Source organism: Nothobranchius furzeri, chromosome 6 (genome assembly GCF_043380555.1).
Source record: "Nothobranchius furzeri strain GRZ-AD chromosome 6, NfurGRZ-RIMD1, whole genome shotgun sequence".
Classification (NCBI taxonomy): Eukaryota; Metazoa; Chordata; class Actinopteri; order Cyprinodontiformes; family Nothobranchiidae; genus Nothobranchius; species Nothobranchius furzeri.
The window spans coordinates 37828744-37889691 of NC_091746.1; the positions used below are offsets into that span (position 1 = coordinate 37828744).

Here is a 60948-nt window from a genome sequence, read left to right on the forward strand (position 1 = left end):
AACTGTTCTTAATGTGTCTCTGCAGCTGATGTGGCCAGATGTTTGAATGAAGCCTCCACCGTGGGCTGTGGGTTCTACTCCTGCCTTGAGAACTCCACCTGTGACACTGATGGGATGCACGACATCTGTGAGCTGTTCCTCCACTCAGCAGCCAGCTTCAACACAGAGGTGAGGATCTGCAGAGCTTTATCTCCTTAAATGTTTCAGATAATTAAACAAATTACAATGTCAGACAGAAAACACTTTAATGGCATAATTTACTAAGCGAAACAGATAATAAAGTTATTCAAACCAACCTGGCCCTTTGCGGAAGAAGTACTGACCCCTAAATAACTAGCTTGACTCTTATCGTTTGTGATAGCTGATAATGAGTTTCATATTACTGCGGAGGAGACCTGTCCCACTTTTCTTTACAGAACATTTAAATTCAGCCACTTGGGATAGTGTTCCAGCATGAAGGGCCTGTTTAAGGCCAAAGGTCACACATTTCCCATCAAGATTTTCTGGTTGAGAGCAGAATTAATTGTTTTACTTATTACAGCAAGTTCTGAAGCAGAAGATCAGCTCCATACCATCACACTACCACCTCTGTGTTTGACTGGTGTTGGTATTCTGAATGCAGCGTTAGTTTTACATCTAGATTTAACGTCGACCTTCCTAAAGGTTCTACTTCTTCATCATCTAATGTTGCTTATTCATGATTTCACAAGGAGAACAATACCTTCTTCCCCATGTGGGGCTGGCTGGATAGATTGTTTCCCTTAATAAATAAAATCATCTTTATAAAAGAACTGAAAGTAGAAATCTTCACGCTGTGTCTACATGTGGTCATCTCTTGCAGACTGTCTGAACTCTGTCTTTGCTCTTTAGGGTAAAGCCTTTGTGAAGAAGAGTCTGAACTGCATTTCCCAGGGGATCTCCACCAAAGTCTTCCAAGCTATTCGCCACTGTAACATCTTCCAGAGGATGATCGCTGAGGTCCAGGCTCAGTATACATATCCTGACTTTTATCCAGTTTCTTCTTCACGTCTTCTTGACTTTGTGCATTGGCTGGTTGGCATAAACATGGTTATTTATAAAGCCTGGATCATTGGAGATTTGTAAAACAGTTTATTTTGGTTTCAGGACTGACCTAGTTCACAGCAACCAGAAGTATGTAGGTAATATGTAGACTTGTCTTTGCTGAAGTTCTGACTTAATGAACAATAGTTTGTTGTCATCAATGTCAATAGTGGCTCAGGAGTTCAAAGTTCACCCTGTAATCGGTGGGTTGCCAGCTGACGGCACCTGTGTACAGCTTTAGCTTCAGTCTAAATTAATAAGTTAATTTAATAACATTAAGCAGTGAGTTCTCAGCACGCTGGTGTGTGACCAGTTAAAGTCATCAGTGTGATGACGTGCTGCTTCAGGTAAATTACACCTCTGTTTGTGTGACTAGCCAGTCAAAGTGAAGGTGTGTGTGTCAAATGAAGGTGACTTCTGTTAACACTGTGTTTAATTTGATTGTGTCTCAGGTTCAGGAGGAGTGTTACTCCAGTTTGGACATTTGTACGGTGGCTCGTACAAACCCCGACGCCATCGGGGAGGTGTTACAGGTTCCCACCCACTTCCCCAACAGGTAAACCCTCACCGGCAGCTGCTAAAGCACACAATGATCACAGAACTACAACCAGATGGCTCAGTGAGGGTGTTAAACACGTAAAATATTCTGTTTATCAAACATTTGTTTCAAAATATAAGGCTTGCTTTTAAATTTAGAAATAAACAGAAAGAAAAACATGTTTTTAAAAGATCTTGATTAACTACTTTACATATTTATTTTATTTTGAAGAGATCATTTGACACATTTCTTCGAGCTCAAAAGAATAAGCTGCTGTGTGTCGTTTTGACTATGGCCAGTTGGGGTCACTGTTAAACTATCGTATCAACACACAAATTAATAAAATATGTCAGCCAATCACATATTTTATTAATATATAACATTCCTTATCCCAAATAAAGACATTTTCTAACTAGGGGACAATATTTCATAGGTCATATGAATTTATAAACCATCCTTTCATAAAACCTTTGCAAATGTAACACAAGCATAAATTATTCTGAATTTAAAGTCCAGGAAAGTGTCCTCTGTATTTAATTTTATTTTGTTAGGCATTAGAACCAGATCTTTTTATGTTAGCAGATCCAAAATCTTAGGAGCTTTTTGCAGTTTAAGGATGTTCTAAACCACTTCTCTGCTCCTGAACTGTCAGGTACTACAGCACCCTACTGCAGTCCCTGCAGACCTGCGATGAGCAGACAGTGGCCATTGTGAGGACCGGCGTCATGGCCCGTATGGGGCCCGACATGGAGACCTTCCTCCAACTCATCCAGAACAAACCTTGCTCCAGCAGCTCAGACGTTCCCGTCTCCAACACCCCCACCAGTTGGAGGAACATGCCTGTGTTCAACATCCAGCCTGGCTTCAGAGGCAGAGACCCCACCCACCTGTTTGCCAGGAAGAGATCTGTGGACAACCTGCAGGGAGGGGAGACCCAGGCAAAAGCAGACCAGTAGATCATCACATATCTGATTATGTCACATGCACACTGCCCCGCTGCTGCAGAGCGTTAGATTGTAATTTGAGATGATTATATATTATCTGAGCCAATCCACCGGCTTGATTATATGATTTGAAGTCTATCTGAACAAAGAACCTTATTATTATTAGGATTGATATTTATTTTCTTTATTTATTAGGCTGTCTGGTATATTCAAATAAGCAGGAGGGGAAAGGAGAATTAAGAAGATGCTTCCACGCTGGACGTAGAGCTCTTTGAGACTCCTTTTTGCTGGTCTGAGATCACTTTATAAGCTGTTTTCTGTTTGTAAATGTGGAGATAGAAATCTAAATTTGCTTGGAAGCTGCCTTGGCCCAATAAACACCCTGATGTGACTGATGCATCTGACTGGTTGTTCTCTGAGGAGGTTTCAGAATAATGACAAGTTCACAAGGTTTTAAACAGCTGAGTTTGTTTGGTTTGTAGAAAGGAGCAGAATAAATCAAATGTATATAATACTGCTGAAATAATGTTTACAAAAAAAAGAGCATTGCAGAGGCATTGCAATAAATCAGATTCAAACTACAGATCAAACATGTAGTGCAGCTGATGCTGGTACCAACATGTTCAACCACACATTTTCCTCACATGCAGATCAAGTTTAAAGGGGAATTTCTGCTTTATGCCTCACAAATGTGCAGAAAAGAACAGTTTATCTAAGATGTGGTAATAACCGAGAGTTCCTGCAAGAGAATTTTCTCAGCCAATAGGGCCTGGTGACATTATAGGGACAAAAACAAGTTTAGCGTAACAAAAGGCCAAGTATTTCATCAAAATGACCAAAAGTTCACTTTAAACTTGCAGGCCCAAACTGCTTCTTCACACAGGTAAATCTGACACCGTGGTGCCGATACAACGAGATGAACTGGTGTGCCACATCATATCTGTCTGGTCTCCAAACCAGAAAAGCACTGCTCAATGACCTTGTTATCAAATAAGGGAGCCATAATGAGTCCTTCTCCTAGCTCCCTTATCTTACAGCTGGAAAGCCAAGGTCTCATGCAGAAAATTAGACTTTTACTCTCTGAATAAAGCTTATCTTTCTTGTCATAAATTACTTTTTAAAAACCTCTTATTCTGTTGAATGAATAATGTCTTTAAATCCAAACTATTTTAACTACGTGTCCTGTGCTTTGCATTGTGGGTTAAAATGAATATTTCTCCTGTAATGGTTAATTTCAGATCTTACATTTCACCAGATCAGTAATTGTTGATTCTAGTAATTTAATCTATCAGCATGAACACAATAATATCATAAATTATTATTGATGTATAACATTTTCACTTCACACTGAGAGTTAACCTCTAAGTATCTGAGCGAGGGAGTGATTCTCAGAGGTCTTTGGTAACACCTTTAAACTTGTCAGATTCTGATTGGTCTAAATTTGTCAACAAACAATTGAAAAAAACGGGTATCACTTCCTGTGTCCCTCAGTTCTTCGCCAGCCTCCCAATTAGGCTGACCGGTGAGCAAGCATTTGGAACCATTCTTTCTTTTCAGTTCATCGGTCCCAGCGTGCTCTCTATAATTAATTCTTCTCTGGTCTCTGGTCAGGTTCCTGCTTACTTTAAGAACGCTGTAATCCACCCGCTTCTTAAAAAACCGAGTCTCGACCCCTCTCTCCATAGCAGCTTCAGACCCATCTCTAAACTTCCGTTCATCTCCAAGATCTTGGAAAAGGTTGTGGCTAAACAACTCACAGCTGCTCTTGATGAACATAACATCTATGATAGCTTCCAGTCAGGTTTTCGTAGAGCTCATTCTACTGAAACAGCTCTTCTTAGGGTCTCCAATGACCTTCTGACTCACAGTGATGCAGGGGACTGTTCTGTTCTGGTCCTGCTGGACCTGACTGCAGCCTTTGACACTGTTGACCATCGCCTGCTACTGGAGAGGCTGAGAGACTGGGCAGGCCTATCAGGATCTGCTCTGGAGTGGTTCTCCTCTAATCTTTCTGAGCACTGTTTGGGGATCAGATTCAGTCCTGTTTGTTTTGTTTTGTCTGATTTGATAATGGTGGCTTCTCTTATTCCTGTTTGTTTGAAAGAGAAGTAAAATAAGCCATCTCTGTCAAAATAACCTGGAATATTCCTAGGATTAAAAGCAAAACATCATCAAGAAAAACCTTTTTTAACCAGCCAGGGGTTTTCAAACTGCAGCCCCTCCAGCCACCAGTGTTTACACCTGAAAGCTCCAGTAAGTGTGTCCTTGCTTTGATCTCCACGCAGGAAACACAATCAGTTTTTAAGTGCCTCATTTTTCAATAGATATTCAATTTCCTTCAACAAAGAAACCAGTTTAGTGTTCCACTGGGAAGTCCTGATCAGTTGTACAGTAGAAGCAGGTAGAAGGATGCAGAGGGTGGAGATGCCAGACAGAAGGCCTAGAGGAAGACCAACAAAGTGACATATGGATGTGATGAAGTAGGATGTAAAGTAAGTTGATGTGAGGTTAGAGGCTGTAGAAGATAGGACTTAATGGAGCCATATTGGCTGTGGAGACTCCTGATGAGAAAAGCTCAAAAAGAAAGTAGAAGAAGTTTTACCATCATATTTAACGTCTTAAAATATCAGCAAGTGGCAAAGCTAAAGTGCATTCTGAATTATTTTATAATAAACCATATTTTTGATGGATTTGATAAAGGTAAAGAAAGGTCAAGCAGACAGGAGGCGATGGATTGGAGAAACATGTAGACTAAATACACAAGAAATGTTGAGACATGGCATTGAAACATACAATGAAAATGGAGTGCATAAAAAAGGCTGATAGAAGTTGAACAAAACAACTAAGTATTGTGTTTGACCATTTCTTTTTATAAATAATAAGCACAAATAATAACTCAAAGAGAAACAACAACCATGAGTTGATGGTGTCTTATGGTGATCAGTGGTCTTTACGGTGTGATCAGCCTCTTTGACTAGACATGTGAAAGTGCATTTCTGTGAAAAGGTTACGATCTTTTGCTATTTAACATGCTATAGAAAGCTCTTTGAACAACCTAAGTTAGAAAAAAATGGAACTGAATGTTGACCAGATTGATGAGTTAACAGCAGGTCAGCAAAAATTATATTCCATGCTTTTCTACCTTTTTCAAGTGACACATTTACCGTCTGAAAATAAACACTATGGGTTTAATTTTAAATTTAATTATTTACGTTTAGGTAAAGTAAAAATAAATAAAAATAAAACAAAAAAACCTGGGCCTGTGACACAAACGCACAGACGAAAGTGAAAGTGTAATTAGTGATCAGTGTTGGGCAAGTTACTTCAAAACTGTAATGCATTATTTATTACTTGTTACCCTCATTTTAAAGTAATTCATTACATTACAATATTACTGATTTTAAAATGTAAGGCATTACACTACTTTTGCATTACTTTAAGTTACTTTCACCGATACAACTTCAGTATGAATCTCGTAATGTGACGCTCAGTGAGCTCATGACATAAATGTGGAAGGTGATGTGGTGTCTGAGCTAGGATTGCTGTTAAAACAGTCAGAAATAATAACAGTGCTTTAAAATGATTGTTTATTAAATAAAAGCAACAACAATCTGTACTCTCAGCATGTTGCCATCTTATATTAACTGAGCAGGGAGTGAGGTGGTGGGGGCTCCAAGCCTATATTTGCCTTGGTCCCCAAATGCCTTGATACGGCCCTGGATGTGGGACTGACTTCTGGGGTGATCTGATTCTATCACATGTATAAATATTAAATGCTTATATATTATTGCTTTTCACTGGTAAAAATGTGTATCGGGGATAAATCTACCTACTTTTTTCTTTTTTTCTTGATTTTATTTGAATAATTTCCAGCCCTTTCTCTCTCTAACCTTCCTGCATGCTGCATGTTTTCTCTGTCTTCCAGAAAAACTGTTTCCTAGACTTCCTACTTTCTAACGATCAGCCAAAGGGATCTACACATGCGCTGCGCTCCAGCAGTAATGAGTTGAAATCACCGGGGCACAGATTATGAACTCAGCTGAGGCAAAGCACGTCAGAAAAGCACAAAATACCAGAGAATATGCGCTGATATGAACGATCGCAAGTGAATTATTTTGTTTTAGTGGAGCGATTTTGTGAATGTTATAGCGGCCGCGTGGAGGACGCAGCTGAGCCGTTACCGCTGCGTCCTCTCTGCCCGCAAAGCTGAGTCCATAAATGACGTAATATATGCAGATACCGGATCTTTCTTCGGGTTTCCCGCAATTTGAATTTTTAAGGAACACATCTTGATTCTGGGTTTAAAAATGCATTGTAATTACCGCACCACATTACTCCCAACACTGTTAGTGATTCTGAAAAATGCATAAAGAAGGAATGAGTAAGTGAAAAATAAGCATGAGACTTCTAAAAACAAAATAGCTGCTGTTTGTCCAAGCCTGTTGGCCCCACCTGAGGTGCTAAGTGGCCCCAGGATGGCTCTCACTCGGCCATCTGTTGCTGTAATACTAGCTGACCCACGATGGCTTCTCACCTCCGTGTTATGGCCCATTAACCTCCATCTAGCTTGAGAAATCCATTCATTTTTCCACTAGGAGGTGTGTTTGCTGACAGCAGAAAAGATGGCTGTGTTTCCAGGAATCACAGAAAGTTTAACTGCAGCTCAGCTGTGTGTGCTTACCAGCTGATGCTGGGTGACGTGTTCAAGTTCGGGGGTGGGGGGTGGGGGTCTGTCTCCAAAACACAGGGGAAGATTAGAAATGTTATTGATGAGAATATCATTTCATAGTTTTTCTAAAAAATAATAAAAAATGAGCATTTTGCAAAAATTACAACCAAACGAAAAAATAGTCAACTTCTATCAAATTAAGTTTCCACTCAAGCCTTGTATGAAATAATTTTCTTGTTTCGTCCTCAGAACCCTAACTCGAACCAAAAATTTTTTTTATCAGAAAATGCTCCATATTTCTGCTCAGAGCAGTGTGGACACAGAAACATTACATTACACATCATGTACGTTCCAACATTCCCACCCTCACCTGTGATCACGAGCTTTGGGTAGTGAGCGAAAGAGCGAGATCGCGGACACCAGCGGCCAAAATGAGTTTTTTCCGCAGGGTGTCTGTGCTCTCTTCCTTAGAGATAGGGTGAGAAGCTCGATTATCTGGGAGGGGCTCAGGGTAGACCCGCTGCTCCTCCTCGTTGAGAGGAGCCAGTTGAGGTAGCTCGGGCATCTGGTCAGGATGCTTCCTGGATGCCTCCCTTTTGAGGTTTTCTGGGCACATCCAACCAGGAGGAGACCTTAGGAAGACCCAGGACACATTGGAGGGACTACAGTATGTATCTCGTCTGGCTAGGGAATGTCTTGGGATTACCCCAGAGAAGCTGGCCCAAGTGGGTGGGGAGAGGGAAGTCTGGGCATCCTGGCTTTGGCTGCTGGCCCTGGATAAGTGGTCGAAAATGGATGGATGTATCATGTAATTATGCCAAATGACATCAGAAATGTAAAAAGCATGTCAGCATATTCTAACTGTGTGTCATGTGGGGAAACCTGCAGTCCCTCCAGGATCATCACAGTCGCAGTTTAAATGCCTGATTTGGCAGCACATAGCTGTTGAAGGTATAGTACTTTTTTCAGTAAATGCTGCAACACCCTCAGATGAACATCAAGTTAATTGTTGATCAAATAAGGTCAAAATCTTGATGTTTGTGTATTTTTCATACACTTGGATGAAGTGTCTTTCCCAAAGACACAATGACAGAATGAGCTAGGATTTAACCGGCAACCCTCCAGTTACTGGATGACCTGCTCTTCCTCCTGTGCCACTACCCCTTCATCCAATTTATGCCTACATCTATACTTTCTTCTTGTTATGACTGTTGTTGTAATTGGATCCAAAAGCTGTTTTAAAGTTTTTGCTAAACTTACCCATATATATTTACATACCCAAATATAGCCTACACATACCCATGTAACAGCTGAGACGGTTAGACATTCATACATATCAATATCCGAACTGTCCAGCAGAGTTTTCAAACACGTTTTTCTGGAACGCCTTTGTTTTGGCAGTGTGCACAAGCTCTTTCCTAAAACCTTTACATGGAAGGGATTCAGACTTCCATCATAGTATGAGACCTCCTGAAGAATGAAATAGATGCCAGTTCTGCAGCAAACAGGAAGCAGTGCTGAGCACAAAGCTGTAAAAACATACCCTGAACTGTTCAACGTCAGCCAGGGAGCACACCGCAGTGCATGATGAAAGGTCACCACAGTTTCCTCTCTGTGGGAATCAAAAACAGAGGGAATTGAAGGAAGCCAGTCAGGTAAAAAAAAAAAAAAAGTTTTTTTCTACTTCATTATGTATACCACTAGGGGGCAGTATAGGAGAGGAGAATGTAGGTAGAAGAGAGAAAAGAAGTGCTTAGAGGAGTTAAGATGGATGCCTGATATTGATACATGTGAAGCAGATTCGAATAAAACTTGGAAAAGGAATTCTTACCAATTCGTGCCACTTTATGATATGGCCGACCATAACATAATTATCCTGGCATTTTGTGTCTGATTCACATTGAGCTTTGTCCTGTACTCCATATGCACCATTCTCTTCAGATCATTTGAATCCTTTCCTATCCCTAAACTTAGATGGGGTTTGTCCACTGAAGAAGTCCACAGTTTTAGACCAAGGATGGTCCCATAGGCTGTTACTTAAAAATAAAAGATGGTTGTCCTCAGCCGTTACACTAAAGACACAGGACACTTTTCTGCAGGATGTTTGTACAGCCGTGATATGGAAAAAAATGTTGCCTCTGTTTATCTGATGACAATATGGCTAAACTCCAGATAGTTTCCAATCCATTTTCAAAGATGGCTTCAGGGTACCCAAGGGGAAGGCAGCACCAGGACCATCTCCAGAAGTTGATTCAGGTGCAAGATCAGCATTCCACATGTGAAAAAGAAATGTTAGCAGACAGGTATGAGACCATGCAGCACAGTGAGAGGAAGACTTTTGGAGGAGGGCTTGCTGCAGCAAAGAAGCAAATTCTCTCTAAAAACATCATGAATGAGAATGTACTCATATTTGGATTGAACGTTCTGTGATTAGACTGCTGAGGACGGGGATATATTTTCTTGAATTAACCTTGTTTGATTATTTGGGGAATCTGAATAAAAGGTGAGAAAAAGTTCTGATCAGTACCATGCCATGCAAACAGTGAAGCATCCTGAGACCATAAATGTGTGGCTGCTTCTTTGCCAAGGGAGTGGACTCATTCAGTTTAGCCTCAGGACACAGAAGAATGTGTCCTAAATGTCCTCCAAGAGGCACTCCTCTCAACCACCAAAAAACAGTGTGGTGATGAACGTCATTTTTTGCACCATGCTTTAAGGCTATATTCAAAACGTAATGGCTCAAGGAGCAAAACATTAACAATATTCATGATTCACAAGATCCTCAGGAGATGAGCAAAAGAACAAAAATCCACCAGCTCTGACAATCAAGTATTGATTATGAAAAATAGGTTAGGGTTGTTGACAGAATTATTGGCCAGCTCTCCCTGATTCAGCTGCAGAGCACAATGCTAAGAGAAACCACTTCACACAGTGTTGGATCACTTTAATTTACGTCCACCAGCAGCCACAAGCCAGGACTTGGTCAAAATTCTTCTGGTGTCAGTCTGTCAAAAAGCATAGGTGTGTGTGTGTGGACTTTGCCAGAAAACCAAAGTATGATGTCTTTTCTTAAAAAGGACCAGTTTACTGCATGAAGTCAGATACTTGTGCATGTGACCGTTTATCCTGGAAAGAACTCTGTACCAACATGCAGCCAGATGCTACACACTGCCACCTACTGACCGCGCAACTCCAAAGCAGGTAGTGGAAATGTGCCCTAATTTATCACAAAATACATTAACTTTATTTAATATAATCAAACCAGCTACTTTATTAGGTATACTAACCAATCACAGTGAAGCTCCTCAGTGCAATTGGGTAATGTGGTGAAGACAACTTGCTGAGGTTCAAACAGAGCATCAGAATGGAGAAGGTGTTACTTTAGCAGCAGAAGACAACACCAGGTGTCTCTCCTGTCTGCTATACAGAAACCTGAGGCTAGAATTCACACAGGATCACCAGAACTGGACCATAGGAGACTAGAAAATGTTTCCTGGTCTGGTGGGGCTGAATTTCAGAGGTTTTGACTGTTGCCTTTGATTAATAAACGCACGCTCACACTTCAATCCAGGTGTTGCACAACTTACTCTAAAAACAATATTAACGTGTTACGGCCACCAGCTGGCCTCTGGACCCCAGGGAGCCAGGCGCTGCAGGTTGTCCTTTGATGACAGCTCTGGATTTCCATCGGGACTATACAATGCATGCTTTATTTAAGTTAAATAAACAGTATATTGGCTCAGGTTTCACATTTAAAACAAGCACAGAGCTAGCCTCAGACAAAATTGTCATTAAAAGTAATTCTCATTTTTAACCATTAAAAAGCAAAACAAGAAAAATGTTCAAATGCATACATTTTAATACTGGTATGTAGTTATTTTATACATTGTAACCAGAGGACAGGATAACTTCTTAGGTGTGTTCTTGCTGTGTCGTATCTCTAATTCCATGCTGTAGTTATTTTTTAAAACACAGAGCAGTTTTGTTTACCTGGTTTCCCGCTACGTTTCGTTTGCGGCTGCAAACTTCCTCAGGCTGACGCTGATGGTGGCGTCACTTCCTTCTCTGTTTATCCACCACCATCAACGTGAAAACAGGTAAACAAAACTGCTCTGTGTTTTAAAAAAGAACTACAGCATGGGGACAGGATAACTGTTGTAAATAAACAGACATTTTTGGTAAAAATGTATCAAAATGACAAAGAAGTGAAGAAAATAAGTTGAGAAAACACGAAAGTTCATTACTGAAATATTATTCCATTACTGAGAGTCTGGGATGCTGCTAATGGACACAAACTTAACACTTTACACAAAATGTTAAGAACTGATGCGAGAAATTCAAGCTGATCTTTGTCATAGCATACTAATATTTACAATATTCACACTATCTACATCATCAACAGGGTTTCTGAAGTCCAGCTCAGTCCAGCTGTTCTTCACAACAGGATGCAGAAAAGAGCTCAACTCATCACCTTCTCTTCTGCCCGGTGAAGTCATCTGAGACAACATGGCACTGGACACAGGAAGCAGGTGGGGATGGGGGGGGGGGGGGGGGGGGAGTATCCACAACAACTATGTGGAGGTACAGGGATGAGTCGGCGTGGAGACACAGACCGGGGAGTACTGGATGGGTGAGTACTGGACCAGAGGGACGGCCAGATCCAGGTACTCCTGGAGAGGGTTAGATCACATGACATCACATTACATAATGTCACTGACATGATTAAAGACACTTACACAAGGCTGACCTGAGGACTCATTTTGAACAACAGCAGCTTTGTACTCTGGTGTTTCTGACCAATCAGAACTTAATGAGGGTTTAATGGAAGAGTGCCTTAAATTGACAGGAACATGAGTGTGGTTTGAGTAGAACACGCAGTGTGTTATTCTGTTGGATGTTTTAAATACACCCTCTAAACAAATGTGGATTATGTACGATGCAACAGCCTATAGGACCCATCAAAGCCTGATGACCATTAAAAGCCTCTGGTGTCTGGTTGGACTGAAAGAAGGGATTTGTATCCTGGTCTGAGCAGTAACTTGTTTTCTTTTTTTCCCCTGCTACACTTGCCAGTAATGTTTTCAACCTTTTCTTGGTAAAACTGTTTAAAATGTAAGGACTAATCTGGTTTATTTTAATTTTTTTACTTTCTTTTGCAGAAAATAATTAATAAAACTAAAATATTATAACATGAAATCTGCTTCAGCTGGTTAAATAAATTACTGCCGACACCACCGAGATTCAAACCCACGTCAGTTCGAGTCAAAACTAAGATGGCAGGCAGATGCCTCAACTACTGGACTAAGGTAGATAATACAGAAACTGATTTGCCTAAAGCCTGATTTATACTCCTCCATCAGCTCTGCAGGGGAGAGACGCACACACATTGACGGAGACGCTTTGCTCTTGGACTTCTCTGTCACCAGGGAAGCGTTGCAAAGCAATTCCCCACCAGGACAGCAGAGGGCGTAATGCTTTTCTGTGGTCACCTGCCATCATGACACTCATGTATCTGGTCCATGATAGTGTATTTACTAATGTGTTTATTTAGTTCTGAGACTTCATAACAGACAAATGTATCCTTCATTCTCCTCCACCTCTTCATGGGGTCGCCACCTCTAAACACACATTTCCCGTCATTTCTATCCACTAGAAAATGTTTGCTCTGTATTTTTGTACTCCTTAAGTCACGGGTAAACATTCATATTTCCGGACTTTTTTCATGACCGTGTCTGCCGCTAAAGATCTTTTTACTTTTTAACAGGCCAATGGCAGTGCTGTTGATGAATTTACAGGAAGCGATGTCCTGACCAATCACAAGCTTGCGGTCTCCGTCACTTTCATTGGATAATTAAAAAATTGGGCATGTCAGTCACCCTCTGTGAGCCCGTCGGAGAGCCCTTGTGCCAACACATAATGGCGTTGCGTGTCTCCACATCGACCCAGACGGAGAAGTATAAATCAGGCTTAAGATGCCTTTGTAGGCATGTTTTGTCGGAGTGGGCAAGGGCGAAGTTTCACTGAAACAAAGTGTTTTCTTTCCAGGTAGTAATTCATATTTAAGATAAATGACATCTCAATAGTGCCAACGGTAATATTTTGTCATATACTGTGCCTACCTTTGCTCTTAAAGGTTTAAAATAGCATGCACTCTGCTTGTTGATTGGAAAATTAAATGATAAAAATTTAATATGGTGTATTTTTGTAGATTAGCAATTCAGTTCACACGCAGTTTGGTGATAAGTTAATTTAAGAAACAAAAAACATGAGAAGCCTCTTGAGAGCCAAAAGAGTCGATGTTTATGAACCGTCGTTGTCGTCTTCCTCCGCTTATCCGGGTCTGGGTCGCGGGGGCATCATCCCAACTAGGGAGCTCCAGACCGTCCTCTCCCCGGCCTTCTCCACCAGCTCCTCCGGCAGGACCCCGAGGCGTTCCCGGACCAGATTGGAGACGTAACCTCACCAACGTGTCCTGGGTCGACCCGGGGGCCTCCTACCGGCAGGACATGCCCAAAACACCTCCCCAGGGAGGCGTCCAGGAGGCATCCTGACCAGATGCCCAAACCACCTCAACTGACTCCTTTCGATCCAGAGGAGCAGCGGTTCTACTCTGGGTCCCTCCCGAATGTCCGAGCTCCTCACCCTATCTCTAAGGCTGAGCCCGGCCACCCTACGGAGGAAACTCATTTCGGCCGCTTGTATCCGCGATCTCGTTCTTTCGGTCATTACCCAAAGCTCATGACCATAGGTGAGGATTGGGACGTAGATCGACCGGTAAATCGAGAGCCTGGCTTTCTGGCTCAGCTCCCTCTCCACCACGACAGATCGGCTCAGCGTCCGCATCACTGCAGATGCCGAACCAATCTCTTAAAATAGCTGGAGATCCCAACATGATTCCTGAGCTTTTAGAAGGTCTCTCAGGCTAAGCTGAATTACTACATTATAAATTAACTTTTGCACAATATTCTAATTTTCTGAGTTTCACCTATAAATAAGTCAAACTTTGGCATGGTGAATGTTTGAACAGTAGGTCCTGAAGTGTGTGACCATCAGGGAAAAAAGTGTCTGTCTCCTTTGAGCTGAACTAGCAGCTGATTGTATTGATTATTAATAATGAGGGATTAGCTGGAACACTGAGAACAAAAACTGAAGTAGATGAAGCCTGGCTCATACTGCTGTGTACTGTAGTGTACTGGTTGGCTTGATGTTACCTGATTGGTCATTAGAGAAAGTGTCCGATCTAGATCTTCCACCAGCTGTTGAAACGTTGGCCTGCGAGATGGAACTGCATGCCAGCAGTCCCTCATCATCAGATACCTGAGCAAACCCAGATGAGTTACTCTACAACATGACTACGAGCGACTAAACAGATTGTTTCACTGCGTTTGTCTGCTCACAGCTCCTGAGTGCAGGCAGAGGGCTTCTCCATGCGGTGTCCCTCCTTTAGCAACTTGAAGAGCTCCTCCACGGGGACACCAGGGTAAGGAGAGCCCCCAAGAGTGAAAATTTCCCACAACAAAACACCGAATGACCACCTGCAGCAGAGCACAGATGTATGTATTTAATGGTAATGATTTATTTTGTATATTGCAATAGGTGTTTCTGTTTTCAAGAATGCAATATTAAAATCAACTTAACCCTCCCACTGTCCTAATAGGTGTGACCCCGTGAGGAAAGTTGACCATTGAGCAGGGTTGATGGTTTATCCCTTGGGTCCACGTGGCAGGAGTGAGGAGTGAGCACCACCTCACCCCTGCCACGTGGACTTCAAGGGATAAACCATCAACCCTGCTCAATGGTCAACTTTCCTTGCGTGGTCACCCATAAAGACAGTGGGAGGGTTAAAGTACATATGCACACATCACCAGGGCTAATTTACCTGCAGCTCCCTTGAGGCTCATGTCCACATTTTATTTGCTGATTGTGCAAAATGCAAGCTGAGGTAGTTTAGGGTCGCAAGCATGGCCACTGTTCTTAATATTTAGACAACAATTTCTGAGACACATGGGCACTCTTATTATTAACAGGTCTGCTAACCAGTCTCTCCCTGTCTGCTTCTCTCTCATCCGCCAAAACGTGGAGCAACAGTTTGGTGGCTACATATTTAAACTGTATAAATAATCACGTTTCTCCTTATATACAGGTCAAATCTATCTGCAATTTTTATGAAGGCAAAAAAAATTCACAAACACACACATACACATCCACACATACACACACACAGATACACTGCTGCCTGTCTCTCTTTTTTCGCAGATCTTTTTCTTTTATTCCCCCCATTTAGATTTCGGCTGGAATATTTTCAACAGTGAAAGTAATGTTACACGTAACGATTCACATCCACCAAAAGATGGCCGGTCTGATCCACTGAGACACACACACACACACACACACACACACACACACACACACACACACACACACACACACACACACACGTTTGGCAGGTCTGGATCATGTTGTGGAACTAGTACTCATTCTTGTCATCTTCAGCATACCGAGATCTCAATGGCGGGGGCAGCAACCCCAGCAGGAAGCCCAGGCTGTCCTCTGCCCTGCCACTTTCACTAATGGGACATCAAGGCATTCACAGAACAGCCAGAGATATAAGCCTTCTAGAGCATCCTGGGTTAGCCCTGAGGCCTCCTGCTGCAGGACATGCTTGAAACATCTCCCCCAGAATGCACCCAGACCCGCTGCCTGAACGACCTCATTCAAAGAGCCTGTCCCAGGTTTCCAAACTTCTCACCCTATCTCTACGGTGAATCCTAAAGAGGAAACTCATCACTTGTATTTGTGATTGTGTTCTATGGGTACTGTCAAAGCTCATGACAACTAGTGGTTAGTGTTTTGAGAAGTATCTGACATGTCTATTGGTGAATTAAGAATAAATCAGAATCAGAAGGGTTTTATTGCCATGTGTGAGAAATCACAACATTAGGAAACTCCTGCGATACTTGGTGCACAAAGAAAGATAAAAATAAGAGATAAGTAAATATAGGAAGTAAGAATATAATCATGATAAAATAATAATAGAAAGTGTCAATAATTAGAGCAATGGCTACTATATACAAGACAGTGAAGGTACTAATCAGAGCAGATCAGTTCAGGTGCAAACAGAACACAGGGTCATGTGACTGAAACCAAGCGAATGGAGTGGGCAACACTGATTGGTTCCCTTCTAGTGGGTCAGTGTCTGTGTCCCCTGACAATCTGCTGTATAAAGCTAAAGTCCCATTGTCACCATCACATGTTGGTGAAAGTACATCTCCGTATTTGGCCCATCCTCCTGGGGAGCAGCGAGCTGCAGCAGTGGCTACGCTTGGGAACTATCAGAAGGATTAAGAACGCTAATCTGAGCTCTGCTGCTGATAAAACAATTGAATACGGGTCCACCTGAATAAATGAGACTCTTGTATGTTTAAGTTACAGTGTGATTGTGCAGCAAACCAGAAAGAGAGACAAGTCCAATCCAGTAGCGGGCCGATAATTGTTTCAGGCTTTTCCTCTCCAAACAAGCAGCTCTTGTAACTCGCACATTATCCAGATGGTTTGGTCTGGTTTCAGAAATACAATGTGAAAGTAAACCAAACGAAAAAAAGGTGTACATTTTTTGGCATTCTACCAAACTGAGCCAAGTCATCCCAAATTACACTGGTGTTAGCCTTAGAAATAACATGATCATAGCTTTAGTAATTGAAATCCAGTACGTATAAGGGACTGTATGAGTCCAAATCTTCCTTAACTGCATTGATAGAAAATGTTAATGTATTTGCTACAAGTCCCTATCATCTTTTTTTGGAGTTTAAAAAACTAAAATACACAGATTTCTGCTCAACAAAACCAGAAATAAAGTATTTTTCTTTCTTTTTCTTTTTTTTTTTTTAGAAATTAAGTTAAACCTAGATTAAAGCTTTTTTGCAGTTTTCCCCTTTCAGAAATGATGTATGATTTTTCTGAAATCCGTAAAAGTGATTATCTCATCATGTACTGTGATCAAATGTAAGCAATACGTCTTTTTTTTTGCTAACAACGCCCCCTGCCCCGCAGAGCTCCGTGCAACAGGAAACTGAGCACCGACCAGAACTAACCAATAGCGTTAGACTACTGCTTACTTGCTTCAAATTTAAGAAATACCTCGATTGATGCAGAGTTGATGAACTTTTCACAGACAAGAAAGTCTCTAAAATATAAATATATGAGAACGCAGCATGACATAAGGATAATACTCGTAAAACAACGTGTTTTAGCTCTGTCGGCTACAGAAGCACAACAGAAATGTGATGTCACCATCTTAAACAAACCGAGGAATAGACTTTTTGTGTGATATGCTTGTCAGCCACTAGATAGTGCCATCGGATAAGAGAAATACTCTGGAAAGAAGCTTTAATTGGATGTGGAGTGTCAGATGGTGAAGGTTTGTCTATGGACCAGTCTGTCTGTGCCAACTGCTGCCAGATCTCTAGACTCCCATTCATCTCAAAATTCATCAAGAAATTCTTCCGCAGCTTACTTCTCACCTCAGTGAGTCATGGGTGGGTGTGACCAGTACTGCCCTTGCCTAGTTTAAATTGTACCTCACCGATTGGTGTTTTAGCATCCATATTGAGGACTGCTCTATTCCCGATGTCCTACTTCCATGGAGAGTGCCTCAGGGCTCTATCCTGGGTCCTCTCTTTTTTTCAATCTACATGCTCCCTCTCAGAAAATATGATAAATGACCCACACTTGTATGGCGCTTTCAGAGTCAGAACTCCAAAGTGCTTTACACTACATTGTATCATTCATCCATTCACATACACATTCCCACACGGGTGGTGATGAGCTACCATGTAGCTACAGCTGCCCTGGGGCACACTTACAGAGCCAGTCACGGAGTCAACTACCATTTCTATGCAGACGATTGCCAAATTTACCTACAGTTCAGTCAACAGCACTCAACTTCAGTTTAGTCAGAATGCCTCTGTGAGGCCTCTGTGAGGTCAAAACCCGGCTCTCCTCTAAGAAGAAGACATCCTTCTCAACCCCACTAACACAAATGATGCTTCAGGTGTCCCCACTCTCCGCTCACTCAGTCTCAAATTATCACCAGCCTGGGTGTGAAACTCGATTCCAACCCCTCTATGACTTTACATGTCAACGCCACTGTCTTACTTTTTTAAACTGTGCTGCATCACAAGTCTTGAATCCATCCTCAAAGTAACGCATGCATCTTGCGTCGTTCATGCGTTCATTACATCCAGTCTAGATTACGCCAATTTTGTGCTGATTGGGATTAATGCATCAACCTTAGGCATACTAGAAAAAGTTCAAAATGCTGTGGCCAGATTTTTAACCAATACCGACAGACGCATGCACATCACTCCTAATCTTGTTGATTTACACTGGCTTCTGGTTAAATTTAGGATTAATTTCAAAGTCTTGCCTTTTGTGTATAAGGCTTTGAATGGCCCATCTACTCAAATGGCCCATATCTTGTGATATCTCTTAGCCCTTTCAGTTTTATTAGTCATTTTTAGCTAGTTTTAATAGTTTTCTTTCCTCTTTAATTTTTTTTGGCATAGGGATTGTACTTGTTCTCATTGACTGCCGTCTTTAAACATGATTTTTGATGCTTTGGTTTTTATGCATTTTATAGTTAATTCCTTAGATTTATGCTATTTCTCTGTTGCATCTGAGCCTTTGGCTCATTTTGTACAGCACTTTGGTTAGCTGCCATGCTATTTTTAAACTGTGCTTTATAAATAAATTGATATGGTATGCAGGGTTCCCACTCTTTTCTTGAAATAATTTTCCAGGACTTTTCCAGGACATTTTCAAGACTTTTTCAGTGTACAAGTCAAGTTATCATAACTGCGGTTTGCCGATATCCCGATATATTTAGAAACAGATATGATATTGTACCTACCCACACCGTTATTTTGACAATATATTTGTGGAAAGATTTTTGTCTTTCACAAGCCCACCTGCTTTCCTCTACTTACAATGCAACACAACTAAAACAGAAGTTATTCTCTACTTTAGTTCATACCAGAGGTGTGACATTGTGGCATCATCAAGTCATCTCCATGTCCTGTTTTTGTTCTGCTCAGCAACTGAATCAGGTTAATCCACTGTGCTGAATGAAATCGTCGTCGTCTTCCTCCGCTTATCCGGGTCTGGGTCGCGGGGGCAGCATCCCAACTAGGGAGCTCCAGACCGTCCTCTCCCCAGCCACCTCCACCAGGACCCCAAGGCGTTCCCGGACCAGATTGGAGATTCAACCTCTCCAACGTGTCCTGGGTCGACCCGGGGGCCTCCTGCCGGCAGGACATGCCCGAAACACCTCCCCAGGGAGGCGTCCAGGGGGCATCCTGACCAGATGCCCAAACCACCTCAACTGACTCCTTTCGATCTGGAGGAGCAGCGGTTCTACTCAGAGTCCCTCCCGAATGTCCGAGCTCCTCACCCTATCTCTAAGGCTGAGCCCGGCCACCCTATGGAGGAAACTCATTTCGGTCGCTTGTATCCGCAATCTCGTTCTTTCGGTCATTACCCAAAGCTCATGACCATAGGTGAGGATTGGGACGTAGATTGACCAGTAAATCGAGAGCCTGGCTTTCTGGCTCAGCTCCCTCTTCACCACGACAGATCGGCTCAACGTCCGCAGCACTGCAGACGCCGAACCAACCCGCCTGTCGATCTCCCGATCCCCCGATCCCTCAGTACCCTCACTCGTGAACAAAACCCTGAAATACTTAAACTCCTCCACTTGAAGTAGGACCTCTCTCCCGACCCGGAGTTGGCAAGCCACCCTTTGCCGGTCGAGAACCATGGTCTCAGATTTGGAGGTGCTGATCCTCATCCCAGCCGCTTCACACTCGGCCGCGAACCTACCCAGCAAGAGCTGAAGGTCAGAGCTGGATGAAGCTAGGAGGACCACATCATCTACAAAAAGCAAAGACAAGATTCTCCTGCCATCAAACTCGACACACTCCACACCACGGCTGCTCCTAGAAATTCTGTCCATAAAGGTAATGAACAGAACCGGTGACAAAGGGCAGCCCTGGCGGAGTCCAACCCTCATCGGGAACAGGTCCAACTTACTACCGGCTATGCGGACCAAACTCACGCTCCTCTGGTAAAGGGACTGAATGGTCCTTAACAGAAAGCCACCCACCTCATACTCCTGGAGCGTCCCCCACAGAGTGCCCCTGGGGACACAGTCATAAACCTTCTCCAAATCCACAAAACACATGTGGATTGGTTGGGCAAACTCCCATGCCCCTCCATCACCCTTGCAAGGGTATAGAGCTGGTCCAGTTCCACGGCCAGGACGAAAACCACATTGCTCCTCCTCTATCTGAGATTCAACTATCGATCGGACCCTCCTCTCCAGTACTTTTCCAGGGAGGCTGAGGAGTGTGATCCCCCTATAGTTGGAACACACCCTCTGGTCACCCTTCTAAAAGATGGGGGCCACCACCCCAGTCTGCCACTCCACAGGAACTGCCCCCGATGACCACGCAATGTTGCAGAGACATGTCAACCATGACAGTCCTACAACATCCATAGCCTTGAGATACCCAGGATGAATCTCATCCACCCCTGGGGCTCTGCCGCTGTGTAGTTGTTTGACTACCTAAGCAACTTCTGCCCCCGAGATTGGACAGTCCATCCCCATGTCTCCTGGCTCTGGTTCCTCCTCGGAATGCGCATAGGTGGGATTGAGGAGCTCCTCAAAGTATTCCTTCCACCGTCCGACCATAGCCCCAGTTGATGTCAGCAGCTCCCCATCCCCACTGTAAACAGTGTGAGCGAGTTGCTGTCTTCCTCTCCTGAGGCGTCGGACAGTTTGCCAGAACCTCTTTGGAGCTGATCGATAGTCTTTCTCCATGGCCTGACCAAACTCCTCCCACGCCCGAGATTTTGCCTTGGCAACTGCCACTGCTGCACCCCGCTTGGATATCCGGTACCTATCTGCTGCCTCCGGAGACCCACAGACCAGCCACGCCTTGTAGGCCTCCTTCTTCAGCCTGACGGCTCCCCGAACCTCTGGTGTCCACCAGCGGGTACGGGGGTTACCACCACAACTGGCACCGGCCACCTTGCGACCACAGCTAGCAACAGCCGCCTCAACAATCGCAGAGCGGAAGAAGGCCCGCTCGGAGTCAATGTCCCCCACTGCTCTCGGGACACGGTCAAAGCTCTGCCGGAGGTGGGAGTTGAAGACCGTCTTGACAGGGTCTTCTGCCAGGCGTTCCCAGCAGACCCTCACTATGCGTTTGGGTCTGCCAGGTCTACGCAGCATCTTCCCCTGCCATCTGATCCAACTCACCACCAGGTGGTGATCAGTTGACAGCTCCGCTCCTCTCTTCACTCGGGTATCCAAAACATACGGCCGTAGGTCAGATGATAAGACTACAAAGTCTATCATCGACTTGCGACCTAGGCTGCCCTGGTACCAAGTGTACCGATGGGCATCCTTATGTTCGAACATGGTGTTCGTTATGGCCAAACTGCGGCTTGCACAGAAGTCCAATAATGAAACACCACTTGAGTTCAGATCAGGCGGGCCGTCCCTCCCAATCACACCCCTCCAGGTCATGCTGTCATTGCCCAGGTGAGCATTGAAGTCCCCCAGCAGGACAATGGAGTCCCCTGATGGAGCACTATCTAGCACTCGTCCCAGGGATTTCAAAAAGGGTGGGTACTCTGAACTGGTATTTAGCCCATAAGCGCAAACTACAGTCAGGACCCGTTCCCCGACCCGAAGGCACAGGGAAGCTACCCTCTCGTCCACTGGGGTAAACCCCAACACACAGGCAGAGAGTCTTGGGGCTAGCAAAAAGCCAGTTTTGAAAAGTTTTGAATTGGCACCGTCTTCCTGACATCACTCACTCCTGCCTATAAAGGACACAGAGACATATTTTGAAAGATTGTTACTGTTTATACAATAAATTAGGCCTACTTTTCAAACCTTAGCTCTTTCATATCTTTCATATTCTATGTATTATACTTACTGTACACACCACATTACACTTTACTGCTTATTCCACATAGTTGGATGTTAAACTGCATTTTGTTGTTCCAGTATTGGTCATTTTAGGTTAGTCCAGTCATCCAGAAACAAGATTCAGGATAGATGACTAGGCTAATATCTCCCGCTAACACCACAGACATATTGGACCTGAAAAATATTTTTTTCTACCTCAGAGATAAGTACTTGTAGTTGTTCGCTCCCTTTTTAATCTGGACTGTACGTAACATTACTATGATAAATATATAGTTACCACTTAAAATCATTCTAGTTATTAATTTAGCCGTGTTGAATTCAATTTAATTACGTTAACAACTTTGTTCAATGACCATGCCTGTCCAGTTCTCACTGCCACCTGGCTGCGGTCTGTGTAGCTAGCTAAAAACAGTATGAACAGCTGAGGCTCTGTCCTCTGAGCACATACTTAGTATTTTGATAGAATCAAATGCATGACATTTTTATCATTCACATATTTTTGTTTCTGCTGTTGGACGATAGAACAAGTATGAATTACTGAGTGGAGCGCGGGTCCGGTAGACTACCTGCTTTCCGTTGCTATCCCGAAGCTCTCCTCAAGTTCACTCGTCTCATCGCATGAGTGAAAAAAACAAAAGCTCTCCGCTGCTCCTTTGTCACTCAACAGAGAGAAGGAGAAAAACCTCTCGCTCTATAAACTGCGATAACGCAATACTCGCGAACCGAGTCGCTACTTTTGGCCCTTCTTTAGAGAAATAAATCTAGGGGTGAAAAATCTGTAAATCTAGCCAAAAAGACAGTTGGAAAAACAGAAGTGGAACTGGAACTGAAGGGGATTATGCAATCTGATTGGTTGGAAGCGTCATGTGGGGCGCTGTGCCAGCTAGATGCAGAAATTAAAGGAGAAGCGCTACAGCCCAATATTGCCCAAAATGTTTAATCCATTTGTTTATCCACAAGGATGGAAAATTATTTTCCAGGACAACTCAAAAATTTCCAGGACATTTTGCAATTCCCCCCATTTTCCATGTGTTTTCCATGACTGGAAAATTGGACTATCATTTTCCAGGTTTTCCAGGTTTTCCAGGACGCGTGGGAACCCTGGGTATGGCATTGTATTAAACAACATTTTACTTTGAAAAAAAATGTGAAAACATCTTGGAGCATTTAGTTGTTTTCAAATTCTGGATTAGTACTTTAAATGGGTAAAAACTTTATCAGACATCAAACAGAACTGAAGGACTCACACGTCACTTTGGTGTGTGTAGATGCGATCAAACAAAGCTTCAGGTGCCATCCACTTCACCGGCAAACGGCCCTGTAGGCATAGCAACACATCAGCACTGCCCCTCGTTGGGATTTCATCAAGGTTACATCTGTTAAAACCATTCAGCCTTACATTAGTAGTCTTCTTGTAGTAGTCGATGTGGTGGATGTCTCGAGCCAGACCAAAGTCAGCAATCTTCATCACGTTGTCCTCAGTGACCAGCACGTTCCTGGCTGCCAGGTCTCTGTGAATACACTGAGACGCACAAGTGACAGCTGAGTCAAGAGGAAATAATCCAAGGTCAGTTAAGAGATTCCTAAAAAAACAAACGCAACATCCAGAAGATATCAGGTCAAACAGGATCCTCAGACAGAAGCTGTTTCACATCACAAACTAAATGGTGCGTTCATGGAGTCCAATGAAGTGAGGAGAGTTCAGACCTTTACAAGAGGCACATGGCACAACACAGGAGAAGCATTTCTTCGGTCCAAAACCTAATTCTCCAGCAAAGACAGGACATGATGTGCATTTGAGTTCACTCATATAAAATAAGTCTAACTTGGAATGCTGCAGTTTTCCATTTAAAGTAAAACATCTCAACTCAGACTGGAAAACAGCAACGTGACATGGATGTTTTATCTCCACAAATATCTCAAGCCCACATAAGTTCTGCTGTGTGGTGGAGTTGCTAATGCTAACAGTTAGCTTCTACTAGCCAAGACGTTCTGTCAATCTCCATCTGATGCCTTCCTCGTCATGAGTTAAGATGGGTGAGTCCATGAACATTAATTGAAAGTGTGGCGTAGATTTTTCAGGCTTTTCTAATCTTAGCTTTTCACCGTCTATTTTCTTTCAGAAGCTAATGCAGGAGATAGGTGTAGGAGACTATTTTCATGTTCAGTCTGCATGAAAAACTCAGAGTGAATGAATATAATTCAGAAATGATCATTAAAAATAGTTTATCATGTGGGAATTTGTTTATGTTAATCGCTGAATGTGAAACTTAACTGATTGCCGTTATGTGTCTTTGTTAGTGACTGATTTTATTCATCGTCGTCTGAACACCTTAAGATTAAAAATTAAACTAAGTCAGATTTTAAACATAGAATTCACAGAATTTAAATGGGTGTTTGTTTCCTCGAACCCAGCCCCAGATTCTGATAAAAAATAAATATATAAATGGTCCAGCAAACTGTTGTATTATGGCTTGACTGATGCAAAACAAGGAAAGAAGGTCAACAACAGATTAAGAGTTGAATATGGCCACACCAGGCTGACGCAGATGAATAAAGAAGCTGCAACAGGGACTGAGAGCTGTAATTGACACTGGATCAGGAAATCCCAGTTATAACGTACAGTTAAAAGAAAATTGGGTGATTTTTTTTATCATGATTATTATGTGGGGAATTCAAGTTCCGTTTAAATGACAAGCTCACTTAAAAACAGCGATGGAACTGCTGAAACTTTTACCATAAAATCCATTAAAACCAGTCATTGTTTCATCATAAAGGTTTTAAATCTAAGGTCAAATAAAAGAAAAGTAAAAATGTGTTTTTGTCACCTTTTTTGAAGCAAGGTATGCCATTCCTCGGGCCACCTGGTATGCAGCAGACACTAGCGCCCTGATTTCCACACTGCCCAGTGCAGCCTGCTGCAAGCCGCTCCAGCACTCCGACCCAGCCAGCCGGCGAGCACGTAGGTACTCCCTCAGATTCCCCTGAGAGGCGTACTCCACTATCACATACAAAGGGCCTGTTCCAGGTCAGAATGACCCAGCAAGCACAAAACAATCTCATTAATGAAAAGAAGCATCCCACATATCTGTACCAGTAAGTGGCTACAACACTCACCATCCTGGGTGCAGGCGCCTAAAAGGTTGATGATGTTTTTATGTTTCCCGATCGTCTTCATCATCTCCATTTCAGAGATCAGGTCAGACAGGTCTTTCTCTGTGGCATCCGCTAAACACAACAAGTTATCACCACTGCGACAACGTTCAAACTATCTACAGTCGCTTTAAGAGGAAACTACACAAGGCTAGCTGAGACACCTTACATAAAAATCACATCTTCTTCTCACCTTTCAGCATCTTCACAGCCACTTTGGAAAGGCGAGTGGGTTTATTTTTGTCAATCCCAACAGCTTCAGCGAGCACCACCTGACCAAAGCAGCCTTCTCCCAGAGGCTTCCCCAACGTGAGACTGAAAAACAACAAACTGTGCTCGAGTCTCCTCTTAGAGGTATGTGACTTCTGTGAAAAGTAAACATTTATAAGAGCACTGGACTTTTAAAAACTTCTTTTAATAGCAATGTTCCTGTTTAGTTACATTAGGAACAATGGGATCAACGAGGGCTTCTTTGCTGAAAAGCCTAACCTAAATATTAACTTCAGACTCTCCTTCTAGGTGTACCAGGTTCTCAGCTTTTCAAACATGTGTGTGTCTAGTTTATTTTGGGATGTAGGGGAGGCCAAAGTTGCAGAGGTAATTCACCCTTTTTAACTTCAAGAGTTACAAGAATTTCTCAGAAAGTTACAGCTAAGCATCTCCATCCCTCCATCCATTTTCTGAACCCACTTTGTCCACGTAGGGTCGTAGCGCGGGGTGGGGGTGGGGGGCTGGGGGGGGGGGGGGGGGGGGGGGGGGGCTGGTGCCTATCTCCAGCAGTCAATGGGCAATCAGGCTGGGTACACCCTGGACAGAGAGCCAGTCCATCGCAGGGCAACACAGAGACACACAGAACAAACACACACACACACACACACACACACACACACACACAATTGTTACAATTTTTTCCCTCAGGGTTTTGGTTAGTTTGTGAGTTAGGTCCCATGTCATTTGTCATCATTTCCTGACACCTGCTACTCATCTGCTAATCAGCCCACTTGTTGTCTCTCAGTAATCAATCATTTCAGTGTGTACATTTTTTAGATTCTTTCAGATTTGTCAAACCCTGATGTAGCTCCCGTTTGTCTTCACTGTTGTGTTTGTGTTCTTCACATCCTCTTGTGCTTTGCATGTTTCTTTGAGTTTTGCTTTTGCTGCCATGCAATTTTTATTTTCTTATTTAACTTTAAAAACTATTCATATTTGAACAAGTATATAGAGGAAAATAGATGATTTATGTGGGTGTCTTTTATTCTAAGGAAAATTAAATTGTATCAATTGTAAAAAGATGTGTTTTTTTTCCCATATGGTTTGTTGGTTTTTGGTTTTTTGGTGACTTGTACCATTTTGTTTGTTTTAATGTAGGTTTTGTGTTAGATTTAGTAAACAAGTAAAAATTACTTGTATAAAGGGGTAGGGACATATAAGTTTCCACTTCAGCCTACTCCTTTTCAAACAGAGAAGAAGGGATGATGATATGTATTTTTTCTGTTAGTCGTATTTTAAAAAAAAATTATGTGTTTTCTTTGTTTGAAATAAACTAAAAAAAAATATTTAATGTGCATCAGATTCTTTACTCTGGGTACAAATAAAACACCACATCATGACTGGAAATGGCAACAATCTTGTCAGACCTGAACACAGAGCTCACCAAAGCCTGCCTATAATGAAAGAGCATGGATGTTGACATTGGATTTTAGTCATGCTGGACAGGTGGGAAGGTGAAGCATTGTAATACCGATCACGTGGCAGTTCCCACGCAGAATCATAAGGAAGTTCGTACTCCGCCACTCCTGCCAGGACTGTGGTAGCTGCACTGGAGAGACGGGACTGACGCATTAAACACACCAACTGCAAGGAGGAGGAGGACTCAACTGATACCTGTAGACAAATGTAAAGACAATCTGATTGTTTTTGTTTAGGTGGAGGAGGAGGGAAACAGGAAGAAGAACAGAGAGCTACTGTCTCACCTGTCTCCTCATTCGAAAGCTCTTTGCTAGTTTTTGCACAGCCAGGTGGCTGTTGAAGTCGCTCTTCTTCGTGGTGCAGTAGAACCTATAGATGAATGCTGAGGCAGTGAGGATAAGGATGATGATGAATCCAATGCAGTAGATGAAGATCTCCAAGTACGTCTGTGATGGAACCGGTGAGGGTGGCAGCTCTGAGATAAGAAAAGTCACTCTGAGCTGAGAGGAAGATTCTGGAGCCTTCCTATGATTGTGGATTCTATCTAGACATACCGTTGACCACATTAAGCCATGCTGAGTGGTGGGACACACCAATGGCGTTTCCCGCCAAGCATGTGTATTCTCCAGCATCATCCAGAGTTACGTTCTTCAGAGTCAAAACCTCCATTTCTTTATCGGTTGAGTTCAAATTTGCTGTCTAAAAAAAGACAAATTAACAAAATGAGATGTTTTTGCCCGATTCCTGCTTCAATTTTAGAAAACTGTTCAAACTGGTAATAACCTTCCACCACTGCTTGTGTTTGGTCCATTAGAGGTTCTAAAACTAAGCTGCAGCCAGTTTTCTTTAGTAATACGAGGTAATATGGAAATAGCGTGTGCTGGAAGATCCAAAAAGAGCCACAGAAGTGGCAATAGTTAATCACTGTAATGCAAAAGTGAAATGAACATTTTTATTCTGTTTGGCTACAAGGAATACCTTCTGTAAACCAGGACCCGTCAATCCTGGCCTTAGAGGGACAGTACAACACATTATTTATGTTTCTCTGCACTAAGATACCTGGCTTGAATCAATGTATGATTAACAGGCTTCTGAAGAACATGAGGACATGCTAAACAGGTTATTCAATCTTTGAATCAGGTGTGTTGGAGCTGGGGAACAGCTTAAACATACAGGACAGTGGTCCTTCTGGAACACAACTGAGTAGCCCTAATGTAAACTCTTCCTCTGCCCTTCCTGTTGCTGTATTATTTTATGTGCAGTGGTATGTAATGTTTAGGATGAAACCTACAGGAAGAACATTGTCTATCAGTGTAATAGCCTTCTCCTGATAGAAGGGTCTTCTACTTGTTTTTGCGATCTTTGCAGGTGCCAGTAGGTGGAGCTAATCAGTTTAAACCCGGGCATACGCTAATGGTGTGCATCTCTACCTGCCTCACGATTCGACCCGATTCCGATTATCTGCCTAAAGATTCGATTTGAGTCTGAAATGAATCACTATTCTTCACACAAAAATTTTCATTACTTAATAAAAGCAGTAGAATAGTTTTCAATTTCTTTTTGATTTCGAAATCCCTGAAAAACAGAACATTCATCTATTCACTATAGTGAGCAATAATTTTTAAAGTGTGCTGCCTATAATTACTTAAATAATATAAGAAATAATGTTTTCGGTAGAGCAGCTTTAAGATAGAATATTACTGAACTTAAAAATAGTAAACAAATACTGTGTTAAGTGATTCTTTCACATCCAGGATCCCAAAACCGAAATTAGCACAGACATCCGATTTAAATGTAACGGGTACATCTTTGATTACTGGTAATGTTGGCCCTGTATCCCTGTCTGCCTTTTCTGTTTTAAATTGGCGCTAGGGCAACACAGTGCGCATGTCATTGCAACTCTGCCCCCAGAAGTAATTATAAAACCTCAAAACTTTATTGTCCTGCATAGACATAGACCAGGGATCGGCAACCTGTTCCCATCAAAGAGCCATTATTACCCGTTTCCCACAGTAAGGAAAACACCGCAGCAGTCGCGGTGATGTGGGCGGGGCCTACCCTCAGACAGCAGTGAGCTGCTCACAACAGGTGACAGCAGCCGGTACCGGTCGCTCGTGTACGTCAAAGTTATCTTTCATAAGAAGATAAATAAAACGATTTATATAAAGTAGATCCAGAAGTTGTAGCCCGTCTCTGCCGACAATATTTTGATATTTTTCACCCTGTTGGTGGTTTGACTGAGCAGGTGCCACTTTTGTCATACGTTTCTTTTTAAAACATGTTTAGACTGTTCAGAATACAAATGCAGGCTCTGTCATGTTTGATTGTTGTAATTAAACTTTGTAGGTGGGGAAGGTCAGAAAAGGATCCGATCATTTTGTTTTTCCCTCATTTACAGCGACGGAGATAACGGTGCAGTGCGCCTGGCTCTGGTGTTAATCAAGTTAAATTATATCTATTTTCATAAGAAAACAGAACAATTAAAAGCAGGGCTTGTGTTGATCGGATAGTTCCCGTATTTGACCGTTTATTTTGACGGAGAAAGAATAGAAAGAGTTACCCCGACGCATGCAGACGAACTGACACTTTATGCGTTTCGCACATCGCAGATGTAGCTAAATCACTCAAAAGATTCCTATCTGAACATCTGAGCTGGACGCTGCTCAGCGCAGCTCGCTGTCAGCGCGTAAGTAAGGTGCACAGCGAGCTGAAGATGTGGAGAGGGGCTTGGAGCGCGTCGCAGAACCAGAGCGCATGCAGGAAGATTCCTCCGACTGAAGAGAGACTTGTCACTTAGAAAATGTTCCCTGATTATGAAACTTTGGCTGAATAGTGATTGTTCCTGTCTCCAATGTGGCGACACATCCAGGAGCCGTCTGAGGAGAAGCCCAGAATCTCACATCCTCTTCAGCTCAGAAAGCGCCTATATGATTACGCACAAGCGTGACACGTCAACCCGGTCTCACAGTAAGACCGGGTTGGAACTGTTCAGGTTTACGCAGTCAATCTTTACATTTACAATTGGCATACAGATGTAAAATTAATGCAGTAAAATATAAAGCATTTTATTTAAATATCCATTCATTATTTTACAAGCACAGAGAGCCACATCAGATGGATGGAAGAGCCGCATGCGGCTCCAGAGCCGCGGGCTGCCGACCCACGACATAGACGTAGGGAGAAAATCTCATTATGACACGTTGCTGCATTGATGCGGAATCATGCACGGCTGAATCGCGATGCATCTTAGAATCGATCATTTTTCCCATCTCTAGCATACGCTATGCAATTTTTGACTGATTTGAGCCAATTTTCCATTTGTACATCATTTAGTTGCAGAGGATATCAACAAGTAATTAACACCTACACCAATTCCCAATCAGCAATCGTATGGTGGCCCAAAAAATCAAACATGAAATTTCGGTCACCTCTTGTCAGGATATCATAGCCTGGCCTGCCAGACTCCTCCTCTGTTTAATTCTGCACAGAGAAAGAGTCTGGGAACTCTCCGATTCAAATAACCCCACCCCGTGAGAATTCTAACCGAGCCAATCAGCTCTGAGTATCGTACATCACACACCATAACGCCGAGTTTGTCAGTTCGTCATAAACATGATGACTGAAGTGGAGTTCGCTGCGGCTCTTTCCTTTGTTCTAAATTATTTGAACATGTCTTTAAAACCCACAACAACTAGAAGCGCTAAAAGCATTTCTTCTAAACAAAGATGTTTGCACAGTCGCCAGACTCCATTTTTACTACAGCTAAAAAAAACTACAGCGTCGCCGACGTCACACACGGCGGCGCTGTTACTCATAAACAACGAAGACAGCGGCGCAGTTTGCTGCGACTCTTTCCTCTGTTCTAAATGACTCATCTTAAAAACCACAAGTAGAAGCGCTAAAAGCATTTCTTCTAAAAAAAATAAAAGATGTTTGCGCCGTTGCCAGACACTTTTTTTTTACTACAACTAGAAAATTACAGCATCGTGTGGTACAGTTGGGATTTCCATCTTTTTTCTGATTGGTCATTTTTGAGCTGCCTAGTCCCGCCCCTCATGTGCCTCTCTGCCTGTGAGTACCTTTCTCTGTGCAGAATTAGAGGACGAGTCTGGCAGGCTAGGCTAAGGATATCACATTGTTAAAGCAGCGCCATGATCCAAGTTTACATGATCCTCTCACACTGCACAATCGCCATGTAAGCACCGTTGTTTGCTTTTTAGCATTATATCATTCTTGGGCAAGTGGTTCCTCACTTCCGGGTTTATCTTCTCCTTCGTAGTTCTGGATTCAAGAGATTGACAGTTGCACAAGCACCCAAGCATCAGGTTGTTCAGGGTGAGCACTTAATTTGTGGGCTGTGAATTACTGAACCCTGCAATACAGTTACACAGTTTGAGCGGAAGCCGATTATAACGACTGAAAATACCATGCAGGCTGGCAGGTCTTCCCAGAGCGTAACATCGAGCTGACGACTTCTGCCCGTGTCTTTTACAAGACACACCTTGCCGGCAAACCAGCGTAATATTACCGCAACGGTGTCTTATAAACTCACCATGCCGGCATGGCGATGCGCAAATTTTGCGCCATTCGTTCCGCCTTGCTTCCATATTGCCGTAGTTGTCTGTCTGATCGCTTCTAAAGGACCTAAGGCTCCCTGATGCCGCTTCAGCGTTGTGGCAAATTGTTGGCGTTGTTTAGTTAAAATGGCTCCAGATGCTCTTGTTTGGGTTCCTTCTGACACTGTTTTGTTTTAGAGCCCATTTGTGTTTTGCTTTGCTCACAAAACTCTGCAACAACTTTTTTAAAGTCATTCATCAACTGGTATCCTGACAACACTAATTCCCACATCCCACAAAAGCTTTGTTGATTTAGTTGTTTTTTTTTTTTAATTTACCTTTCGGTGGAAAATCCTCGTCTCTCCTTTTTCATGGCTTTTAAGTCAGGTTGTGACAGAAGATAATAGTGTGTACCCCAGTGTGATTGGAGGAAGGCTTTACAGTGTTTAAAGCACGAACATTGTCTAGCCTTACTGTTTGTTCACATTGGCTGTGACTCATTTACAGCAGAACAATGCTACAGCTGCATTTTAACAAAATGTCCTCTCTGATTTTAAGCTACAATAATCTTTTCAGGAGCTTTTAGAAGGACATCTTTTCTCAGTACCTCACTCACACTGCTGGAACAAGGCTCTAAAATATTTGTGGGGACATTTTGTATCTGTACTAAGAGGCCTGACAGACAAACATGCTCCACAACAACCTATAAGACCCGTTGACTTGGAAGCGTACAAGAAAAACAGTCGTCACTCCTGACAGTCTATGACTACCGCTGCCCTTCAGTAAAGAAAGCGAGTGAATAACTGATGAGATTTAAACATCAAACACTGAGCCACTTCAGCCTCTCTAATAATAAAATAAAGCATAATGATACACACATGGCTTCTGGCTGGGGACCAGACACCAGACCACACTGCCTGACTGCCTTTCATCACAGCACACCACAGATGTGGTCTGACAGAGTGCCGTCAGAGACAAATGAGACCAGTGCAGTGAGCAGAGACCGAATCAGCCTCTAGTGAAGACACGTCAGTAAATCATTGACACGGTCACAGACTCAGGATCAGCTTAACGCTGCTTTCTACAGACATCGGGGTTAGTTATGAACTGATTTAAGTGGAGATCATTGTTCAAATGATCTACAGGCTCTAAACTGCACCAGCTGTTACAAGAGCCTACCAGTAAGTGTGCATTTAACCATCTGAGGTCGTCAATACCAAAAGCAGCAGAAAACAATTCTGTATGGTGTAAGTGCAGATAAAAGCAGCTAGATTTAAAATATCTGATGGGTATTTGGCTGTATTTGATTTAAAAGAGTCAGATCAGGCTATTTAAAATCTTTGAGGGCAAATGTAGACATAAAATAATATAATAAAATACTACCATCTGCACTATTGAGATGTTCATCCATTTCTATCCATTGCCGCTTACCCGGCGTCGGGTCATGTGGGCAGTAGCCTAAGCAGGGAGGCCCAGAATTCCCCCTGCCCAGCCACTTGGGCCAGCTCTTCTGGGGAATCACAAGGCATTCCCTGACCAGGTGAGAGACATAGTCCCTCCACCGTGTCCTGGGTTTACCTTTAAGTCTTCTTCCAGTTTGACGTGTCCGGAAAACCTCAACAGGGAGACGTCCAGGAGGCATCCTAACTAGATGCTCGAGCCACCTCAATATGCTCCTCTCGATGTGGAGGAGCAGCAGGTCTACTCTGAGCCCCTCCTGGATGACCAAGCTTCTCACCCTATCTCTAAGGGAGAGCCCAGACACCTTGCACATTAAACTAATTTTGGTTGATTGCATCCACTATCTCATTCTTTCGGTCACTACCCAAAGCTCATGACCAAAGGAGAAAGTAGGAACGTAGATCCACCAGTAAATGGAGGGCTTTGCCTTCTGCTGACTCAGCTCTCTTTTCACCATGACAGATAGGTACAACGCCCACTCCACTGCAGACACACCACCAATCCGCCTATCGATCTCGCATTCCATCTTTCCCTCACTTGCGAACAAGACCCTAAGATATTATAACTCCTCCACCTGGGGCAGGACCTCGTACCTGACTCGGAGAAGGCATTCTACCCTTTTCCGACTTAAGACGCAGATTTAGAGGAGCTGATTATCTGAGGATCAGACCGCCAGGGTCTCCACCTTCGGCTACCTCCCATCACACATTGCACCCGGCTCCTTTGGCCCCTCCCACAAGCGGTGAGTCCATGGGAAGGGAACCCACGTTTCCTCTTCAGGCTGTGCCCAGCCAGGCTTCATGGGTGAAAGCTCGGCCACCAGGCACTCGCCTACGTGCCTCACCTCCAGGCCTGGCTCCAGAGGGGGACCCTGGTGACCCACGTCCAGGCGAGGGAACACGATTTCCATTTATATTATTCGTCATAAAGGGTCTTTTTTTAATTGAGATGTCATTTATCTTAAATATGAGTTATTTTAATCAGTCTGCATTTATACCCAGAAATGAAATGGTCTGTTTCAGAGGAGCTCTGTCCACACCCGCTCCGACAAAATGCAGCTATAGGAGCTGACGCTAGTTTAACTTTTGGTGTCGGCAGTAATTTATTTAGTCAGCTGAAGCAGATTTCATTTTTTTAATATTTTAGTTTATTATATTTATTTTCTGCTAAATATTTTGTATCTCTAAAGATCTTTGAATTTGCTCATTTCCAAGCAGCATTTTAGTTGATTTACTCTGCTCACCTCACGTGGACTCACACTGGCTAAATAAACAAATGTAAAAAAAAAAAAAAATAAAAATACAGATTAGTCCTTATATTCTAAACAGTTTACCAATAAAGGGTTAACACATAATGCTGGAAAATTTAGCTGAAAAAGGAGGAAGAAAGCAGCGACCAGGAGTCAAACCGGTGCTAAACGACATGCTAGTCTGGCCCTCTGATCACTGGACTACCAAGTCTTACGAAAACAATAGTCACCTAACATACATATCCTGAGCTGACCATTACATGCATCTTTGTGGACAGGATGCATGGTTTTTACAGCGGCTTTTGTCCCCAATGATGAAGTAATTTGTCAGAATATCCACTCTGGTACAGGTGGAGGTTTAAAGCAGTCATCTGTAACATGAAGATCACATTCTCAACTGCAGCATGAAATCAACAACTCTATTCCCACAACTAGGAGAATGTGATCTTCTTCCAGGAGAGGAGGGTTTCAGAGCTGAGACTAGTTTCAGGAGGAGGAGAAATGCCTGATGACACAATTGGTTTACTTTCTTCAGTAAGAAATCCTGAATTTATTTTATTTTATTTTTTATTGAACCTGAGAAAGGAAAATGCATGAATTAATACAGCCAAAATGGGTTTGGGGGTATTTGTCATGAGGAAATGACAATATCATATGTAAAAATCTCTAAAAAGGTGGATTTTTCATTATTTGGAACCTTTAATGCCAGATTCACATCATTTAAATTTTACTTAATCAGAGACGATTTTTGATTAATGGGTACATCATCAGACGACATTCTTGAGGGAAAGAAATTCCTGGTGTGTACCGGTATCTGACAGCCAGTCAGGTCTTCCCATAGAAAAGAAAGAAAACAATCTATTATATAGCGCCTCTCAAGACAAAAATCACTAGGTCCTTCATGAAAAATAAATAAATAAATAAAATGTACAATGTAAATATAAAAAGTATTTTTTTAATTATTAAAAATATGTTTCAAATGAGAAAAAATAAAAATTGCGATTAGAAAAAAATGAAGGAAAGGGACAGAGAAAATTAATAAGAGGGAAATAAGTGGATCCCGGGAAAGGCAGAATAAGAACAGAATAAGGAGAGGGTGGTGATGAAGGTCACACCAAAACCAGCCTTAACAGGTGAGTTTCCTGCTGCTTTTTAAAGGAGACCACTGAGTCCACTGATCTCAGACTCAGGAGGTGAGAGTTCCTGAGTCTGGGGACCACAGCAGCAAATGACCTGTCTGTCACTTTTAGTCTTCAGCCTGGTGCTGCACAACCAGTAGGCTTTGGTCACTGGACCTCAGGGACCTGCTGAGGGTGCAGGGACTCAGAAGATCACCGTGTGGGTTGTGTGTGACTCAGGATGTTGTAAGAATGTACACTTTGATTAAACTTTAGTGAAGATGCTCACTCATCCAGGACATCCTAAGATGTTTGTTTAGGAAGGAAACTAGTTGAAATAGTGTCATCTGATACACAACAAAGATAAATGTGCGTGAGAACAAAAGAAGAAAAAACAAACATTACTTTGTGTGGGGGGTTTGGGGTTAATCTAATGTTTACAGGTTATTTCTGAGGAAAAAAATGGAAGTCAAGATTGTGAAAAACCACTCAAATGTCTCCTCTTCTGAAAAAACAGCTAACAAACCACCTTAATATAACCACCTGGACAGGATTGTGAATATGTAGAATAAAAACCCTCACTTCCTGTGTGCTGAGTTTACCTTGAGAACCAGAATGTGGGGATGTCCGTCGGGTCCCTCTCTGCTACCATTGACACTGATGTGTTTGAACCACTGGATGTGAGGCTGTGGGTCACTGAACACTCTGCACACAAACGCCACATCACTACCGACAACTGCAGTCTGATTGGCTGGCAGACCGGCCTGCAGGATCGGCCTATGAGGAGAACGTTCTGGAGAAAAAGTAAATAAATCTGTATCAATGTGAGAGGAAGGCTGAGGCAGTGTCTATAGTCTGTTTACTGATACAAAGACTGAACTGAAAATCAGTTATGTTGGACAAAAACATCTCTGCAAACAAATGTGAACTCAAGAAAATCTAAAATGGAACAGAAACATTTGGTTCTTTATGACAAAAAACCTCAACAGTTATTCATGTTGCAACTGTTTTTGTTTTGATTAGCAATAAAATGTGTTTATGCAACATGCTGCTTAAAGGGGGCATACATAGTATAACCTTTTTCTATCAGCGGTGTAACATCCTGGTCCTGAAGAGCCCTTATCCACCAAGCTGTAGCTCTCTCCTTGCTGAAACACACCTGATTTAATATTGTTTCTTATATAGTTAAATATAAAACAGTTCTGGGTTTTATCAACATTTAATTCCTTTTGTGATAAGAATGACGAACAGTCACACAAAAGTCAAATGTTCCACAGAGTGACTCCTAACAGCCAGAGATCACACAACACCTCTTTCATCCTGTCCTTTCCAGAATTTTCTAACAGTAGGGTTTTTTAGACCAAGGTACCAACACCTCATCTATGCCTCATCAGTATCTGACAGCTAGAGGGGAAGAGGGGAACCATCTTTCTCATGTATTAAATAAAGGAGCAGAAGATAATTGTTCCAAATGAAATAATGACTCATTCTACACAAATCTAATGAAAAAAAGCTCTTATAAAATTACACATTACAAGAGACTCACACATCAGCACAAAAGAACACAGAAAGTCAGTTTTGCAAATTTCCCGTTTAAAGGTGTTTAAAATTCAAACATTTATCTGATGGTAAATCCAAAAGCCTCTACATCTGCTCCATCTCAAGGGGAAAGGAATGATTTCAGTTCAGTCTTATGAAACTCTGTGAGAAACCTGAACATGGTCTAAAAACAACATCATGAATAGTGTGAAACAGTTTTGTGAATCAAATTAGAAGAGAACTACAATAATGGCTCAAACAGATGTTTATTGCATATTAAATAAAAGAAAATGAAAAATCTGTGTGTTGTCCTTTTAAAATGTGTTTTACGACATCCTTCATAAAAATGAAAGACGTATGCCTTGACTTGGTGCAGTTTTATATTTTCTTTAAATCTTCCTCACTCAGGATCTTTCCTATATTATTTATGATATAATATATTAATAAACAACATACATGAGGTAAAGTCAGGGAGGCAGACATCTTCCCTGAGAGAAGACCAGACATCCCTCTCCCTAGCAACAGATTCCAGCTCTCCTTCAGGAGAATGGTCGGGCTCAGCCATAAGGTGAGGAGCTCTATCATTTAGCTGAAGCTAAGAGTACAGCCACTGCTCCTCCTCATCAAAAGGAGTCAACTGAGGTGGTTTAGGCGTCTGACTAGTTGTCGTCCTCGTGACGTCTTTGGGCACGTTGCGCTGGGAGGACACCCTAAGCCACACTCAAAACTAGCTTAAAAGTTTAGACTCTGGAACTCTCTCCCCGAGGAGGAACTGGAGAGTGTTGCAGGGTAGAAGAAGGTCTGTAGTTTCCTCTTTGTGCCATGACTTTCACACCCAACCTTGGATAAGCATAAGACAATGGACGAACGGTTGGAGGAATAAATGGATGTTTTGATGACTTTGTTTCATTCTACTGAAGCCGTTGGTTGTGGTTCATGTTGTTTTCACTCCTACTATACAGTATTTGATGGTGAATTGCTGTTGTCTAGGCAACACAGAACTTACCAACGACATCTAGCAGGTAGGTATGTTTGAGGCTCCCGTATTCATTCTCCACCACGCAGGTGTAGTTGCCTTTATCAGATGGAACCACTGACTCCATGATCAGAGTCCACATGTGGTCTCTGATCTGAACAAGAACAGAAAAATAACAAATGCCTTAACAACAAGCTCTAAAGTCTCTGTTCTACCATCAGGAACCCACCTTAAACCCTCCAATCCTTTGGTCTTTCTTGAACTCCTTCCCGTTTTTGTACCAACGCAGACTGGGAACTGGGTTTCCTGTTGCCTGGCAGCGAAACTTTACCGTCCTGCTGGCTGGAACGGCATGAAGCTGCTTCTCCATTTTTTCTGGCATCACCCACTGTGGAGCCAACGCTAACAGGGAGAAGGCAGTGTAAACAACATAGTAACAACCATTTATATTTGCACTGATTCAGCTTATGACACGTACGCTGGAGCTTTTCATTGCTTGTTGACAGTTCATTGGACAGTTTATTTTCCTCTGAGGATGACTCGTCATCTTCATCTTCAGAAGATTTCACTGCATCTGGTTCAAAAGAAGTTTCAAGAAAGGGTTTGAGACCAGGGAATGCATCTCCTAAAGCTCAGTGAGTAAGTTGATGAGTCTTAGAGCAGTTTAGGGTTGACCTCTGACATCAGTGAAAAGAGAACGTGTGAGCGTTTCGTCTTGACATGCAGCAGCAGACAGGAGCTGTCGCCAAAAGACAAAGCTACACCCACATGTGAAACTCCACACACCTTGACACCCTTCTGCTGTATATACACACTCTTACTGTCAAAAAGTAACCATTTGTGCACGTGTAAGTGTGTGAGCTGTGCATTGCGTTAACAACAGCAGTCTTAAACCACTGATGGTGGAACAAAGCCACAGCAAAGTCATAAATCAATATATTTATATATATACAACAGGAAAACACCTACTGGTGTATTAAAAACCATGTTGGAGATACACACAGCTACATATCTTCTAAATGTACCATGGCTCCTGAATACTGGAGGCCCCCAATCCACACCGGTGTAGAAAGGCAGCGGAATAGTTTATTTGTGCGCTCCATGGGGCGTCAACCCACTTAGAGACGCATGGAGCGGCTTTTCCGCTGTGCTCCTCGCTGGACTTATGAGATCACAAAATCCAGCAAGACTTCAAAGGTCATGATTTGCTTATGCCATCCACCATTAAACATAGGAGAAGAAGAAGGAAATCACATTTGATATTATCGTTTGGTGTCATATGTAAAATTGTGCCTCTCCACTGCTGGGGTTAAAGCATCATCGTGCTCACAGCTGCTCTTGATGAACATAACATTTATGATAGCTTCCAGTCAAGTTTTCGTAGAGCTCATTCTACTGAAACAGCTCTTCTTAGGGTCTCTAATGACCTTCTGACTCAGTGATGCAGGGGACTGTTCTGGTCCTGCTGGACCTGACTGCAGCCTTTGACACTGTTGACCATCACCTGCTCCTGGAGAAGCGGAAAGACTGGGTTGGTCTATCAGGAACTGCTCTGGAGTGGTTCTCCTCTTATTTGTCGGAGCATTCCTTCTCTGTGACTGTCTCCAAGTTTTGGTCGTCAACCACATATCTCACCCATGGTGTCCCACAAGGCTCTGTGCTGGGGCATCTGCTCTTCCTCCTCTATCTGCTACCTCTTCAGCACATCCTGAGCTCTTTTAACCCTCCCACTGTCCTAATGGGTGTGACCCTGCGAGGAAAGTTGACTATTGAGCAGGGTTGATGGTTTATCCCTTGGGTTCATGTGGCAGGGGTAAGGAGTGAGCACCACCTCACCCCTGCCACATGGACCTCAAGGGATAAACCATCAATCCTGCTCAAAGGTCAACTTTCCTCGCAAGTTCACTCATAAAGACAGTGGGAGGGTTAAAGGAATCTCCTACCATCTTTAAGCAGATGACATCCAACTGTACATCTCCTTTAAGCCCCATTATATGTCTAAGCTGCAGCTGTTACACACCTGCTTGGACTATCAAAACCTGGATGGCTGGGAACTTTCTATAGCTGAATGAAGATTAGACTGAGATCCTCATCTGTGCCCCAGACAAGCTGGTTCCCAAAGTCAGAGACTCTTGGTCTACTTGCTTCTCACACCAAACCCTCCATCAAGAATCTTGGCGTGACCTTTGACCCAGCTCTCACCCTGGATTCTCAAGTCAGTTCTCTTGTCCGCTCTTCCTTCTTCCATCTCAGGAACACTGCTAAGCTGAGTCCCATTCTGTCTCGCTCTGAACTTGAGACAGTTATGCACACCTTCATCTCCTCACGCTTGGACTACTGTAACTCTCTTTTCACGTGTCTGAGCAGAACCTTCCTGAACCGTCTACACGTGGTTCAGAATGCCTGTGCTCAGCTTCTGACCAAGTCCTCCAAACACACCCACATCACCCCGCTTCTCCAGCGTCATTGGCTGCCTGTTAACTTCAGGGTTCATTTCAAGATCCTGGTTCTGGTCTGTAGGGCCTTACATAGACAAGCACCATCATACATTGGTGATCTTCTTAGTCCCTACACCCCCAGCAGGTCCCTGAGGTCCAGTGACCAAAGCCTACTGGTTGTGCAGCACCAGGCTAAAGACCAAAGGTGACAGATCATTTGCTGCTGTGGCCCCCAGACTCTGGAACTCTTCCCCTGAGCCTGAGATCAGTGGACTCAGTGGATTCCTTTAACCCTCTCAGACTCAAATTAAGTTTTGATAAAAGGATGAACAACTAAGTCCTTCAGGGGTACTTCTGAATTTAAAAATGCTCATGAAATACATATGTAGAATAACCAGGTAGGTAGGTTTTAATGTTGCAAATCTGCAACGCCTGCCTCCAGAGGGTTAAAAAGCAGCTGAAAACTCACCTGTTCAGGCTGGTTCCCTCTCCTTATTCTGCTCTTTCTACCAATTCTGCCTTTCCCGGGATTTCCCTCTTCCCTATTAATTTTCTCCCTCCCTTTCTTTGCATTCTTTTATTCACACATTTTTTTTCTCATTTAAAAAATATTTTTGAACTATATTTTATTTTTAAATTTGTTGTTCTTGTGAAGCGCCTTATGATTTTTATCTTGAGAGGCGCTATATAAAAGATTCTTTCCTTCCTTTCTTCCTTTCTTTCTCTTTCTTTGTCTTTTACTAACAAAAGTATCCAACACTTTACGGATACTGTGTGTGACTTCCCATATAGCCCAATGTTAACTGCTGAAATTCACGCATTCCAGAAGCAGCCCAATATTTTCCATGCCACGGCTGGTGTGCATCAACCCTTAGAGTATAATGGATTCCTTTTGAAGCAGAGACATTCCTCTGCTGTTACATACTGCTGGCGCCTGCTTTGAGTTAATGAAAACATCAATTCAATTCAATAGGCACTTCACAAAGTAAACCATCCAATACAGTTCAGTTAATTAAGCCAATCAGTAAAAGGTTTCCTACATAAGGAAACCAGCAGATTGCAGAAATTTCGATAACCATAAATTTTCGATTTATTGCCCAGCCCTACATATTATGTAAATCTAGTATTGAACGAGTATTGAACACATAATGAATATTGCATTAGTGTTATTGTGTAACAGGATAATGCCAGTAAAACTTAAACTGAGGAGTTATACAGTCTTACTGCAGAGGGGATGAATGACCTACGTTAGTGTTCTGTTCTACATCTGGGATATCTCAGTCTGCCTCTGAAGGAGCTGTCCATGGTCTCTACAACAGAATGCAGTGGGTGGGAGGGTTTTTTTTAAGATGGTGGTCATCTTCACCATCATCTTCCTTTCACACGTCTCCTAAACTGTATCTAGTGGGCAGCTCAGAAACAAGCTAGTTTGCGGACTAGAGTTGCAAAATTTTGTGCTTGTGCATGTGTCATGCACAGCCGAGCCAGCGATGCGATCCCAGAAAGTTAAGGAAATTTCAACTTATCACTGTCGCTCGGACAAGGACCTATCAGCGGACGGTTCATTGACTGACCAATGAGCGGACAGGATGCTACTCAGTACATCTCAAACATAAAGGGAAAGCTGAGGAAAAGTTAATACTTTCTGTGTCGGATTTCCCAGAGCTTTACAACATTTCTACAAAAGAATATAGAGATCTTCACAAACAGGCAGCGGCATGGGAAATTATCAGTGAGCTGGTTGTTGGTGTGGTCTCATATTCACTGCTTCTTTTTCTCTTTGTAACATGGGATGAACCCATTCACATATTTTTCTATTTATATAGTAAAGTCAGAAGACTTCACTTAACTCTACCAAAAACTTGTGAGACTTTATATCGACCACTTTTTCAACTCTGTACTGCTTTATTAACCCAAAATTCCCTCCAACCTGATGGCCAATCAAAACAACAGAAGACTTGCTATTCGCCCTGGAGCAGACCGCGTCACTGGCTTTTGCCACTGCCACATGTCACCTCCCATGTGTCAGGTTACCAAAGCAATAGCAAAGATTTTTGCTGATCGCAGTTGTTTGTTGCTTCCCATGTGTCAAGCCCATAAGCAGTTTCCTTTTCTGAAGTTCCAGTCCACAGATGAGCATCACAGCAACAACTGATCAAAACAAATACTGACCAAATGACAGCACTCTTGTCACATTTACTGCCTACTGGCACACGTGGATCCTTCAAGTCAAATGAAAGATGAAAGCACAAACAAACCCCAACTGGGAGGTGTGCCCACTCACTCTTGGTTTCTTCAGAGAAGATGTTTTCTTTGGTGGGACTAGTTGTAAATATGACTGTGCAGAATTGCTCCTTTTCCTAAACAAAAGCAGAAATGAGGCAGTAACTCTAGAGTCACTAAGAGGCCCTCTTTAAGATAATAGTAGTACATTATTCTTCAATTGAGTTCTTCTGGCTTCTCAGGTATGTTTGTGTTTTAGATCTATGATGTTGAAGTTTTCCAACTATTTTAAATTTAGCTGATAAACTGACATTTTTAAATGTCTTCAAGTCTTTTATTTTAGCTGATTAACAGTGGACAACAGAATATGTGTAGGAACTGGTTTAGAAACAAGAAGAAAGCCAATAAGTATGATTTCCTCTGTCTGAGCTGAGCTGGAAACTGAAAGCAGACTTTTTATAAAAGGAGGCTGCAGCAGAGAAGCTAAATCTGATGGACTTTTGATTAAGAGGAAAACAAAAGTTTACAGGCTGCACAACAACAACAACAACAGTATAACACAGACCCAGCTGGACTCCAGATGGTTGGAACAAAAGTGAACAAATGCACACTTAGGAGGACCCATACAAGCATATTTGCACAATGCGGAGGGAGGAGCATGATTCCTGAAAGCGTTTGGCTGTGTTTGTGTTGCACTCCCAGACTGTGTGCATGTTTTTCTGTATTAATGTGCCTAGACAGGATATAACAGCTGTAACCAGCCTGCTGAGAGCCAATGCTCGGTTGCACCATGAAAAATCACTCTAACCAGTTTCAGATGCCTCCAGACCAAAAACAGCCGAACCTAGGAAAAGTCACTTTCCTTTTAAAGAAATTCGCTCACTGGAAAGTTTTATAAACTTTTATATAAAAAGACCAAAACGCTACGACTGCAGCTGGGATCACACACACACACACACACACACACACACACACACGAGAGAGAAACTAAGAGGTCACCAGACATGAACAGACAGCATTGATTTCTTCCAAAAATAATTGGAGACATTGATTTTCTGGAAACATTCAATATCTTCAGTAAGGGATGGCTCATCTCTCCAAGAATAAAGAGGTCAACACAACTTCTGAAGACCTGAGGACAAAAAAGTTTGACTTCTTAATAAAAGAGACAGATTGGAGACAGTCTGGAAAAAACTTTACATCATGCAAAAGACAGTGTAGGATTATACATCGCTGATCTGACTCCTGTCTTTACAAACTAGCAATGGTCAAATTCATAGGAGATGTAAGAAGCTGTGACCGGTTGGTACTATTCAATATGAGTTTCCCTACTTCACACGTACGCTCCGCTGCCATTCCACAACGCTGATGCTTCCAGTGTGAAGACTCATCTCACTGAAGCTGAATGCAATCCCCAAATGTATTATTAGACTTTTCATATCCTAATTAAAAGAAATCTACTCACAAAGAAGTCTCCTAGAACCAGACTCACAATGGAAGTCACAGATTTCCTTGAGAGAACTGAATTTCTCTAGATCTTCAACTTAAACCATTTTTTTGGTTGAGAAATGAAGACATTTTGGTGAAATCTCAAAAATACCACCATCTGCCAGATATTTGACCTTCAGTCAATGAAATAAATGAGGATCCATCTATCCATCCATCCATTGTCTGAACCTGCCTTTCCATGTAGGGTCGCAGGGGGGCTGGTGCCTATCTCCAGCGGTCAACGGGCAATCAGGCGGGGTACACCCTGGACAGAAAGCCAGTCCATCGCAGGGCAACACAGAAACACACAGGACAAACAATCACACACACACACACACACACACACACACACACACACACACACACACACACACACTTAAGGACAGTTTAGACAGACCAATTAACCTGACAGCCGTGTTTTTGGACTGTGGGAGGAAGCCGGAGAGAACCCACACATGCACAGGGAGAACATGCTAACTCCATGCAGAATGATCCCAGGCTGGGAAGCGAACCCAGGACCTTCTTGCTGCAAGGCAACAGCCCTAACCACTGTGCCACTGTGCAGTCTTAAATGAGAATCCATGGTTTTTATATCATCAGTTCAATACTCAAAAACAGCTCAACAAACCTCAGATTTAGCTATAAAAATCACATGCAGTCATGTTCTAAAACGTGTGACTAAAACTAAGACTCATGCTGAGACATCTGGTCTTACCTGTGTCTGTGTCCTCCGTGGCTGGTCTAGACTGAGCCTGAGGGACCTGAACCAGCAGCAGCAGCAGGATGCAGCGTGGGACACCCATTGTGTCCTAATGCATCAATGAAATGTGACTTTTAGACTGCAGAGAGAGCACAAAGATAACACATTCAGAAGGAGACAGGACCCTCACAGTTCCTGCTTTTGCAAGCATTTGCCACATTATGATTCCTAAAGTGGACAGCTTGAACTTGAAGAAACTTGACATAACCGCAAACTGTGAGTTGAGCCAACATGTATAATAGTGGCAGCAATCAGAGAAGAATTGGATCTGAATGATTCATTCTAGAAGCAGCTCATGGACTGTTCCTCTGAGCAGGTGAAAACATGAGCTGCAGGTCAACGTCCTTCAGGTTACCTGTGACTACTGACGTCTAGTCTAGTGTTATGTGTCAACCCTCATTGGCAAGTCACTACACAAAAGTCTACCCAACAAAAACAGTTCAATTTTTCTTCAGGCAGGCTTCCACATTATCTGTGGATGGAGCTAAAACCATGATCTCACTGGGCTATGACTGCTAATAACAGGTAGGAGACAGTTATTTGGGGAAAATATACAGATTCTGTGTGGGAATCACTCTGAGCTGGTATGTATGACTTCTTTGTTACACATCTTAATGAAGGACTAAGTGATGTGAGGCAATATGCTTTTGAAAACTAAGAGAAAAAATGTCTTATAATTAATGATGCATAGGGGTAATTGTCTCTTACTTGTTTTTTTTTTCCAAACATCTCAATTTGAAATTTACTTTGACGTACCCTGAAAACAGTGTTTGTTAGAAATAGTTTGAACCAGGCTTGGTGCAGAATAAAAGGAAATGAACCCAATAACATGAAAACACAAAATTCTAATGTTATACAGTGAGCACTAGGGTACTGTTCATACACACACTGCTTTTAAAACACCTGTTGACATATGTAACAGCATTCATGGGCTTGGCTCAAGTAAAAGTGGTTGCCTGCCAGTCAGAATGCTGGTAGTTTGAATTCCTTCCCACACAACAAGTCAAAGTGTCCTTAGGAAAGACGCAGTACCTCATATACTGATATCCAAAGTATGTGACTTGCAGTATAAAGTACCCGAGTGGTCCGAAACACTAAAAGTGCAGTCTATTTAAAATGTTTCGGACACCAGAAGATTGTGACAATTTTCTGTTTGATCAATGTTATCAGTTGTGACCCTATTCTCTTGAATAACAGTGAGCAGGACCAATAGGAGGCTGTAACCACTCCTATGCACAGAACGCAAAAGTGGCGTAAAGTAACAGAGGGTTTTACCCACGAGCTCCCTTCCAACCTGGGAGCATTTCAGACGCAAAATGAGGGCGGAAGCATTCCACGCCACTTTGCGGCCGGTGGAAAAGAACCAATCCACTATAACGGCAGCTAATTGTGTCATGGTCTGTGTCTGTGTCTCATGTGTCTCCTTGTGTGCTCCATTTCCCCCTAAGTATCCCTCTTATGTGTCTCTTTGTGTTCCTCATGTGTCCCCTGGTCTTCAGCCCTCCAGATATCTCTCCCAAGTCCTGTGTTCCTTTAGTCTTCCCCAGTCACCCCTCTGACGTTTTTATAGTTTCAGCTTTTCATTTTGTTAGTCTCTTTAGTATGTTTTTTCCCACCGGTGTTTGTAGTTTTCCTTCCCCTTAGAAAATTAGTTATGTTGCTGCTTTCCTTGTCTTTAGGTTTTTACTCTTTTTTCATGTTGGTGTCTTCCCTGATTTGTTAATTGCTTTCACCTGGTTCTCTCCCCACACACCTGCAGCTCATCTGCCTCCCATCATGCCCCAGTGTATGAAGCCCTGTCTGTGTCTCCATTATTTGTGTGTCAGCATTGTTTTGTGCTCTATGTGAGCTTTTGTTGTCCTAGTGTTCAGGACTTTGGGTTTTGGCTTCCTGCCCTTTGAGGATTTTTTTGGTTCCTCATCCTAAATAAAAGGATTTTGCTTTTCAACCGATCCTGCCTCGTGTCATCTGGGGTTTCCTGCATCTTGGGTTCTAACCTCCTCCTAACCTTCAACGTGACAAATTGCTGCAAACAACGTTTCACAACCATTTTGCAACACTTCCACATTCGGTGGAAAGGAGGGGTAATGCTCCTTGAATGATGGTTTCCCGCCACCATTAAATGAGAGGATGAAGAAGTGTGCAGGAAAACAGTCAGATTTCACTTTTCTTGCTCTGCTACTGTGGAGAAGATACGCCTGCTTCCAGTATCGAAACTTACGGGTAATACCTGTGGTTAACCAATGCTGATTGGTTGTACCTCAGTAGGAAATGACAGCAGCTGACTTTGCTGTGCAACTGGAAACTGGAAAAGTCACTGCTGAAGCAAAATGGAACGAAAAGAAAATATGCAGCATTCATGCCATTTTAAAATCTCAGTTTCTAAACCCCCAACACCAAAAATTGTGGCAGACCTTACCCCACAACGCCTTAATTCACTACGCTTTGTGGTTTCCTACAGAGCACCGTAAAATCTGCGACTCTTTTGGTCATTTGATGCAGCATTTAAGGTCATACAGCCATTCTCTTGGTCCCCCGAATAGATGAAATGACGGCGTACTTTGACAGACTAACACTTTTAATGTTATTATTGTCTGTGGACACCTTGAACTGTAAACATTATATATAATGTAAACAATTATCTTCATTGTCCCAGAGGCAAATTTAGATTATTTTGAATCTGTATGTCACAAGAAAACCCAAAAATTACAAAAGATTTAACAAATATCTAGTTTATGTTTTCATTTGGAGCTGCTTTAAACTGGCAATTTAAAAAATGGACAAAAATCTGTGGTGTGCAATATGGAAAAATGGCTAATATTTTGATCATTTATTTGCCATATAACCTTTTAAGTTTTCTCTACATCCACCGGGACAGGATGTCGAGCTTCTAAAATAGTCTTTGCCTCACAGTAGAATGCTTTAAAAAACCTCTCCCACTTCTCCTTTGACTGTTGTAACAGTCAGCATTGTGCTGTAAAAACAACAAATCCACTCATTATCTTCTGAAGCTCATAAATAAGATGAAGACTGTTCAGTTCACCCAAGGAGGCTCAGATAGAATAGACTTCACAGATGCTAAATGGGGGGTGGTGGTGGTGGGGGGGTCTGATTGTTTAGTCATGTGACAGTGGTTGTAATCATCTCAGAAGCGTAAATGTATGTGGTCGCGGGGGGGGGGGGGGTGTGGTGTGTACATAATAATGTACATTCAGCTTTAGTAATTTTCATTCTATTCAAAATCTGATGATTTTAGAAGCATCAATGTCAGTATATCGGTACCGGCAAATATCGGTATCGGCCATAACAGTGATATTAATTATAAATTTCGGCATCGGCCTGAGGATTTCATATCAGTGCATCGCAAATGTTTTATTGTTTTTTGCTAAGCATTTTGGGCAACATTGTTGCATTTAAAGTGCTATACAAATAAACTTCTGAAACTTTTGATATTCAGAAGTAGACTGTCAACATCTGGAAATAATATGCTAGAAAGCAGAGACAGGCTCTGCTACAACCAGTCCAGCAGTTATATATGCAAACAATTAGAAAAACTGTTTTAAAACTCCATGGTAACATGTAGGGATGCACCGAATTGGCCGAAAACCAAAAGTGAGGAAACCAACGCCAAAAACTGAAACACCCAAAAAATTTTTACATCAATAATTAGAACCAAAGTATTTCTGGCTATGATGTGTACTAACCTCACTAAAATCAAGGCATTGCAATAAATCAATTACAAAACCATGAAAATATTTATTTAGCATTGACATAACAACAATGCACAACATACATGAAAATTCAAAAACTCAGTATGCAGCGTCGTTAATTGCAAAGAACCGGAGGAACTGCACTAAATCGTAGCATATCCTTCCACTTTTACCACTAAATGGTAAATGTCCTGTATTTATATATAGCGCCTTCTAGAGTCCTACAAGCCCACCAAGGCACTTTACAACACATCAGTCATTCACCCATTCACACACACACACACACTCAAAAAGTGGTGGTGATAATCAGCCAAACTGTAGCCACAGCTGTCACGGGACACACTGAAATCAATCAGCAAAAGACAATCTTCAGACATTGTATCTTGAGCCTGGCATGGTACACTTGGAACCACAGAAAGGGAGAGGAACCATGCATCCATTATTAGTGGAAACACCTAAGAACTGTGCAGAGCTGAGCTGCACCAAGCAGGATAAGGGACATTAGAATCCGAGTAACTATCATTCAGAATCAGAATTTGGCAATTATCAAAAGGTTTGTTGGTTAATACAAATAGCCACAGTAAAAATTTCCTTAATATTAAAGCACGTCAGCTGAAAATGTCATTACATGTGTGTGAGGCCTGTACTTCTGGTAAACACTTCATTGTTGCTGCAACGCCTGCTGTTTCGCAAAGCAGCTGACGGTTTGCTGCTTGCTCACCTCAGCATCAACCTGAAATGGCCACTGTGCTGATCAGCAAAAAATAAGCTTCCACATCCAGGATTAATGAGTAACTTAAAAGTCCCTGTTCACTACATCTACACTGGACAGATGATGTTCTACAACCGCCGCTACTTTATGAATGCACAAGCACACAGCTGGCAGAGTAACTCTAGACGACGGCATTTGGATGGAAATGAGGGAAACCGAAAAGCTAATTTTTACCCACAAGTTTTGGCTCTATAAATACCACTAGTGCACAAATACTCCTCCCACTGATGTACCCTGATGTGTTTATGTTTATGTGCTTAGCAGACGCTTTTACCCAAAGCGACTTTACAATTTTCTTTTTAACCTATAGGTGGGGGAAACCGGAATACCCGGAGAAAACCCACGCATGCATGGGGAGAACACGCAACTCCACGCAGAAAGGCCGCAGCCGAGTTTCGAACCTGTGACCTTCTTGTTGCGAGGCAACAGTGCTAACCACTGCGCCACCATGCAGCCCATGGCCCTGATGTGCCAAACCAGTTCAGGTTCTATAATTATTAACACCAAAATAGGCTTTAAATACAGCAACATGTGGTGGGGTTGGTTTAACCGATTCAAACATTTTAACAGTTTGGTCCAGTGGCTCCAAATTTAGACTTTAAAAAAAATATTATTTACCGTAAATCCTCTATTAGCCTGTATTTAATTAACTGCCGGGTATCACATTTTGGCCGGTGTCAGAGTCGGCGGAGGTGAATAATGGCTGGTATTTTATTGTGGCCGGGTGGAATGTGGTAACAAGCAAGTACGGGGGGCGGTTGTGTCATCCGTCTCACTTTTGATTTGCCAGTGATAGACCGCGAGGGTAACTTTAACCGTGCGGAGACGAAGAGGAGGCGAAAATTTGATATCAAGTTCAAAGAGAACGTGCTGATTATGCTGCAGAACACTCTGGGGAGCAGTAGCAGGGGTTGTATGAACTAGTCACTAGTCGACTTCACCGCTCTATAGTGACTTTTTATGCCTGTCATCGACTAGTCGCTGTCACGTGATAATGACCGGCAAGATGCAGTCCACGGAAAAGACAGCAGCCTGCTGTCAGCAGGTGACAAGCTCCTGCACGTCGGGAGGCAACGCGCTGTGCCAGAGCGCCGGTACTGACACCCGCCGTAAAACGGACAATTTAACCAAACTGTGACGTTTCCCTCTTGCAATTTAACCTTCCCCTCACCCCCATCCTAACCTTAACCAGCTTGCGCATGCAAAGCTCTGATCGTTGATGCGCTCCAGACATCTGCGTCCTGAGCACAGCCACAGTAACATTATCAAATCAGGTGTCGCCACCTCAAAAACTAATTTAACACGCGATCGTTTATGTCGGCTCATTTCCTTTTATGTTTTCTGTCTTTTATTTGTGCCTGATGCGTTTCGCTGCTGTGGATCGGGGCGCATCACCTGTTTTGTCCTCGGTGACGCACCTAACTGATGTGGGCGGCGAGCACTCCGCTGTTTTTGCGGTCGGTAGATCTTTTAGAACTGCAGTTCAAAGGTAACTCATAAGGTGAATATATATGAAGCCAGGTAGCAGTTTTTCTTTAGGATTGAGAGGAGATGCAGGAAGATAATAAACAGGAAGGACAGAAAAATAGTCAAATAAAAACAAGTTAGTTTTTGTACCTGGTGGTTGCAACAAACAGACACCATTGAAGGTAATCAGAAGTGAGGAACAGAAAATGAAATAATTATTTTAATGTTTAGAGCAGCAGGAACTCCGAGAGGCTGCAGGCACATCAGTGAAAATGTGGGCGCAATTTTAATTGTCAAAAACTCCAGCGAACCATTAGTTCATTTTGCTCAAATAGAAATTGAGGCCTGCCTCTAATTCTGGTCCTCCTTCCAATAAAGGCCTGGAGCTTGATGAGCTTAGAGGATTTACGGTATAAACATAACCAGGGTTGACTAATAAAATGGACCCAACAATAAAATTATCAACTGGAGGATACGGTTCTTGTTGTTGAACACATTGAAGCTTTTGTTACAGAACTGTTGTTTTTTAAACAATACAAAGAAAATGGATGAGAAGAGCTCAGTAATGGTCTCTGCTGTATTTGGTCCATCGGTGTGACTCAATTTGTTTAGGCTCCCTGAAAAGGGCTTCCCATGAGTCTTCACTCTTACTTTTCCAACAGTTTGGGGAAACTGCTTTTGATTCACTTTCTGAAATATTTAAAACTTGTTTATTATGATTTCAGAATGAACTAGCAACTTGTCACAGCCAGAGTGATGATCAAGGTGACTGCTTTCACCTTCCTGGTTTGTCACTGACAAAGCTCCTCGGATGAGAAGCGAAATTTTTTCAAGAAACCAAAGAAGTCCAGTTACCTTCATCTAAACCCTTTTGGATAACTGAAAGTTAGATTTAAAAAACTGCATATGTTTGGAATATTTAATGGTGTGGTTCACTGAAAACAGTTTTTAATGATTATTTCTGATTATAATGAGTCACTGAATTTTTCATGCAGACTGAACATGAAAATATTTTCCTACACCTATCTGCTGCGTTAGCTTCTGATAGAAACTAGACGATGAAACTAGAATTAGAAAATCCTGACAGATCTACATCACACTGTCACTGAACATTCATGGACTCCCCCATCTTGACTCATAAAGCTTGGTTTATGCTTGACGCATTTACTTTCCGCTTGGTGATGCGTCTCGCGGATTGAACGCGCTTCACAGCTCGCAGCATTTATGGTTCATGCGGCTTGTCTCTGCAGTGAGCAAATATTCTCCCAAACTGTAGGGGGCAGCATGGAGCTCTACGGCATGCATCCAACACTAAACCGTAGAAGAAGTAAAAATTACTGTTGTTTACAACATGGCATTCCAGCATTTTTTAACAGCGTCCTCGTCTTTTTCGACAGTGCAAGCCATTTCTCTCCAAGAATTATTAACAACATGTTGATCACGGTGATCTCTGAGAGCTGAATCATACAAATGTCTGTATTTACGAACCTCTGCCATACTAGTTCTTGCCAGTCCGCCATGTTTTTCCGCGTCCGACCGTCCGCGTGGTTAGAAAATTTCCTAGGTGCACGGTGCGGAAAGTTTGGGCCGTGCGGAGACACGGTGGAGGGGCGTGGTTGTTAAAATGACGCAACTTTTCCACGCGGAGCCGTGCGGACCTCGCGGACGCGTCAAGCATAAACCAACCTTAACGAGGAAAGCTGTTGTTGATTTAACATCCAGGAAACAGCAGAGAATATCTCGGCAAGTAAAAGCTAACCTTTAGCATTAGCAACTGAACCACATAGCAGAACTCCTCCAAGCATCTGTTATTTGTAGAGATAAAACATCAACGTTGCAAGTCAGTGGTAGAATTGCGTTGCCATTTGCCAACCCAAGGTGAGGTGTCCAAATATCAGGAACACCTGCCATCTGAAGCTACTTTCTCCTCTGGCTGAATTCTCCGTGCTGGGTTAAAATCTGGCATTTGGAAGCTCAGCCGTGATGTGGGTCACTACTAGTTCCTGAAAATAGTGCACTGGTATACCTTCACAAGAACAACTTTCAAGGCATTTATTTCTTTTTTATTTTAAAGGCATTTATTTCTACTAGAGACCATTTTAAATGTATTGATTAAACCAGTGAGCCACACCTTTAAACACTTTCTGAAATGCTAAAAAGTGCAAAGAAAAAATATATAGAAAGGATAAAGTAGTAACTATCACATTCACCCATGCAATCATAAGAAAATACACCTGTGAATATAACTTTAAGTGACCAAAACAGTCTGGAAACTTTTAAACAAAGAACCTTTGGGCCTAAAATTGCTCAGCAGTTTTACTAAACAATAAAAGTTAAGCTTGAGCAACTGACAGAGAGCATCGTGTGAAGGGAAAGGGAAAAACAACAACTCAGACTGTTCATCACACAAGCTGGGGATTCTAAAGGGAACTGGATTCTAATAAATAAAAAATTATAGCATGACTCTTCTGCATGCCTTGTCTGTGTGTGTCGTCTTTCTTTTGGCCTCGTCTTTCTTCACGCTTGTCCCAGCAGTCTCTCTGCCCAACACTGTCTGTGCTGGAGCCCTCACCTACACACCACATTCTGCAGCTGCCTGGCAGCTCCGAATAGTTCTCATACTAACACGCCAACTCACTGAGCCTCTCGGACAAAAGCTGGAAAACACACTCAGCAGGAGCCAGACTGGAAGAGAAGCAGGATGCTGGAAAGTTCACAAAAACTTCATTTAAACTACAGAGACCGGCTCAGCAGAAGAAAGTAAAACAGCATGCATCCAACGTAAAATATCACGTTTTTGAGGCCAAATGGGAGGTGGCCTGTGTGAGTCAAAGTTCTCAGCCAGGCTGCATATTTGAAGGAATCAGCAAGCTGATTATTAAGCTTTGATAATTAATCAGGGTTAAAGATGCAGTGTGACCCATCTCCTTAACAAAGCTGCTGCTGGGAAAGCCTGAAACAGATTCACAAAACTGGATTAAAACTTATGTGAAGCAGATTAAACACTTGAATAAATAAAAGCAGCAAACATGTTCTGATGCCAGTGTTCTATCTGACAGTGACTAAACCTACCATGCTGGAACATCACATCTTCAAAAAGCCAGGTAGCCAAGTAACTGAGCTTGAAGAATTATTTGCCCATTCCAAAGTAAACATTTAGTCAATACGAGAATTTGATGCCAAAATGATCAAGGACGCTGACGTCGTTAGGTCCGTTTTATGGGGGCTTCAGCCCCCCTAAAATAATCACAAGCCCCCCTATCATTTTGGTTTATTTTATTTTTTCAGTTAACTTTTTTTTATTTGTTCACATCTACATGCTCAACACAATCACGACACGTGTAGTTGGTACATGAGTTTTTTTTTTAGTCTGAAACAGAAATAATAATTAATTAAAGCTGCAAGCAGCGTCGTTCGGCTCTCGCAGCTCCGCGCCGCTCCGGCCTGGCTGGCAGCCCGGGGCACCAGGGCACGTCCGCGGAACAGAAACGTCGACCACCCCGACACCAGAAACCGCAAACGTTCACCTCATCCGCAACTCACCCTGACTCAGCATCACCTCTTATCCCACCATTATATTACACGTCTCACAACTAGGGCATACTCTACCTTTACGACTCTGGTGGTGTGATGACACAGACCAACTGTAATGCTTTTCTGACCACGTTTTTTGAAGTTATTGTAGGTTAAACTTATCTAGGGGTGCTGGAAAGCTTTCAGATCATGACAAATATGGGCATTTCACCATAAAACAATAGACTTCCTGTAGTAGGGGGCGGGACTTAGGGGATGTCAGCTGTCCACATTGTCAATGTCTTCAGATGTGGTCAGTGATCACACAGAAAAAAGTTTGGCATAGATCTGATCATGCACATGGGAGTTATTAAGTCAAGTAATGTAATTGCGACAGGTTAAAGTTTGAGGCTTAGCCACGCCCACACCTTTATACTTATTTAAAATCCGACGGTTGAATTTTTTCCTCTATGTCTTAAGAGTATATAGCAGAAGCTTGAAGGTGATTGGTGAAAAGGGCGATGGAGCATCACTCTCCAAACAACGTGTGCGAAAACCACTAAATCGAGTACTTGGACCAAAATGGCAGACTTCCTGTGCGACTTTGCACTTGGCTCCAAGAGACTTTTTTGTAGGTCCTGAGACACGACATTAGTGTACCAAATTTTGTAGTCCTCAGTCAAAGCATGGCTTGGGGCTGACAGTTTTAATTGCTCTAGGGGGCGCTATGTAAGAAAATAGGCCACGCCCACAAACTTAAGCTGACCATTTCTATTGGGGGTCAGACTAGGATCACTCACCAGAAGTTTCGTAGCATTATCACAAAAATTGAAGAAATGAGAGGCAAACGTATTTCCATGGCGTGATGGCGATTTTCGCCATGCTCCCGAAGCCCCGCCTTTTTTCGAAACCTACCAGTACTGGAAACCAAGTGATCTCAAGTTGTCTAATGCTATTTGCCAGAGATTCCTGGTGATTGGGTAAAAGGAGTCCAATAGGGAGCTGTGAAAATAAGAGTGGCATGGCGAAAGGTCAAAGTTTGAGGCTTAGCCACGCCCACATATTTCAACTTTTGAAAAATCCGACGGTTGAATTTTTTCCCCTATGTCTTAAGAGTATATAGCAGAAGTTTGAAGGAGATTGGTGAAAAGGGCGACGGAGCATCACTCTCCAAACAACGTGTACGAAAACCACTAAATCGCGCACTTGGACCAAAATGGCCGACTTCCTGTGTGACTTTGCGCCTTGCTCCAAGAGACTTTTTTGTAGGTCCTGAGACACCACATTAGTGTACCAAATTTCGTAATCCTCAGTGAAAGCATGGCTTGGGGCTATTAGTTTAAATGTTCCTAGGGGGCGCTATTTCAGAAATTAGGCCACGCCCACATATTTCAGCTGTCTATGTCTCTTGGGGGTAGACTAGGATCACTCACCAGAAGTTCCGTAGCGATATCACGATAACTGAAGAAATGAGAGGCAAACGTATTTCCATGGCGTGATGGCGATTTTCGCCATGCTCCCAAAGCCCCGCCTTTTTTTGAAACCTTCCAGTACTGGAGACCAAGTGACCTCAAGTTGTCTACTGCTATTTGCCAAAGATTCCTGGTGATTGGGTAAAAGGAGTCTAGTAGGGAGCTGTGAAAAAAAGAGTGGTGTGGCGACAGGTCAAAGTTTGAGGCTTAGCCACGCCCACACCTTTCAACTTTTGAAAAATCCGACGGTTGAATTTTTTCCCCTTTGTCTTAAGAGTATATAGCAGAAGTTTGAAGGAGATTGGTGAAAAGGACGATGGAGCATCACTCTCCAAACAACGTGTGCGAAAACCACTAAATTGCGCACTTGGACCAAAATGGCCGACTTCCTGTGCGACTTTGCACTTGGCTCCAAGAGACTTTTTTGTAGGGCCTGAGACACCACATTAGTGTACCAAATTTCGTGATCCTCAGTCAAAGCATGGCTTGGGGCTGACAGTTTTAATGGTCCTAGGGGGCGCTATTTCAGAAAATAGGCCACGCCCACCAGATATTCACATCAGATCTTTTGCGGGGCCAGACTAGGATCACTCACAAGAAGTTTCGTGACGATGTCTTTAGAAATGACGAAATGGGAGGCAAACGTAAGGCCACGGTGGTACGCCTGACTTCGCCGCGCCGCCACAGCCCCGCCCTCTGCCGAAAACTCCCATAAAGTGACGCCAAGCAACCCCCACTTGACTTGAGTTACCAGCTACTAATTTGTGGTGATTAAGTGAAATGGGGCAATTTGGGACCTTTCACAGTAAAACTTGACCTTTTTGGTCCTGAGGGGGTGGAGCTTGTGTGACGTCATCATGCGACCATTCAATTTACTTTGTGGGTGGATGACGAATGACCTCAGAAAGTTTGGTAACTCTATTCCATTCAGTTATGAAGTTATAGCAATTTAAATATTTTTGGCGAGTAGTCAAACTTTGAGGCCTGGCCCCGCCCCTTCATCATATACGAAAACTCCTTGTCTCATTTTGTTCGCCCATTCCTTCTGAGCAATTTTACACAATTTTTGAGACGATCGTGCGAAAAATGATCGAGCAATCCAATCAGAAACGCACCCTAAAAACGGCAAAAACGGCTAAAAATCGCCATTTCAACCCAAAATGGCCGACTTCCTGTTTGATATTGACCATGCTTGCAAGATACTTTTCTGTGCGGACTGTTGAGTACTACCAGTGTACCAAATTTCATAACTGTACGATAAACTAAGCTTTATGGAGAGGGTTTCTTTTTTCACATTCTAGGGGGCGCTGTTCAGCCATTTTCTTTGCGATTTTTTTGGGACCTTTAAATTATCAAATTTTTCACCAGGCCTGACAAGTTTGCAAAGAATTGTGAGTTTTGGGGTATGTTAAGGTCCCCAAAAAGCCGTTCAAAGGGGGCACGGAATAACAAAAAATAATCAGAGCAAAAACAAGAGGCCTTCGCAGCGCTTTCGCTGCTCGGGCCTAATGAATATAGAACTACACCGTCGCACACATGAAGTATCAAGAAAGGACTTCCTCCCCTTAAGCCCGGCAGCTTTGTTGACAAGTCAGGGGCAGGGGTTATACAGCAAAACCTTTATATCGATGAGCAAACCCTGCTCAGCGCTCTTGTAAGTCACTCAACATCACATTAGGGTAAGACAGCAACAGCAGCACACCGTTAATATTTCAAGGTTATAGTTCAGACGAGAGAGGAAAATGTTACCGCACCGACATGCTAATGCTAACTCCGCTAGCATGTTTACATGCCGCAAACCATAATGAAAAGCCGCGCCATAGTTAAATGGTCGGAAAACTCCCCTGAAGTGACGTGATTAACTAGCCAGCCAGTTCATTGAGTGACTTAGTGCCACCAACTTGAGCGTACAGTAATGAGTCTGCACAAACAGAACCTGCTCTGCACTTGTGTGCAGCAGCTGCAGCCCTCTGTGGGCTCAACTCTGTCTCTGCGATGCAAATCTCTCCCTGCTCTCCTCAACAAGTAGCCTCTCCAACTGTCAATCACAGACAGCTCTGTTTTATCCAATCAAAGCATGTCCAGGAAACACTGCTTTACAGAAAAACACAAATTTAACAGCTTATTGAACTGCTTTCTGCTGCTGGTTAGCTACCAGTCACCATCCACTGCCTGCAAGATACTTTGTTGTAATTCATGTGTCATGATTAGAGTGACCATATTTGACTTCCAGAAAAGACACATTGCCCATTCCTAAAACTGTTAAATTGCACTATTTTCAGTTAAAGAGGACTTTTTATTTCAACATATAAAGTGTTTCTTCTCTGTTTGGTTAGACATAAATGAGCCCTTGATGTGTAAAAGGAAGTGAACAGTGGAAATGTCCCAGGAAAAGAGGAGGGTTAATCAACCTAATTAAATATAATTATATAAAGTCCTCTTTATCTGAAAAAAGTGCAATTTTCCTGGCAGTATTTCCTGGACATGCTTTGATTGCATAATGGAGAGCTGTCTGATTGGCTGACGGAGAGGCTACATTAGTTTGTAAATTGCAAATTGAGCAACAACAGGGAGATTTGTGCAGGCAGAGACGGAGTTGAGCATGCAGAGAGAGGGCCGCATATGACTGCAGAGCAGGCTGTGGTCTTGCAGATTGATTACTGCACGCTCCAGTTGGTGGCACAAAAATCACTCCACACTAAAAACCTGAATCAGAATATGGCCAAATATGTATATTATTGACCATTTTTCTATATTATATATTTTTTCTATTATAAATATATATATATATATATATATATATATATATATTATAGGTACATATATGTATCTATAATATAGTAAACAGCCAGTTTTATATATGTCACATATATTCAAAAGCTATATCAAAACATAAGTTAAAACCTATATGTTTATATGAATTCTTTCCATGTGGATTGTCAGTTGCTTAATATTTGCTATGTTTACCTATGGTAAAGAAAGGATATTTTGTACTCATCTAACTTTAACATAAATTTTGGCAGCTTAATGTGACATTATGGAAAATGCCATCATCATGAGCAACCAAACATAGGCTATATTAGGCTAACAGTTGTCCATATTCTGTCCCATCTATCCACCAATGGCTGTTTCAGTTATTGTGAGTGAAAACTAAATGGCTTAGTAGCATTTTTTTTGGCATTAGAAATTGAAAATGTTTTTCAATGTGTTGGCTAGATGGATATACGAAGATTTTTTTAAGAGAGTGAGTGAGGAACAGGAGAGAGACCAGGTGGTTGATGCTGAGGAGATCTGCATGGTCAAGGTCAGTGATCTACAGCGAAAACAGGGGCGAGTGCACCGTTATGAGCATTTACCTGAGCACAAAGTTCCCAAGCAAAATTGAACAGTTTTCTATTTAGGAGTGAACAGGTAAGAGACCTTGAGAAAAAAAACACTATAATTGTCATCTGGCCTGCAACATTATGTCAAGTTGTATCTGTATAGTTGACTTTCTGTATTATAAGTTCTACTACTTGCTGGATATTTTCATATATACTGTTATTTTGTCTTGTAATAGTTAATTATATACTCCTTTATTCCATATCATAGCAGTGTTATTCATATATTAAAACTGTCAACTGCACACTCATTTGGCAGAATAAAAGTTTGACAATTATTCATTTGTTCTTTATTGTCACATTTCAGTAACAGTTATAATTAAACAAGTTGTAATTAAACAAATAAATGACTACAACATTTCCCCCTGTTAAGTGCAGTAGACTGAAATGAATAGCTTTATTTGGAAAGATAACATATCAAATTTTTAATGGACTTACATAAAATCTTTCTTCAACATAGACCCCACTAATTAACTGATTAAGTGTTATTTTTTATAAAAAGAAGAGAGAAAATGCACAAAAGTAGGAAAGGAAAGTGATAAAATAATAGGTTTTGTTAGATTTTCTTCAGATAATGAATTAATTGACAAAGTTTTTGCAGGGTGTGACAAAAAACGTTCGAGGTCAAGCTCCTGGGGCTAAGCCCTCCTATCTCTCAATCCTAGTGACGTCCATGATCAAGGATTTTCACAAATCTAAAACCATTATTTCAAAAGTGAGCACTAAAAAACATTTGCTAATTATTTACATTATGAATGTGTTCAGTTATTTTATTATTCATATTCCTTTGAATAGAACTAAAGTTAGTGATTTTCAAGCAGGCACATTTCAGATGACCAGATTCAGGGATCTCTAACCACAGATATGAGCCCACAACAGGACTCAAATCCATGGTAATAATAAATATTCTCCAACAGAACCAGAACCAAACTAAAATTCTATACTATTCACTTTATACAAATAAATTGTGCAATTACGTAGTTTTCTCCTTGAATTTTTGCCTAATATGAGATTAAACAAAACAGTAAATGTAACAATGCAACATAAACTGTACATAGACTAGATGAAGATGCTTTATACATCTTCTTTTAAAGGTGGTCTAGTCGGTTTGATGGCTCCATACAGTAACTTAATATTTACTTGTAAGCAGGACTCCAACGCTAAACTAAATGTGTGTGAGAAGACTTAATCTAAAATGCCTCTGGGACTTGCAGAAAACACGAATCCTCACAGATGTGGACCTACCTGTGTGAGCGGACCCAGAAGTTCGGTTGTCCAGACCAGTAACCGAGCAGACTCGCGCTCGAACCACGAACTGGGAACTTTCCGAAGATGCTGTGAAACTCGTTTAAAATGTTTCTTCGATAAAAACATGAATTATTACCATGGTGGATCAGCAGCTAGGTGTGTGTCTGAAGGCGACTAAAGTTCCGGTAAATCCTGACAGCGGAACTCCAACAAACAGGCCGTCCGTTCCACCTCGAGGACAAACGTGGAAAAAGCGTCGTTCATTCACAGCAGGCTGGTCACACTGGGTGTAAACGACCAGAACCGCCCCTGTTGAACCGCCTACGGTGGGAGTTTCCCCGTCAGCCCCATCGATTAATAACAGCTATAAATCAGCCCGGGTTTTGTTGGGACCAGAGCCAGAAAGGGGGACCTGGGCTAACTGCTGCTTTATGGGGACACCTGTATGAGGAGCCGTTTGTGGAAGACATTTTTAGGAACACTGAGAATGAATGAATGAATGACAAGGAGGAAGTCAAAAATCTGAGA

At 42.4% G+C, this 60948-nt stretch overlaps 2 protein-coding genes across 4 annotated transcripts in view; one reads left to right on the forward strand and one right to left on the reverse strand.

Annotated features, from left to right (window-relative positions):
• Positions 1 to 2935, forward strand: part of stc1l (stanniocalcin 1, like) — a 3363-nt gene extending 428 nt beyond the window's left edge. The window contains exons 2-5 of the mRNA XM_015973847.3: positions 26 to 168; positions 871 to 978; positions 1515 to 1618; positions 2253 to 2935. Of these exons, the coding sequence (XP_015829333.1) occupies positions 26 to 168; positions 871 to 978; positions 1515 to 1618; positions 2253 to 2556 (659 nt within the window). The 3' untranslated portion in view covers positions 2557 to 2935. The remainder of the gene's footprint in view (positions 1 to 25; positions 169 to 870; positions 979 to 1514; positions 1619 to 2252) is intronic.
• Positions 2936 to 11747: 8812 nt separating this feature from the next.
• Positions 11748 to 60690, reverse strand: fgfr1b (fibroblast growth factor receptor 1b). 3 transcript variants are annotated; one of them, XM_054744025.2, is made up of 17 exons: positions 60557 to 60690; positions 44814 to 44937; positions 38428 to 38523; positions 38179 to 38351; positions 37980 to 38103; positions 36037 to 36227; positions 27605 to 27749; positions 27335 to 27525; positions 27103 to 27245; positions 25555 to 25676; positions 25326 to 25436; positions 25037 to 25227; positions 23608 to 23730; positions 23456 to 23526; positions 14611 to 14748; positions 14425 to 14530; positions 11748 to 11883 (listed from the first exon to the last, which is right to left on the reverse strand). In XM_054744025.2, exons 2-17 carry the CDS (start codon positions 44899 to 44901, stop codon positions 11785 to 11787), a joined length of 2112 nt encoding a protein of 703 aa, XP_054600000.2. In that variant the 5' UTR covers positions 44902 to 44937; positions 60557 to 60690; the 3' UTR covers positions 11748 to 11784. The 3 variants fall into 3 exon arrangements, with proteins under 3 accessions (XP_054600000.2, XP_015829320.3, XP_054600002.2); XM_015973834.3 differs by having other exon boundaries at positions 60418 to 60617; XM_054744027.2 differs by lacking the exons at positions 11748 to 11883; positions 14425 to 14530; positions 14611 to 14748 and adding an exon at positions 22019 to 22099 and having other exon boundaries at positions 60418 to 60617.
• Positions 60691 to 60948: the final 258 nt, after the last annotated feature.

What these genes read in the sequence shown, in the direction of transcription:
- fgfr1b (XM_054744025.2), bottom strand. Translation starts at nt 44,901, where the DNA reads ATGGGTGTCCCACGCTGCATCCTGCTGCTGCTGCTGGTTCAGGTCCCT. An exon ending in AAAGGATTGGAGGGTTTAAG is followed by an intron (nt 38,104 to 38,178) that starts GTGGGTTCCTGA and finishes GTTCTTGTTCAG; the next exon opens with ATCAGAGACCACATGTGGAC. An exon ending in ACTACAAGAAGACTACTAAT is followed by an intron (nt 23,527 to 23,607) that starts GTAAGGCTGAAT and finishes CTATGCCTACAG; the next exon opens with GGCCGTTTGCCGGTGAAGTG.